Source organism: Chenopodium album, chromosome 18, assembly GCF_948465745.1.
Source record: "Chenopodium album chromosome 18, dcCheAlbu1.1, whole genome shotgun sequence".
In the NCBI taxonomy this organism is placed as follows: Eukaryota; Viridiplantae; Streptophyta; class Magnoliopsida; order Caryophyllales; family Amaranthaceae; genus Chenopodium; species Chenopodium album.
The window spans coordinates 28987977-29060065 of NC_137851.1; the positions used below are offsets into that span (position 1 = coordinate 28987977).

Below are 72089 nucleotides of genomic sequence, written 5' to 3' on the forward strand. Positions count from 1 at the left end.
ATTTTGAGGATTCCAACCCCCTTCCCCATCTTGATGAGTCTACTTTGCATGTTTGTGACCCTTCTATCCATGAGTCTTTGGATTCTTTTGAGGCTATGTCTAGTATATTCATTGAAGGAGTAACCAAGCATTATAGCCTTTTGAGAGAGTTCATTGGCAATGCTTCATGGGAAAGGGATGAGTTTGAGAGAAACCTATATCCTTTCATGCATGGTTTAGAGACTCTAGGCTTTGAGGATCTTGAGGGAGTTGTTGTGCATCGTTGTGATAGAGAGGACGATGAGGTTGTTTTTCTTGGAGAGTTTTTGTTTGAGGACGATGTGAGTCATGAGTATTCTTTTGAGGATTCTATGATTGATTTTCATGCCCTCATTGGTGATGTGAGGCTTTGTGAGACCATTGCTTCTCCTTCCCTTCCTCATGTCCCTTTTTCAAAGAAATTCGACCACATCCCCTACTATCCTATGTTCCTCCCCTCTTTTGTCTTAAAGCCTATCGCGGACCCTCTCTTGTTTGATGAGACTCTTCCTTCTCATCCTCCCATTATTGAGGAAATGGGTGATTGTGCCACCCAAAAATATTTTGAGGAGGTTTTGCCTTTTTATTCTTTTTCTTATTCTTCTTCTTCTTTTTCTTCTTATTTTCTTGATTTTTCTTTTGATTTTTCTTCTTTCTTTTGGCATATTCCTCCTCACTTACGTACAATAATCTTGTTGCACGTTCTCCTTCCTTCAATTGCCTACTTATTATCCTATGAAATGTGTAGTAGTGCATTTGATAAGCTCTTGCGTTCGTTGCAATATTATTTACTAGAGCGGTCTCGCTTGGACGTTAAACAAGCCTTTCTCGGGAAGTAACCCGAGGTTTTTATTGTTTTCATTTCTTTTCTTTTTAGATTGGATTTTCTCTCATGGAAATGTTTGTGTGCCTTTTTCTAGGTACATAACTTGATATACACTTATGCATTGGTTTGGATCAAGAAACAAGGAAGTTTAATGCCTATTTTTGCTAGCACATGGAAACCGAGGTTCAATTCAAGAGGAAATCGGCTTTGAAAGGTTAAATTGGTTCATTTGCGGGTATTTACACCCACCTATATCCGGTAATATCTTTCTTAGCTCTTTCTCTAATGGTTGGTGACTCGTTGGACATGTGTTAGTTTGTTGGGTTGATTTCTTTCTTTTCCCCTCCCATGGTTTATTTGGTTTATGTTTGAGTATATTGTCTCATTCAAGCTTGGGGGAGGGTATTCTATCATGCTTGGGTAGAATGTTGATTCGTATATGCCATGCACTTGAGTATATGCATTTCCATGTCTTTTCTTTTATTTTGAAAAATCCAAAAAGATTTTTGTTTACTTTCAAGGTAATTTTGGCAAAATGTGTTTTGTTTGTTCTTATTTTGGACATTTTGTTTTGGAATTGCATTCTTGAATGTTTTTCTTCCTAAGTGGTAAATATATGCACGGTTTGAGAGTGTCATTGGTTGACTCTAGGATACTATATGCTAAGGTAGTCGGGTTAAGAACTTTTAGGGGTCCATGAAGCCTTAGTTCACGGGAATGTGGTAAGATGGAGTTGCTCTCTATAGTGGATTTGAAACCCTTGGTTGGTATTTGTTTGGTTATAATCCCTTGTGAGCTTCATTTGTTCTAGCCTTCATCACCTTGTTGAGCGGCAATTTAGGATCCTCGACTATGCATGTCTTAATCCTTGTTTTGACCTCTAGCTCCCAAGATCGTGACCGAGCCACTCTAAGGAAGGAAAAGGGCACATTTTCTCATTTTTATTTATCTTCTTTTTATTTTGTTACAATTTGATTTTCTATTTTGCATAAACCTACTTATTAACCAATTTGAGCCTAATGTTTCCCTTTCTTGTCTTAACCACATTACAAACCCAATGGCCTATGTTTACCAACCCTCTTAGTAAGTGAAGCATTGGCATGTGAGGTTTGAGTTTAGAGTGTTGAATATGAGCAAGAAAATTTTGTGAATTGGTTTAAGTAAGGTCTTGAAAATTGAGCTTGAAAAGAATATGCAAAAAAGTTTGAGAAGAAATATGCAATTCAAGAAAATCAAATGAAGTTTCAAGAAAAAGCCGTCCATGGTTAGAAAAAGGCAAGGACACCAAAAAAAAAAAAAAAAAAAAACACAAATATATTTTAGTTTGGTTTCGTTTTCTACCCTAGTTTAAGCATTGAGGACAATGCTTCGTTCAAGCTTGGGGGGGGGGGGGGGGAGCGTTCCTTCTTATTTTGTATATATTGTGTATGTATTAGTGTTGAGTAAGCTTGGGGGAGATGGCATTATTGCTGTTTTTGTTTGATATTTTGTGAATTCTTGAGTTTGTTTTTGAGAGTAGGCCACTCTTTTGCTTCACTTAGGAAATATCACCAAAATTTTCAAATTTTTACCCCGCCTTAACCCTTAGCCTTACGTTACAACCCAATAAAAGGAATTTAAAGATATTTGCCTTTGAAGTGGAAGAGATGCCAGGCATTAGCCCAGATCTCGTTGTCCATAAACTCACCGTGGATCCTAAAAAGAAGCCCATCCAGCAAAAGAAAAGAAATCATGGTGAGGAAAGAAGTCAAACGACAGCTGCCAAGGTCAAAAAGCTGTTAGACGCTGGGTTCGTTCGGCCATGTAACTTCCCTAATTGGGTTGCAAATGTTGTGCTCGTAAAGAAGCCGAATGGTAGCTAGCGCATGTGTGTAGATTACACTGACTTAAACAAGGCATGTCCAAAGGACAGTTACCCGCTTTCAAAGATCGACAGCCTGGTCGACTCTACAGCCGGGCATGCCTTGATGAGTTTTATGGATGCCTACTCAGGCTTCCACCAAATACCTTTGTGGAGAAAAGATCAAGAGAAGACGGCTTTCGTCACTGATCAAGGGTTATTCTGCTATACTGTGATGCCGTTTGGCTTAAAGAATGTGCCTGTTACTTTCCAATGGATGATTAATACTGCCTTCATTAATCAGATTGGGAGAAATGTAGAGGCGTACATTGATTACATGATAGTCAAATCCAAGCAATAGACGGATCATCTTGCTGACCTCCGAGAAACCTTCACCACACTCAGGCGGCACAAGGTCATGCTCAATCCCAAGAAGTGTGTCTTTGTTGTTGAGTCTGGGAAGTTTCTCGGATTCCTGATTGATCAAAGGGGGATATAGGACAACCCGGAGAAGATACAGGCGGTGATAGACATGAAGTCACCCCGTACTGTAAGGGAAGTCCAGAAACTTACCGGTTGTCTGGCGGCTTTGGGGAGATTCCTCAGTCGGTCAGGTGACAAGTGCCTCTATTTCTTCCAGGCAATCAGGAAGAAGACAAGGTTTGAATGGGGGGATGATGTTAAGGCGGCCTTTCAGAAATTGAAAGAACATTTACACTCTTTGCCAAGGCTTGTTAGCCCTCAGCCCAAAGTGACTCTTTACATGTACTTAGCCGTCTCAGATCATGCCCTCAGTGCTATTCTCCTTGCTGAAAGAGACGACATTCAGCTCCCGGTCTATTTCATTAGCTATGTACTTAGAAATGCTGAACTACGGTATCCCTGATGGGAAGGAGAACGGTAGGTCGTTGGGCTACCATACCACCCAATCAAACAATATTTATAGCTTAACTAACCCCTATTTAGCGTAGTGGCAAGTCAAGGTCGAACCCAAGGGAATGGATATCAAGTGCACGATGTCTAAATCAAGCTATTTCAGAATCAAGAAGGGGTTTGAGGTAGAACTAAGGCTAACTAGGTAATGCAAACTTGTATAAAATCAATCTAAAACACTAGGGCAATGGATCCACATGCAATCATAATGGAATCGGTAATTTGGGAGGTCAAACCGACTAAGTCAAGCGATATGAAGGAAAATCATCATGTATCCAAAAGAGCATACTAAGGTGGTTCACCTAGAGGTCTAACTAGCGTCAACTACGCTAAACACTACCTAGGGAACGTCACAAAGCACCTCAATCGTGAAATTGCAAGTTCACTAATCAATGGTCCGTATCATAGCAAGCTTACAATGCAATCTAGTGTATTAATCAAAGATGGCCAAACCTCAATTAATCACACACATGCACATGAAAGATCAACCAAATTTAATCATATCATCAACTCCATCAATTATCCCCAAATTACACTATTCCATCATTCATACATGCTTCACCATCTCCCTAGCTAGGAAACTACTCACTAGCCATAGGAATTGAGATCAAAACTACAACATTCATCAAATTCGTCATCAACATACTTGAAATCAAAGATTAAACCAACAATCAATCAAAATCAATCAAAATTCAATCAATAACCAAATCAATCATCAATAACATGAAAAACTAATCAAATCAACTAAAATCAAACTTGTATTGAAATCAAGAAGAAGATCCTTACAAAACTTTGATCCAAAGATCAAATACAATGAGGAATCCTTGAGCAATCACCAAAAATCATGAGTTTCTCTCTCTAGTTCTTGAGTTTCTCTCTCTAAAATTCTCCCAAAAACTAACTATCCAATTCAATCTAAAACTAAAAGCTTCCTCCCCAAAAATAGGTAGAAATAACTATATATACAAAGGAGAGGTCGGTAATGACGCCAAAAAATTGACCCTCGTAAGTGCGGGCGCTCGGAGGAGGGAGAAAGGCGCGCACAGGACATACCCAGGAATGTGCGCCCGCACGCACCTGGTGTGCGGCCGCACACGACCAATGTGCGGCCGCACACTCCCTTTGTGCGCCCGCACATAGCTGGGTTTCCTCCCCTTCTTCTCTTCGTCCTAGCTCAAGTGGTGCACGCATCCAGGATGATGATGATGGAGGACAAAGTGGGCAGAAACTTTCTTGAATTTCTTGAAGAATTAAAGCCATGAATAAGGCATAAACAAAGCCTTGAAGCTTGCCCCTTGGATCCACCTTTGACTTGGAACTTCTTGCACCTTCTTTAGGCATAAAAGCAATGAAAACTCGTAGAGAGGAGGCTCGGGAATTCTTGGACAATCAATTACCACCTACAAGCAAAAGATAAAAAGCAAGTAAAAGAGAAAAATAACAAGTAAACTAGAAAAAGACATGAAAAAGAGAAACTAACTACAAAAAGCATAAAATGAAGAAAACAAGAATAAAACTAAGGAAAACTAAAGAAAAGAGAGATAAAATGAAATAAAAATCATCCAAAAAGGAACCAAATGAGTGCCAAAAATGTCACTCATCAATCCCATGGTTGAAAAATTTGGCCTTGCACTTTACATGGTTGTCAAGAAGTTGAAACCTTACTTCTTGGCACATCCGGTTGTGGTCTACACAGACTAACCTCTCAAGCGGCCAATGACAACCTTGGAGTCATTTGGTAGAATGCTCAAATGGGATATTGAAATGTAAAGTCTTGAAATCACTTTCAAACCAAGAAAGGCAGTGAAGGATCAAGCGTTTGCCGACTTCATTGTCAAAATGACAAGGCTGGTTGCTCCGGACAATCCTGATCAGGTTTGGAAAGTGTATGTAGACGGGAGCTCTACTATGAACGGCTGTGGTGCAGGCATAATCTGTCAGTCTCCTGAGGGGGACAAATATGAGTATGCACTACAGTTTAAGTTCCAAGCCTCAAACAACGAGGCAGAATATGAAGCCCCACTGGCCGGTATCCGCATGCGTAGGAGGAAGGGGCAACAAAAATTGACGCCTGCTCTGATTCACAGTTGGTCGTTAGCCAATACCATGGTGATTATATATGAAGCCACCCATCCGGCTATGATCAAATACCTTTAGGCGGTCAAAGCTGAAGTTAGGACACTTGAAGAATTTTATCTAAGTCAAGTGCCCAGATCTGAAAATAATCAGGCGGATGCACTGTCAAAACTGGCATCGTCCGCCTTTTGTGTTACGCCTCGGTTAGTCTTCTGGGAAGTTATGGAAAAACGAAGTATTACTGAAGAAGAGCCCATTGGAGTAATTGACCGAAGCTCTACCTGGATGGATGGCATCCAAGCGTATCTTCAAGACGGCACCCTGCCTGACTCACCACAGGAAGCAGCTGTCCCGAAGAAACTAGCTGCAAACTTTGAAATAAGAAATGGAGAGCTCTTCAAGGCAGGTTTCTTAAAGCCTCTGTTGAAGTGTGTTACCCTAGAAAAGGGCAGGAAGTTCTTGAAGTGCTGCATGCGGGATACTGCGCCTCTCACATAGGCGGCAGATCCCTAGTTGTTAGGACCAGGCGGCAGGGTTACTTCTGGCTCACTCTTGAGTCAGACGCCATGGAGATGGTAAAAAAATGTGACAAGTGCCAAATGTATAGGATAGCTCCCGCTGAACTATCGCCCAGCTCCTAGGTTGCGCACTCATTGCCGAGAGAACAACTAAGAGGGGCTCACCAGCCCGACAGAGTCAGCCCGCAGAGCTGACCAGGCGAAACTCTCCACAAAGGAGATCGTACACCTATAAATAGAGGGGGAAAAGTGCAACGGAAAGGGAGTGAGACACACAAGTTATTACACTCTCTACATCTCTTTAAGTACACTTTCTCTCTCTAAACACTTTCTAACTTAGGCATCGGAGGGGGTTCCTCGAGCCACCCCCGAGGGCAATTTACGTGTGTTGCCTTGTGTAGGTTGTCAACGGGACCCAGCTCACCCAGCAGAACCCTTGGATCCATACCTGGAACAATTGGCACTAGAAGGAGGGGAAGGATCATCTAACTTGAGGTTCACCAACTGAGTAAGGGACTAATTGACAAACCACCATGGCCAGGGAGGAAGTCGCATAAACACCCATACCTAAGGCCAATGACGCCAACCAAACACCACAAAAAACACCACCAGCAACCATCGATCCTAGAGGACCTGCCGAGAAACCCAAATCCACCATCTCACAAAAATCCAATCCCATTGGATCAACGTCTGCTGCAGCTAAAGCAACTTCGAAACCAGTCGATCCGATAGGATCTAGTTCCATTTTCAAGTACGGTATGCCATTGACAGGCGCGAACAATGAACCCATTATTTCAACACCCATAACCCAAAAACCACAGCCCATAAGCATGCTAGCCATTCTGCAGAACCTCTCTAAGTGCAGTAAGGAGCAACTGGCAGCAATGATAGCAGTCCTTACTAACTTTGGTAAGGGGACGAGCTCGTCACCAGTAGCAGCAACTACGGAACCAGCGGTAAAGAAGGCCACACCCACAATCCTCACTCCAGAGTAGAAGGAGCTCATCCAGCTAAGGAATAAGGTGTTGGAATTGGAATCTCGGAATCTGAACCGAGTAACCCAGGCTAAGGGCACCCCGGAGAAACGAGTCATCCGCAGCAGGTCGCCAGCCTCTGAGCGGGGGCCGAGCCAAGATAGGGAGAAGCAAGCACGGATCCAGGTCATTCCAGATGATTCCCTATTTTGCCGGAAGATTCTGGAGGAGCCGATGGAGAAGATAAAGATGCCGAGCTGCAGGTATAACGGAAGTACAACACCTAAGAATCATATTCGGCTTTTGAGAACCACATGGTGCTTTACACCATGACGGATTCAGTCTGGTGCAAAGCATTCCCACCAACTTTGGAGGGGCTGGCAGCAGAGTGGCATGGAGCCATTCCTAAAGGTTTCGTGTACTCGTATAATCAGCTGAAAATGATGTTTATGGAGCATTTCATCACCTTGGTAGACCGAACTAAGATGACAACTGAGTTGATGTCACTAGTTCAGGGGAAGGATGAACCCCTGAGGGAGTTTATCACCAGATTCAACAAAGAGGCAACAACCATCCCAAATATGAGCCAAGAGGTAGCATTACTGACAAGAGGAAAATGTAGGTCGTTATCTACCTCTCCCTAGAGCCAAACTTAATTTGTAAACACTCGACCAACCCTAATACAAGTATATGGTAAGTCAAGGGTCGAACCCAAAGGAATGAGTAGGAACGATGCTATAGCCTATGTCAAGCTAAATCGAAGAATATAAGTGGTAGTGGTTAGTAACTAAGATGTCAAAAAGCTAAACAAATCGAAGAATTCAATATGCTAAACACTAGGGATATTGGTTCCACATGCAAGCTCGATGATTATGCTAATTTATAGATCACTCAATCGACTCAACATCACAAGGGACAAACAATAGTTGCAATCAAAGGAATCCAAAAGCTATCTCCTATAAGCCTAGCTAGGGTTCACTATAAATGGCTAACAAGGAAAATCACAATCAAATTCAATTAATTAAAGCAATCCTCAAATCAAGGGTTCATGTCATTGAAATTTGCAATGCAATCTGGATTAATCTTATAGGTTGATCACTCCTAGTATAATTAATCACATGCACAACTATGTCAACCAATTTAATTGCAACATTCAAATCAATTTAGCATCATCAACTAGCAAAAATCATCAATCAAGCATGCTTCCCCTTCTCCCTAGCAACTAATCTACTCATTAAACATGGTGAAATTAAGAAACAAAACAAATTCAATCAAATTCATATTCATTTAAAACTTAATCAAAAGAAATTAAATCAATCAACACATTCTAGAGCAAGGAATGTAATCTCAATCAAAATTCAAGAAACTAAAAAGAATTGCATTAAAAGTAAATCAAAGGAAAGAAATCTTACAAACATTCATTGAATTGAAGAAGGAATTTCAAGATCAAATTGAAATCTAAGATCAAATTCAAGTACAAACAAGTAAATCTTAAGCTTCTCTCTCTACTTTCTCTCTCTACTATTTCTGGAAAATTTCTCTCTCTAGTACAAAGTTAAGTCGTCATAAAAAAGAAAGTCAAAAGCTATAAATAGGAAAATCGAGCGAAGGGGGCCGACAGGCCGTGTGCAAGCACAGACCAGCCGCGCGCGCGCACAATTTGGTCTACGCGCACGCACCCTTGTGCCGCGCCCGCCCACCCTCGTGTGGTGCACAAGGCCTTGGCTCCTTCTCTTGCTTGACCAAACTCCGCGCTCCCGAGCATCCCCATCATCAGTGCACTCGAGATGATGCCTGCGAACAAGGCAGTTCTAAAATGAGCAAATTGACTTGATTATTCACCTACAAAGCACAAATAAAACAAAGAGAGAAAGCATAACAAAGTAAAACTAAAACTAAAACTATGAATTATCAACTAAAAATATGAAAAACTCGTAAAAACTAATTGAGGACCAAAGTGAATTATAAAAATGGAAAATCAAATAAAACTAAGAGAATTATATGAAAATGATGAAAGAAAATAGAGAAAATGAACCTAAATCTTATTCTTTTGAGCGCCATAAACGAAGCTCATCAGTTACTGGCAATGCAGAGCAGTTTGCTACCAGGCTCGCCATTCAGAGCGTATATGGGGCGTAAGAGCCTCAAGACGCTAGCTGAAGCGCTAGGAAAAGCGTACGAGTTCATCAAAGCAGATGAGACTGACAGAGCAATGCTGAGAAGGAAGGCGCCAAACGACCTAGTTAAGCGGGCAGAAAACACGGCCAGGGCTGACCAGCCCAGCAAAGCTGAACAAGGTCGCAGGGAGGCGGACCGAGCTCTTGGGGTGAGAAGGTCAGACCCGAAGAGAGGAGGAAGACCTGGAAGGTTCGACCAGTATACTCCGCTCACTCACTCGAGATCCCACATCTTCAGCGTGAACAAAGCTGACGACAAGTGGCAGAGACCCCCGAGGATGGTTAATAGGAACCGTGATCCCAGCAAGTGGTGTAACTTCCATAGGGATCATGGCCACACAACCGATGAATGCACGCACCTGAAAGATAACATAGAAGATCTAGTCAGGAGGGGGTACCTGAACCAATTCAAACAGCACGCTGATCCCTCCAAAAGAAGGGAGGAGAATAGAATAGGTCGTGACCGTAGAGGAGGTCACAGGGGTCCAGTTGAGGATAGAGACAGAGATAGCAAACCAGAAGGCAGAGTGTATGTGATCTGTGGAGGACCAGTACATGGGGGAACCGTGAACAAGGCGCGGGCAGACTTGCGGGCAATGATACACCAGATAAACTATAATGAGAAGCGCAGGTGGCCACTTCTTCCCCTTCAGCCACGAGCTACATTTGATGAGTATGACCAGAAGGGCATAATCTATCCTCATGATGATCCTCTGGTGGTGACGATGAGAATTGTGAACTGGGAGGTAGATCGAATATTGATAGATGGGGGCAGCTCAGCCAACATCATATATATCAGCGCGTTCAAAGAGCTGAAGTTAGACAGGAAAGATCTAAAAAGGGTGAATTATGAAGTCACCGGGTTTAATGGGTCTGGACTGACCCCGGAAGGTATAGTTGAGCTCTCAGTCCAAGTAGGAGAAAGGTCAAAAAGACGCGATGTTCGAGCAGAGTTCCTGGTGATAGACTCTCCTTCACCTTACAATGTGATCATGGGAAGGCCGCTCATCCACAAGATCGGCGGAGTGGTTTCCACCTATCATCTTGCCATGGCTTACACAACCAATGAAGGGCGGTCAGCAAAGCTCAGGGGAAGCTAGAAAATAGCTCAACAATGTTACATAACTGCCCTAAAGAAGCCCGCTAGGACCAGACAGCAGCCAATCTCAGAGCAAAGGTCCATTGAACAAGCTGAGAAAAAGTCAAGAAAAAGGAAGCGCGAAGAATATCACAAGAAGAAGGATAAACAGAAGTTAGCCATGGAAAACTTTAAGCCCGCAAAGGAGGAGATGGCTAGATCGCTTCCCAGCGGGGAGCATGTTACAGTCGAGCTTACAAAAGGTGATCCTTTAAGAATAGTAAAAATCGGAAAGGACATTGATCCTGGAGTGGGGGTGCACTTCATAGAATTGCTGAGGAAGAACAAGGACATCTTCGCATTTTCAGCAGATGAGATGCCCGGAATTGACCCTGCAGTCATGGTCCACAGGTTGAATGTGAAGAAAGATGTTAAGCCAGTCAGGCAGAAGAAACGAAGCTTTTCCACGGAGAAAAATCAGGCAATCCAGGAAGAAGTGGAAAAACTCTTGAAAGCTGGATTCATTGAGCCCTGCGATTACCCGGAGTGGTTAGCCAACGTGGTCATGGTGAAGAAGGGAAATGGCCAGTGAAGGATGTGTGTTGATTTCACAGATCTTAACAATGCATGCCCGAAAGACTGTTACCCGCTGCCGCGGATCGACCAGCTTCATGGACACCTTCTCAGGGTATCATCAAATCAGCTTACACAATCCAGACTGGTAGAAAACCGCATTCATCACCGAGGGTGGAGTGTACAATTACATAGCTATGCCCTTCGGGTTGAAGAATGCTGGAGCTACTTTTCAGAAGACAATGGATACAGTATTCATGCACCAGAAAGGTAGGAATGTTGAGGTGTACGTTGACAACTCAATTGTCAAGAGTGTCACGTAGGCAGGACATATCATGGATTTGGAGGAAACATTTGCTACCCTAAATAAGTATAACATCAAACTCAACCCGAAGAAATGTGTCTTCGGGGTGAGCTCGGGAAATTTCTTAGGCTTCCTGATCAGCGAAAGAGGGATAAATGCGAATCCGGAGAAGGTTGAAGCAGTCCTGAGCTTACTTGAGCCAAAGTGCATTAAGGATATCATCCGGCTAACAGGCAGAATGGCCGCACTAACTAGGTTCATCAGCAAGTCAGCCGACAAAGCTTTCTCGTTCTACCAGCTGCTGAAAGGGAACAGGGAATTTAAGTGGGGAGCCGTAGAAAAAGAAGCCTTTGAGGGCATCAAAGAGCATCTAACTAAGCTCCCAACAATGATCAGCCCGGAGCTGATAGAAAAATTATAGTTGTACATTTCCGCGTCAATTCAAACAATCGCAGCCGTTCTCCTAGTAGAAAGACAAAAGCAGCAGAGGCCAATATACTTCGTAAGCCACGTACTGACCGAGGCCGAGGAAAGGTACCCGTTGGTGGAGAAGCTGGCTTTTGCGGTGGTAACAACAGCAAGGAAGCTGAAACCCTATTTTGACGCGCACATAATACAAATCGTCACAAATCACCCATTGGAAAAAGCATTACAAAAAATGGATGCATCAGGCAGACTCTTGAAATGGGCCATTGAGATCTCTGAGTATGAGTTCGAAGTCAAGCCTTGGGCAGCTATCAAAGCGCAAGCCTTAGCAGATTTCATTGTGGAAGCCTCGTACGAAGAGAAAGAAGATGACATTGGAATCTGGAAGGTGGAAGTGGATGGATCATCAGCCCAAACAGGGATCAGAGCGGGAATCATAATGACATCTCCAGAGGGAAATGTATTTGAGTATGCCATTAAGTTCAAATTAAAGGCATCAAACAACGAGGTAGAGTACGAGGCAACTTTAGCAGGCCTACGTACGAGTATCGCAGCTGGAGCCAGGAAAGTTCATCTGCAGACTGACTCTTAGCTTGTCGCCAGTCAGCTGAAGGGGGAGTACGAGATTAGGGAATCCACAATGTTGAAGTATGTAACTAAGGTAAAGAAGCTGGCAGCTCAGCTAGTTCACTTCCAGGTAGACTTGGTCCCTAGAGCGGGAAACTCTTAGGCTGATGCATTATCAAAGTTAGCTAGTTCCACCCTGCAGAGCCTCACAAGGACAGTGATGGTGGAAGTCCTGGAGGAAAGCTGTATCGCTGAAAAGGAGCAGGTGAACTGCATCGGGCAGCAATGAGCTTGGTTCATAGATATACTGGCATACAAAATTCACGGCTCGCTGCCGGACGATGAAGTGCAAGCTAAGAATGTTAAGAAGGACGCCAATTGGTACGTGGTAATGAATGGGGAGCTCAACAAGAAGGGCTTCTCAAAACCACTGCTAAGGTGTATCCCAGAGTGGGAGTAGGAGAAGATCATGGAAGAAGCACACTCAAGAATATGCGCCAACCACGTAGGTGGAAAGGCCTTGGGAGTAGAAGTGCTCAGAAGGGGCGCATACTGGCCAACTCTGATGCAAGATGCACTGGCATATGTGAAAAAGTGTGACAAGTGTCAAAAATATTCCCCAGTCATAAACTAGCCAGCAAATGATCTGACCCCAATCCTCAACCCGATCCCGTTTGCTCAGTGGGGAATGGACATATTAGGACCCTTCACCACTGGGTCAGCGGGCAGGAAGTACCTCATAGTGGCAGTAGAATATTTTACCAAGTGGATAGAGGCCAAGCCTACTAAGTATATAAAGGCAGTCCAAGTGAGGACATTCATATGGAAAAACATCATCATAAGGTTTGGGGTGCCGCAGTGCATAGTCTTTGACCACGGATGCCAATTCGACTGTGACACCATCAAAGATTACCTAGAGGAAATGGGCACCAAGTATGCAAGTGCCTCAGTCTGTCACCCGCAGAGTAATGGCCAAGCTGAAGCAGCAAACAAGCTGATCTTAACAGCCCTGCAGAGGAAGCTGGAGGAGCACAAAGGCCTATGGGCTGACCTCGTCCCAGAGGTGTTATGGGAATATAGAACCATTGAGAAAGAATCTACTGGTAAAATCCCCTTCACCCTAGCCTACGGGGCTGATGTAGTTGTCCCAATGGAAGTGCAAATTCCTAGCCTGAGGATACAACACTATGAGCAACAAGGAAATGAAAAGCGCATGCTGGAAGAGCTAGACTTCCTGCCGGAAGTAAGGCTAAAAGCAGCTCTCAAGCTGGCAGCCTAGAAGAGCAGGATTTCCAAAGCTTTCAACAAAAGAGTCAAGCACTGGGAGCTCCTGCCAGGAGACTTGGTCCTCAGAAGGACAACAACAGTGGGAAGAGAAAACCAGCATGGAAAGCTGTCAGCCAATTGGGAAGGCCCCTTCATCATTCATGGACAGGTAGGACCAGGTGCATTCCTCCTCGCAGATCAAGAAGGTCAGGTCTTAAGGAATAGTTTCAATGCTGATGTGTTAAAGAAATATTTTGTTTAAAAAGGCAAGAAGTTAAGTAGAACTGGAGATAATTGTTTCAATTTTGCAAGAGCTCTGTTTAGTTCATATTAAGTCAATTAAGGCATTTAAGACATTTTAATTCAATGAAATACGAGCCTCTACGTGAGGAGTATATTGCATAAACTTGTTTAAATATGTTATGCTTTAGCATCATGGACTAACATGCAGAAAAAAAATAAACACATGTAAGTGCTGAAAGCAGAAAGCACCCTAGCATGGCGCAGCAAAACAACTTTAAACGACAAAAGAGCACCCCTCCCTAAAAATTTCACCTTACCTGCTCAAAGTAAAACAGGGCACCACCTCAGGGACGCCTGAGGGGAAGGCCTGGCACGTTCAACTTGAGCAGGGAATGGTAGTAAAAACGAAGGAGGATGAGCTGCGCGGGCAACACTAAGGTCCTCTTAGCCCCACCCAGCTCACCTCTTTGAGGGGGAGAGGAGGAGATAGACAAATAATAAGCCCTTACAAAGAGAAGTAAGAGGCACAAAGCAATAAGTCGCAGCACAAACAAGCTGAACGACACAAACAAGTCACAGCGAAATAAGCTCAATAACATAAAGCGAGCAGCCAAAAGCTGGTTGATAAGAATAAGTCTCAGCAGAGCAGACTGAATGATGCCAAACAATCAACAATGAATAAACTAATCGATATAATAGCAAGTCTCTACAAAAATTAAGTAGAGTATATAAAGCACAAGCATACAACACAAACAGGGCAGAAAGAGCAAATCTCATCGAAGTTCCTGCTAAATATAGCAGAGGACAAGAAAATAAGAAAGCCCTCAGCAGCCAAATCAGGGAGGCCCAACCTACGAGGCTTCACTGAGCGCAACAAAGGGGCTGCTGTGCTAAGATCTAGGTACTACTACACCTTGGCCCAGTAGCAGGTTCAGATAGGCACGCAGACTACAAAATAACCAACGGACGAAATAGTAGAAAGATCATCAAATACATACAACACAAAGTTGAACCCTTGCCCATCAAGGCAGAGTAAACATTCAGCAGGTAAAGTCATAATATCTATAAAGCTGAACCCCTGCCCATCAAGGCAGAGTAAACATTCAGCAGAGTAAATTTAATAAAACATAAATTCAAGTCAAGCTGGACAGGCCTAGTAGTGAAAAGATAAAGTATCAGGAAAATATAATCTTTGGCGGCTATACACCCCGAAGATAGCAACAAAAACTATCTAGTTACCACAGACCTGGGTGAGGGAAACTTAGAGGAACCACTAGAATAGGAAGGTGACAGCCGCCATAACCTTTATTGTCCACCAGCCAAGGACTCCACCCCAATAGCTGCAGCAACGTCAAGGCAGAGAGGAACCTCCAAGTTCAGCACAGCATGGTTACGAACCTTGCAGCTAACAGCACGAGGGTGGTCAGTAGGTAGCTCAAATAGGCTAGTATCTCCAGCAGAGTCAACCTTAGCCCAGAAAGTGTTGAAACGAGCCTGTTGTTCCTCACCCTCGCCATACAAACTGCTCATGCAGCGGGTTGCAGCCTCCCAGCCACCATCATGGCGATCAGCCAGTAACCTAGCAAAGGCGGGAGAGAGTGCAAAGGCCCTAAGTGCCTCCTTCCTAGAAGCTTTCAGCTCAACTATATGCCCAGCTCGCAGATCGGCAATCTCCGCCTCCAACGTCTGCACCCTGGCCTGAGAAATTTGCAGCTGTTCCTCGTAGCTCGCCAGCTTAGTCTTGGTGAGCTAAAATTCTCCCAACTGAAGCTGCAGGGCGTGCGCCCTCTCTCTTAGGGGAGTCACCTCACTGACCATGGCATCCCTATTAGAACGAGCCTGCTGAACCTCCAAATTCTTCTGAGAAAGTATCAGACCTGGATTCTAGTACTCTTTCTCCACTGTAAGCAAAACATTGGATAAGTCCCTAACAGACCTAACAAGCTACAGAAAGGCAGAGAAAGGAAAGAGTAAACAAGGGTAGAAATCAAAAAGAGGATAAAAATAAGACAAGAAATCAATAGGAGAATAAGCAAAAGAAGCAAAAGAAACCAGAATTAGAGAAGGAAAGACTAAAAGCAAAAACTAACCTTTTGCAAGTCATGACAAGCCGTAGCCGCAGGAAGGCTGACCGAGCTGCGCGTAGAACAGCAGGGAGATGAACTCCCTGAGTAAGACGATACCCCAAGGTACCACCTTTCTGGGGATCGTCCACGAACAAGGACTCATCAGCCCTAACGTTTATTTTAGGGCGGAAAGGAGCATTCTCAGCTCCAGCAGGGCACAACAAGGGACGAAGGTGGGCTTCAATGGGGACCTCAGAAAATTCAATGGGCCCAGTAGAGCGGAAGGTACCCCCAGCAGAGATTGAGGTCGTAGACAGTGGGTTCTCAAAGGCGTCGCTTAAAAACTAGTGAACACAATGATTAAGTTCACTGGAATTCTGAGTGTCAACTCCCTTATCAGCATCTCCACCAGGAAGCCTAGTGTTAGCAGAGTGAGAAGCAAAAGGATCAAGGACAGAGGAGGTGCGAGCCTTTTTTGCAGCGACCTCATTCTCAGCATGGGCAAAGGTCACAGGATCATCCTCCAGGTCTATAACTGGCTGATCCTGCTTGTGAGTACTCCCCAGCTGAGAGTGCCCACCCCTAGTAGCACTTCGAAGGCGCCCTCGCAGTCCAGAAGGGCGCGGCGGAAACTATGGAAGCTCCATGATAGTCTCATCAGGAAGTTGGAAACCAGTAGCCTCAGCAGAAGGAGCTATAGTGTCCTTCGCAACGGTAAAAGTATCGGCATCAGTAGAAAAGAGCAGAACATGCTCAGCAGAGGAAGTGGGCTTTACACCCGCTACAGTAGCAGTCTCAGCCTCATCAGAGAGAAAATTAAGAACACTATCTACAAAATCATCAGAAGCTTGATCAAGTGGGTTCTTGGCTTCAGAGGTCTGAGGGGCCACCTGGTCGAAAGCCGCAGCAGGCTGCTTCTCAGGGGAAACACCCTGTGCCACTAACGCCTCAGACTTTGAAGCCGCTCTTCGTGGGGCAGGCCGAGTATCACGCCTACTCCCAAAAGTGGAGGAGGAGGGCTCAGCTTCACCACGGCTGGATCCTGCGCGGTCAGCAGCTGTCATAGTGCCAAAGACAACCCGCAGTTCAGCTGGAGCTAGACGCACCTCATTCTTCAAAGAACCAGCATATACCTCCAGAGTATCAAAAAGCTCTGGGGGATTGTCGGAAGTAGCAGTTAAGGGGTCCTTCCAATTATCAGCCAACCCAAGAATGCGCTTTGTCCAGTTTGTCATAACTTGAAAATGGGAGACAAAGAGGCAAAACAACAAAAGGGCCAAGGCAAAAAGGGAAAAAAAGAAGGAAGAGAAAGAAAAGCTAAACTTACCAGCCTCATGCGTGTAACACAAACGCATGGCAGAGAGCTGCTCGTTGCGCACGTTATATGTAGAGTTGGGCAGCCAGATCTTAGGAAATTTTGAATCACCTGTCCGCGCTCCCTGCAGAGCGTCAGAAGCTTCCGTCTCATGAGCAGGCTCAGAAGGGGAGACAGTAACCCTAGCCATATTGGTGCGAGTTTCCTGGAAATTGCGCGGCACAGCAAAATTAGAGGGTACCTTCACCCAAAAGAACTTACTAGTCCAATCTCGGAAGCGACCAAGCTTCGGGAAAGACAGAACTCTGCCATCCTTGGGAGCTACATAGCACCACCCAGACTCAGTCCCAGAAGCAGACCTTTTCAGGCTCATTAAAGACTAGAATAGGTGCAGGGACTCAGGATACCTTCGAAACCGCAGAAACCATAGCAGACATATCGAAGTATGAAGAAAGGCTGGATGTAGCAAAGATATACAAATGTTGAAGGTACGGAACACCTTCTCCAGAGTAGGGTCAAGGGGAAACCTTAGACCCAAGTCCAGCTAAGAAGCAAACACTACAATATGACCAGCAAGGGGAGCAGACAGCTTCGCACCGTCAGCGGGCAGAACCAGCTCATAGCCCTCACCAAAACCATAAAACGTCTGCCCCATAGAAGCAAGGTTCAACCTCTTGGCATCCTTACGCCAACTAGAGTCCAGCACACAGTTCTTTGGTCCATAACACTTGTCATCCAAAAAGAACTCAATTTTGCCTTCCTCTACAGGCTCCACGACATAAGTGGGCTGACAGTCATAAAAAGAGTGGTCACCTGGAGATTCAGTCATCCTGCTCGAGTTGACGGTTGGAGAGGGAGATGGTGTGAAGTCTCAGTACTGCAACCCTACACTATATAATGGTCAAACCGATTCACATCAGCCATGTCATCAAGCCAAGAAAAACTGTTTAAAGGCTGAATATGGGGAATGGGACTAACAAGGGACACATCAGGGGGATTAGCCTTAACTGCGTCGGCTAACTGCTTATGGCGCAGTGCGCACATTCTCAAATGGGTAAGATGGGACAAAGGAATCCTATCCAAAATAAGCACCCGCTCACAGTAAGGGTCAAAGAAATCAGGGCGAGGCTTGTGCTGAAAAGGGCGAAAAGCACTGCCCTCAGCAAGACGACTACTGCCTGACCCAGATGTGGCAGTAGGAGTCGCAGCAGTACCTGTCCTGCTCGCAGCGGGGGGACAATCAAAGGGCACAACAATTTGTATGGGAGTGGGGGAAGAAGAAGGAGAAACAGGAGGAGTGTGCGCAGGGCGCTCACCTGAAGGAGATGATCGAGAAGGAGAATCCGACTCAGTGGCCACTTGAGGCTCACTTATGTTCTGACTATCAGAAGCGTCAGACATTATGAAATCTATAAAGACAAAAAGCCCACAGAGAGGAGGAAGAAGAAAATGTGGCACCGAAAATCGAAAATCAGTTTATGGGGACAAGAACAATGGAGGAATAAAAAGAAAGAATCAAGAGTGCAATTACAACAACAAAAAAGGGGTAAAATCGGACAATGATAATTAAAACGAGTCAAAAGACACAATTTTGTGAAGGAAAATACAAAAAGAAGCAAAATTAGGTAAGTACATACAACAAAAGGTACAAAGTTAGTACCTTTAGAACAAAAGTTGCAGAAGCCACAGAGAACAACAACAATGGCGATCCAGGAAATCGAATAGGGAGCGAAATTCCAGACTGCAACAAAAAAAAAGGCAATTCAGTAAAGGAAAAGGGCAAAGAAGAGAAAAGAAAGCATGGAAAGAAAATGAACCAAGAACAAAAGTAAAGAAGGCAAGAACTTACCGCAACAATGGAGGAGAAACGCGCGTCTGAAGATGGACACAAAAAAAGGAGAAATTTCAAATGAAAAGAAGGAAGACGGGGAAGATAAAAAAATGAAGAAGGTAAAAAGAAATGGAAAAGGGAGACAGTGAATTTAATACGGAGTAAATGGGCGGTTGGGCACGAAGTAAAGCCAAACCGCCATATCACTTCAGTAAAATCGAAACTGAAGGCTTGGATGATCGACACGTGTCCCACTCATGCAAACATTGTTCCCGCCATAATAAAAATATATATTTATTATATATATATATATATTATATATATATGTATGTATATATTATATATATATATACATACATATATATATATATACATATACATATAATACATATTATATATAATACATATATTATATATATATATACATATTATATATATATATATATATATATATATATATATATATATATATATATATATATATATATATGTATATATATATATATGTATATATGCATATATATATATATATACATATATATATATATATATATATATATATATATACATACATATACATATATATATATATATACATATATATATACATACATATATATATATATACATATATATACATATATATATACATACATATATATATATATACATATATATATATATATATATACATATATATATATATATATGTATATATATATATATATACATATATATATATATACATATATATATATATATATCAAGGGAAAGATTTCAGCGGGAGTGATCGTAATTTCATCTCCATAAGATCATCATTTCTCAGACTTCAGCAGGAGTGATCGAAATTGCTCTCCGCAAGATCGTCATCCCTTATACTTCAGCAGGAGTGATCAAAATCTTTCCCTGGAGTCTTAGCAAGCCACGACTAGATGTGCGCCCAGCAGGCAAAAATAGGGCCATCATAAAAACCCAGTAGTACGATAGCGTCATCACCAAGATTGCGACCTGACCTCCCAAGTCTCCGGATCGCATCAACAACCCATAGACTTGAGGGGCTAGGAGTGTGCAGGGTAATTTGGCCAGACGACCCGTTGATCAATGGCCGATAAGGCTACACGCTCAGAATAGCTGGCATGAATGACCTCACGCCATCTCTTGAGGGGCTAGTTGTAGGGGATAGCTCCTGCTGAGCTATTCCTTCCAGCTAGGCTCAGTTAGGAAGACTCCACCACGTAAAGAAAAGTCGGCATGAGTGACCTCATACCACCTTTTAAGGGGCTAGTTATATAGGATAGCTCCCGCTGAACTATCGCCTAGCTCCCAGGGTGCGCACTCATTGCCGAGAGAACAACTAAGAGGGGCTCACCAGCTCGACAGAGTCAGCCCGCAGAGCTGACCTGGCCAAACTCTCCACATAGGAGATCGTACACCTAGAAATAGAGGGTAAGTACAACGGAAAGGGGGTGAGACACACAAGTTATTACACTCTCTACATCTCTCTAAGTACACTTTCTCTCTCTAAACATTCTCTAACTTAGGCATCGGAGGAGAGTTCCTCGAGCCACCCCCGAGGCCAGTTTACGTGTGTTGCCTTGTGTAGGTTGTCAACGAGACCCAGCTCACCCAGCAGAACCCTTGGATCCATACCTGGAACACAAAAGGTTTGGCAAGCTCATCCAGCAGCCGGCCACTGACCTGACAGCAATTCATAGCCCAGTTCCGTTTGCTAAATGGGGCATGGACATCTTGGGACTGTATACGCCTGCACCAGGCGGAAAACGGTACATTCTGGTGGCTATGGATTATTTCACCAAGTGGGTTGAGGCAGAGGCGGTTAAAAATATCAAGACAAAGGATGTCATCTCTTTCATTTGGAAGAACATCATCACCCGGTTTGGGGTATCTATGTCTATGGTTTTTGACAATTGCCCTCAGTTCGAAACGCCTCAGCTCAAAACTTGGTTGGGAGATCAAGGGATCTCACATTGTTCTGCATCAGTCGGCCGACCCTAAGCAAACGGCCAAGTTGAAGCCTTCAACAAACTCATCTCAGATGGCATTAAAAAGAAAATAGAAAGAGCCGGTAGTTTATGGGCTGAAGAATTAATTCACGTCCTATGGGCCATCCGGAAAACTGAAAAAGGGGTAACTGGTGAAACCCCATTTCTCACGGTATACGGTGCTAAAGCCGTCTTGCTCATCGAATATTATGAGCCGACTTTACGAGTCATGCTATACGATGAAGAGGCAAACTGGGAGGCCATGCGGCTGTCATTGGACTCACTCCCCGAACGGAGGAGCAATGCCGCCTTACGTCATGAGATTTACCGTCTGAGAATGACCCGTGCCTACAACAAATGAGTACACAAATGGCCCCTAAAAAAGGGTGACTTTGTGTTACGGAAAATGGAGGCAACCGGTAGGGCCAATGAGCATGGAAAGCTAACTCCTAATGAGGAAGGCCCCTACCGGATCTATGAAGAAGTAAGAGACGACATCTACCTCCTGGAAACTCCAGAAGGCAGGTGGCTTCCCAGAACTTGGAATGTAGACAACTTAAAAAACTACTACTTCTAAGACGTATAAATTTTTGTAAATGAAAAGCCGATCAATGAAAAAGTTGTTTTTTGTTTTCAATAACGTTATTTATTTCTTTATATACATGCGTAATGTCTCAAGCACCGCCTGTACAATGTACAAACGGTCAACTTTCACATACTATATTTAAACTTAGTTGCTAATGTCCAAGAGACATGAGGCCAATGGCCGGATGATAGACTAGGTTAAAAACTTAGTAGCTAAATAAATATCTAAGAAACGCGAGGCTAATGGCCGGATGATAATTAATTTTATAAATTCGTCTGCTCCAACATGAGTATGGCGTCCGGCGACGCCCATCCGGGTGGAATCGTCGTAGAGAGTATCTCCTATCCGGGTGACACAGTGCTCTACAAACGCATACAGACGGCAAAGATTGAACGACCTAATTGGTCAACTCATAGCCGTCTGACCTCGGTAATCTAAAGAACGACTAAGTCTACGGGAACCCGATGTCTAAAAACATCAGTAGGTAACCAGCCGAAGTTCTAACTTAGATTATTTTCGAAATTATACAAGTCCTCCCAATGGGGCAAAAGGATAGAGTACAATTGGATTGCCAGTACCCTAGACAGTACGAAACCGGTTGAATAGTTTGATTGAACGACTGTGTACTTGGTTTGGGGCAATCACTATTGTGATTGATTGACTTAGGAACATCTCATACTCTTTAAAGTATCAAAAGTTCCCAAGCCAATCAATCGAGTTTTAAAACCAACCACACAGCCGCCTAGGGGCAAGTACAGCCGGTTGCCGCATGCTTTTGATAAGTTAGGCGAATTCACATACATACACAAGCAGAAATCGAAAATGCAGAAACTCAAAAAAAAAAATAGTAGTGCAAATTGAACAAAACCGACTCAGTCGACATATTTCATAAACTTAAACCCGACCAAATAGCCGGGTCATAATGTTAGCCGGATTAACATCCGGAAAAAGACAATAAAAATAGTTGTTACCCGACTCCTTAGCCAGTAAAAATACAAAGATACACGGAGCGCAGGCCGGAGATGATACTGTTGGCATACTGCCGCTAAAAATTTAAGGCTGTTGAGGAGGAGGCATCGCCCGGGTTTGGCTAAGCAGAAGTTCAGCCGTAGTTGACTAGGTTAATCCTGGATAGGGAGGCCCACTCATATGGCTCTTCCCCTTCATCTTCCTCATCTGAGGCAATTTCAATGCCTTGGGAAGAGGCCCACTCCTTGAAGGGAGGCGACGCCGGCTCAGGAAGCTACTGGGTGTCGTAAACTTTAGAGGCGTACTGATACCTCAAATTGAAGTACTTCCAGTCGGTGTGCGGATCAACGAGACTCTAAGTTAGCTTCATGCGCTCCTCGCAACCCTTCTCGTTTTTAGCCACCAGCCGCTCTTGCTCTTGCTTGACCTCAGCACTGTACGCCGCCTGCAGGTTGGCCATGTACACCTGGAGCTGCTTGACATCTGCCCTCAGCTTAGTATTCTTTGTGTCAGCAGCTTCTAAGGCCTTGAGGTCAGACTTAGTATTTTTGAGCTCAAGCTCAAGGGTGTTTAACTTTGTTGTTGGCCGTCTCCACTACAGCCGTGAGCTCCTTGACTAGCTCTTCCTATTGCATCTCCATGTCTTTAGTTTCAACGTCACTCATAATAGATCGATATTCAGCAAAAAGGGCGTCAGTCGCCCGGAGTTTGGCATCTCTTAACTCCTCCTGTTTCCTCCTAAACGAAACTTTCAGCCCGTCCACCCTCAGCATTGCCTGAGAAAGCACAGACGGTGAAAAGGAGTTAGAAAATTTTCTTGCAAAATCAGACATAATGAAAGGGTGTATTAGTTACCTCAGCCAGCAGGCAAGGATTTTGTCAAAGTTGACCTGCTGCAACCCAGGGACCCGATCCTTATCAGACCGGGTGAGAGTCCTCAAGATCCACCTAGCATATTGTTGTATGTCTGGCCATTTCTTGGATGTATTTGCACCAGAAGAAGGATTTTGTGAGGAAGCAGCATAGGCGGCGCCAATATTGTGCCATCTGCTCGGCGAATCTCCAAACTGAGAAGTCTGGGATTTTACTCGCACCAAGTAGTCAAACGGCCTTGGGAGTTCTAGACTATTCATACCTTGGGATTTAGACTGAGGGCCTCAGTGCCCACAGCCGCTCCAGAACCGGATGCAGCACCGGGTGGCATGCCACCCTTCAGCGTCTTAGAAATGCCCGACTCTTTACTGCCAATCTCAGCACTTTCGCTGAGGGCGTTCAATGCAACCGGGCCCTTGCCCTCGGTCGTTGGTCTTTCCTGCCCAGGCGGCACAGACGATGACGTCTGGGTTGTCTGAGTATTTGCTGCCTTGGCAGGGGTCTTCTTAGGGTCATCCGGTCGATTCCGTTTGAGCATCTTGGTAATCGACTGGGGAACAACCTTGCTCCTACTCTGAGATAGGACAACCAGCAAAGATTAGCAAAGATTAGCTTAAAGATAAGTCAAGCGGAGCTTACCACATCTTTTTAGGCTGCCTGTGCCCTCTTCTTCTCTTAAAGCTCCTTTCGGACCTGGGCAACAGGTTTGGCAGACGTTTTGTTGGGATCAACCATTGTCAATGCAACTTCTGCAAAAAGAAAGTAAACCGGTTATACAACTGAGAGGTTTAGTAATATAAAGCAAACACATAAAAAATCCAGTTGAGGTGTTACGTACGTCTCTCAAACATGGTACTTAGACCACAGGCGGAGAGAAACGCCTCATCTTTAAGCCACTCTGGATGGGGCACCCAGAAGTTGGGTACGATTATTTCACTCCCATCGTCAAGCAGCGCCGTTGTCGTCGTAAACAGACCTGGCCCCATTATTTCATCCCAAGCCTTCTCAGGGAGATGCGGGCAGGCGCAGTTTTTTCCTAGTAGATCCGGGTCCTTATTATACCGGTGGGGGAACCGGTGTGACGTAGTTTTAGAGAAGAAACCAAGTAAAACTTTTCTTTCTAGTTGCTCCATTTGGACGCCTTGTCCAACGTCATCATGTACTCTAAGAGTGTGGTTAGAGTATACCATGCTCCCCAGCCGCCTGGGGCATGGCTCATATAATGCATATGAGAAAACGCCTCAAATCTAGGCATCACGTTCTGAAACTCGTAGGCGGCGATGTAACATAAAATATTAACCCATGAGTTGGGAGTTAGCTGCCAGACGCCTAGCTCATAACCCCTTAGGATCGCCCTTATTCCTCGGTGGAGGGGGAAGCGGAGGTCGGCTTTGAAAGCCGCCTCGTAGCAGCCGAAGTAGTTATCAGCATGCTTTATGTCATCGTCCCAAGCAACTATTGCCTCCTTAGGCGGTACTAATATGTCCCAGCCGGCCCCTATGGGTGTTTATCTTGAAAAGCTTTGAAGCTACTCTTCAAAGTAGCAATGTCCTTAAGGGACATACCCGCTTGAGTTGGGTTCGTTATGAACGGCCCTTTGGCCGCCTGCTGGTACTCAGAGGCGAGGTCTTCCTGATTGGAAGTGGAAGCCTCTGAGCCGGATCTTTTAGCGGCCTCTTCGCCGTCTAATTCATTATTGGGACCATGAGTAGAGGCGGATCCTTCGTCGTTTGACTCTTCCAAATCCGATCACTTGGTATGGTGATGGGACGCGGAGAGGACTCTGCTTTCTCATCCGATTCTTGGTACTCCCCGTCTGGGATTACCTCATCTGCAGGCACTTCCATAGTGCGCCTCCTTCTCCTTGGATTTGTAGCCATCTGTTTTACCCTCGCCATTGTGTCCTGCACAGACACAGAGACGGTGGGATTCGGGGATGAGCAAAGCAGGTCCATACTTCCAGAGACGGCACCCCCAGTCCTAGACTCAGCCGTACTAGGAGACCGGCTGACTACTGTCCTAGGCTGTGCCGTGTGTGTTGATGGTAAATCCATTTATTAAAAAAGTATAAAAAATACAAACGGTAAAAGCTTGAAAGAACTAAAGAGGGGAGAGACGGTTACCTTTGTAGAAATCTGGGAAAACCTCTCGGGGGATGACCGGTTATATCCCCAAAATTGCAGACGGAATAATTTTTTGGAAATCAAGTACAGGTGGGGGCAGAGTATCTCTCTCTAGAAAATTCTTTCTTTCTCTCTCTAGACTTACAAATGAGTTAACAATGAAGGGAAAAGAGGGGGGGTAAAACCCTATTTATAGAAAGGTGAAAAAGGGGCATCCCCGTCACCCTACCAGAAGGTGAACAATCTTTTTACTGTTCACCATCCAAAGGGGGACGCGTGTCACAGGTGCCCCGTGGACTACCACGTCATCCCTGTGAGGGGCAAATGTTTAGGGTACAAATACCCTAGATACGTGGCCCAATCAGAGAGGGACACGGGTCAGCCTTGGATAGGGCTAATAGGTCACTCAACAGCTGACACGTGTCAGCCTCAGATAACAGATAAAATTGTCGCTTTCAGGGCCTAATTCTCAAGAGCGCCGCAAAAGGGCGCAGCCATTCTGACCTAATGAAGGTAACTTTTTCCAATAACCCTATAAATAGGGAGATTTCCCCCATTTTAGGGACATCTACAATTCATTTATTACAACCTACCCTTGACGGAGGGAAAAGTAGGTCGTTATCTAATCTTCCTTAGAGCCAAACAAATTTATAATAACTTAACAAACCTAAATATGAGTATAGAGGTAAGTCAAGGGCCGAACCACTAGGAACGGTTATGTTCAAGAATTTCCAATCTATGCCTAAGCTAGGTCGAAGTCAAGGGTAAAGAGGTAACACTAAACAACTACTAAACATGTAAACAAACAAATGAAACACTAGGAAATAGGGATCAACAAGTAATCATGACAATTGCAACAACTAGGGAAGAACATGCCAATTAATGGTTGTGAAGACTAATGATAAGAGCTATCAATTTTAATCAAAGAGCTATCTCCTATAAGTCAAGCTAGGGTTCACTATGAATGACTAACAAGGAGAATCACAATCCAAACCAAACGATAATTGCAATTCCTAAATCAATGGGTCGTGTCATTAGCAATCGCAATCTAACCTAGCATAATTCTCAAGGCTTATTCAAACTACACACATGCAAACTTTCATTAATAACTTTAATCTCAAAAATCAATCAACACAATTCCCAAATGAATCACAATCAATCAATCATACAAGTTTCACCCAATCCCTAGCCAAATAACTAATCAAGAATCATCATCAACAAGAAACTAAAGAAATCGAGAATCAACAAAATATGGAGAACAATTACACTAATCAAGAATCAAACATCAAAATCAAATCAAAAAAACTTCAAATTAAACAAAGCAATAAAATGAGATAGAGTTAGGAATCCTCATTGATTGATTATGGAGATCTTCAATACAATTGTCACCTTGAATCTTCAATCTATCAAATCCCCAATGAAATCCCTCATTTTCTCTCTCTAAAACTACTCCTAAAACTAACTCTAGATCTAGAGAGAGAAGCTCTTAACCTAAGCTAAAATATGAGAGAGAATTTCTAAGCTAGTCTAAAGTTTTTTCAAAAATAGAAAGGTCTCAAGTATATATAGCAAAGAAAAACAAAAAGGACGGAGAGCCACGGTGTGAATGCACAGCAGGCCCGTGCGCACGCACAGAGGGGTCTGCGCGCGCGTGCACCCTTACTGCAAGCTTGGCGTGTGGCTCCTCTTGTTACTAGCACGTGCCCTCTTTGCGTGAAGCTTTAATCCTAGCGCTCTCATGCATCCCTATAGTCGACGCTCTCATGTGATGCTCGCGAGGAGGGCATCCTTGAAAACTTCATTTTTGCACGTTCATAACCAAGGCATGCGATGATGGTGATGCACGAGAGCGCTAATGCCAAAAATAGGAGCTTGCTTCTTATCTTGAACTCTAGCCAACCGAATGATATGAGGTCTTGTCCCGAGCATCTAAAGGACTTGGAGAACCTTCCAAAGTAGATCCCGAGACCCTAACAAAGCCTACAATAAAAGAAAGTAAAGCGAGTAAAGTAGAAAAGATGAAAATACCCTTATATCACAAGAAAGTACAAAATAAGAGAAACGAAGAAACTAAAACATAAATGAACAAAACTAAGGCTTTATTTAAAGAGAAAAGCTATAAAATAGAAGGAAAACATCCTAAAATACTACCATATGAGTGCCATAAATGGTACTCATCAACCCTACATTCTCTCACATAAGAGAAAACACCTGATCTCGGAATCCCAGAAGATCTCACTTTTACCTTTCTGCACTTCTTGGATTCTCCTGTGCGTTCTAACTTGATCGTCGGAGGTTGAGCTCCTACCACCCGGAGTCTCCGTGTTTTGCAGGTACAGATCGAGCCAAACCAGTCTTGGTGACGTAACTCTTCCGAGGGACAAAAACACCCAAAACAATTATTATTATTATTATTATTATCATTTTTAAATATTGTTTACTGTTAAATATTAATTATTATTTTTAATAGATCAGAGCAGATTTTAGCAGAGCAGAGTAGTGTAGATTAGATTTCAGCAGAGTAGGGCAGGGTTCAGAAGAGCAAAGCAGAGCAGAACAGCTGAAAAGAACATGGCCTTGCTCACTTTCCATTTTCATCATCCGTTTTCTAAGTTCTACTTACTTATACTTTATTCCATTTATGACAACTTTGTGTTTATTTTTTTTTATCATTGACAACCCCACTTTTATTTAATAAATCTTGTACTTTCTATCTTACCTCTTTAATACTAAAGTATCCACATGTACGGTCCCCATTTTTACATTTTCATGGTTTGCGTAGTTTTAGTAAATAATTAAGACTCAATAAAACGGAGGTAGTATGTGACTAAACATATTTTATTTTTTTATTAAATAATATAAATTATATTTCCAAATAAATAAAGTTGGTGAGAAAAACGTATGATAATATTATAGTAAATCAAATACTAATATTATTTCTAAAATAGTATGTTATATATATGTTAATGTTGTTTTAAGGAAAAGTACCTAATATAATATTTAAAAAATATATTAAAATACATTAGTAGAGTAAGGTGTATATGGATTATTGTGCGAAAAATTTCAAACTCAACCTTAAGCCTCACTGTGATCATACTTTTAGGCATGGTGGCGTACAAAGGGAAAGAAGCTAGAGATAAAAGAGTCGCCAACAAGTTTTAGGAATTTGTAAACCGTTCACAAGTGTGAAGGTTATACACTTACACCCAATTTATGATCACGGAGATCGCTAACTCAATAGTGGTTTGGAACCATGACTAGATATTCGGGGATGATGATATGAATCCAACCTAAAAGTGATTGAACCCGTCCTAGATCGGCCTTTACTTAATTCTTATGATATTCATGTGCTCTTTTCAATCAACATACATCATCAAATTAATTCAAAGCATATTTAATTTAACCTACGTTGGTTGATTATTAATGGACAAATAAATCTATTATTGACGATCACTTGAAATTAAATCATATTAGCCCTAAATCAAATTATTAATTATCTTATTAGGCGTGATTTCAAGTACAAATTCTCTTTAAACCTGCAAAAAGGGGCGTGATCAAGCAATAACATAAATCATAAATAATCAAGCAATGCATAATTGACACAACAAATCAACATCATTATAAAATCATAATAATATCATTAGCAAGATCTTAGGCTTGATATTAAATGGATTAATAACAAATCTAGCAGGCCACTAATAATAAAAATCAAAGCTTTAGCCTAAACATGATACTAGCTAGAAACAGGATATTAGAAACCATAAAGACATCCTAACATGATATTAGAAATCATAAATACATTCTAACATAGTACTAGGAATTAAAATAAGATTCTAAACCTGATTTCTAAATTAAAAGAATAAGCAAGTAATCAAATTACTTACTTTGATGCCTCGTACCTCTTTCTATCAAAACAATACACACGTTAGTAAACTTCAAGAAAGTATAAACCAAATAAATAAATCAAATAATAATTGAAACATGGATTTGGGACCAAACCCTCATAACTATCAACCTTTCATGTCGAGGTCGTAGGCAACTTCAAGCTTGGCTTGGAGTACTCAAATCTCGTGAATGAGGAATGGCTTTTGGTTGGGAAAAGTATCAAATGATGTATGTTGGAATTTGTTTAGGCTAAGGCTAAGGCTAAGGCTAAGAAAAGAGACAGAAGAATAAGCTTCTAGCTTAGAGAGGGGGATTAGATGATGATTGTTGGTGATGAAACTTGTTGATGATTGAAAACAGGGTGAAACGACCTCTATTTATAAGGAAAAAAGAGGGTCAAAGGATTAGAAAAAGATCCGAATTCGAATTGGAATAAAACTCTTTTGATGGACAATAGTATTTGGGGTTTTTGTTTTTATCATAACGGTTGATCAAGAAATCGGAATAAGATAAATAATATGTTGTTAGAAAGCTCTAGAAGTCTACATTCCAACCCCATTGGAATCAGGTTAACATATTTTGTAGATTAAAAGATATGACCAAAATAATGGGATAGTGTGAGTTTTGGATAGAGTTTGGTATTTTGTTCATATCTTTTTCGTTATAGCTCGAAATTAGGATTATGATATTTCATTGGAAAGATAATTTCAAGGGATATCCAACCATCTAAGATTTTTGATAAAAAATTATGAGGCATAAAAATCATATCCGAACATCTTTGATTTCGAATAGAACAAGGATTATCAAAAAGAGGAGTTTTATTCAATTTCAAACTCTTTTATCTTTATGTTTCGGAAAGGATAGATTAAAACCTTCTAGAGACCTCTAGAAGTTCTTAATGAATCCTAATTGGTTTAGGATGGGGAATAAGATATTTGGACCCTTACATGATCATTGGGTCGTAGGTAAGGTGGACTTAGGTCCGGTTTGATCTTTAAGTCGAATTTGGGCTTTAATATAACGTTAGAAAGCTCTTTTCAAACCCCATCCAACTAAAATATAATTGGACCAGGATTATGGACCAAAAAAATTGAGTTTGGACGTTTTTATAAGATGGACATGAAATGAATGATTTTGAGGGACACGAAATGAATGATTTTGGGTTTAAAAATAAGAAATAAATGATTTTGGTTTAAAACATTTTAGGAAAGATTAGAAATGGTCAAGTCTAAAGGGAATTTCACGAGACTCTTCAACTCTTCACCTAACTCGATAATCGAAGATGTGAAAGGTACTCATCACTGGGTTTGGTTTTTGGGGAAACACAATCAGATGTCTACAATTATGTAATTACGTTAAAATGGTAGGAATGTTTTTTTTTTAAAAAAAATAAAAATAAAAAGGAGGAAGTTTTTAATTAGGAGATGACATGTATATATTAATCTTGATTCACTTCTATAACTATACATTAAAGGTGAATAAAAAGTGACATGCATTAAATTCTGATTAAAATATATCTTGACAAAAAATTAATGCTTTTTTTTTCTTTTGCCAATCATTTTAGAAAATATTTAATTTACTACAATATTTTTCTTCATATTTTACCATTATACATATACATTCAAGATTATTCCAAAGTTTTTACATCTTTTACATTAAGAAACAAATAATTTCTATGTAATGTAGCATTTCCCTCCTAATATCAATAAGTCTTTTAGCAACTACTTATAGAAAATTAAGAGAGTGAGAAATAGCTCAAGTGGTTAGAGCTTCCCTCCCGATTCAAGGAAATCCTGAGATCGATTCTAACCCCCGCCCTTGTGGCTATCTAAACACCAAAAAAAAAAACTTATAGAAAATTAAGCAGCTTTATTATTAAAAGGTTATTCATATTGTATATTATATGAGTACAACCTAAAAGTTACTACTTATTAGAAAATTTCAAAGAATAATATGGACTTTTATCATACTTTTGATAAGAGAATATTTTGTAAATAATTTGTAAAACTTTATAAAACATGGTAACCATGCGCTGCACGAGGCTTAAGCTAGTTTAAATCCATCCAACTAATGAGTTTTGGTTTTATAACTCTTCTTCCTAAGTACTTAATCGTAATATTCAATGTGGGACATGTTTTTACGCCATAAAGTATTGGGTGCGGCAAGTTTGTACGGCAACAATTTTACTTTATTCTTTACCTTCCATTCCTCACTGTATCTCTCCTCACTCACCTTCTTCCCAACTTCACTCCAAACTGACTACCATGAGTTTTCTCTCTCCTCACTCACCTTCTTCCCAACTTCACACGAAACCGACTACCATGAATTTTCTCTCTCCTCGATGGCAACATCTCTGCTTATTGGAGATTGGTTCTCGAAGCTTGTTTCTTCATCAATTTCTCTGAAAATACATCACCATTAAAATGAAATTGATATAAAAAAGATGAATTTGTGAAAATAAGGCTAAAAATTATTAGATGAACAAGAAGCACTGAGCACGGTTCGTCCTTGATCTTCGGCGGAGATTTACGATATGATATTACAGATAATCTGATATCATATATCCTTTATTGGTTGGATGATATCCTCTATTGGCTATATGATATCCTTTATTGGCAGGATGATAACCTCTACTGGCTGGATAATATCCTCTACGCGCTATATGATATCATGGCTGGATAATATCATATAGCTAATAGAGGATATCATCCAGCTAATAAAGAATATCATAGACACAATCATAAATGATATCATATAGCCAATAGAGGATATCATCCAGCCATTAGAAATATCATCCAGCCAATAAAGGATACTATATAACTAATAAAGGATATCATCTAGCCAGTAGAAATATCATCCAGCCAATAAAGGATATCATCTAGCCAGTAGAAATATCATCCAGCCAATAAAGAATATCATATAGCCAGCAGGGGATCATCCAGCCAATAGAGGATATCATCCACCCAATTGAGGATATCATAAATTCGCATTTCGTCAGTCTGAACTGACACAACATTTCATCAGTCCGAACTAACACAATACCCTCTCTTAATAATATATATTTTGATGACATGACTTAACTTAGAGTTTTGCTTTTATAGTTTTTGATTTAAAAGCATTTTCAGGTAAACAAGCCTAATTAGTTGTTTAAATTTTTTGACAAACAAAAAGTAAAGTTGGAGTTTGGCTTAATAACTCTTCTTCCCAAGTACCCTTCTCTAATTTATCAATGTGGGAAAGGTTCTATTATAATATTGTAAAACTTGAATACGACATGTATTGATTAAAAAGTATTTCTTAAATCAAACATCTTTATGTACATCATTATCATCACTTTTATTTAAAAATCAACGTTGATATAATGATGGCCCTTACTATAATTTTGTAACCAAATTTCGTATTATATAAATATATTGTGCAACAACCCCCGACGTTATATCACTAGGCATGAATATATACGACTGTTTTTATCATATTATTTAAATTTATATAAAACGTGACAATGACCCTATATATGTGTGCTAAACAAACTATATATTATTGGAAAATTGTAATCAAATAATCCCATCTTTAGTCGGTTTTTCATAAACAATCCCACCTTTTGAAATTCCAGAAAAAAAATCCACCTTTTGCCCCCTATCTTCCATAAACGATCCATTTTACAGGTTACCCCTTACACCGGTTAACCTATTCTCTTTCCCTCCCTAAAGTGTTTCTTCTCCAACGGATTTTCCCCAAAAACTCGACATCGCCATTTTTATGAAACAAACCAGCAATTCCCCCTCCAAAAAAAATCAAACCTTTTACGAATTGTCGAAGGCTGCAAATGTTTTCTGTTTGAAGATAATTGATTACTTTGACAGAGCAATTCGAAGTGGGCTAGTTAGAGGTAAATCGACAAACCCTAACTTTCTTACTTTTGCGAATTTAAGTAATTAAACAAAGTAAGGTTGGATTAACATAATTAATAGTAATTTCTGTAGTTATTGGTTGATTTTGCATGTTATTATAGGTCTTGTATACTTGAAAATCTATCATGGTGGGAAGTTTAAAAAGGACAAAAATGGTTTCTGGGTTTATTTGGAAGGGAAGTACAGAAATTTTGATGTTGATGTTGATGTTGATGAGTTGTGTTGGTTTTATATGAAGTAATTAGTTGCTAAATGTGGTAATTTTTCTAAAATTTTCAAACTTTATTACTTGGTTCCTAGACTTGACTTTGGGGATGGGTTAAAGCGTGCATATAGTGATGATGAATTCAGAGAATTGGGTAGAGTAATGGTGGAGAACAGAACAGTAGACTTGTACGTAGTTGATGATGATGCTGAGCTTAAATTTGTTGCCTCTGTTAAACAATCCCAGAATAGATTCAATACCACAACCCAGCCCACTTTATCCATTGTTGGCATAGTATAGGAGCCCACTAGGCCCAAAAAATTGACACCTAGGAGAGCTGGCAGATTGAGCCAGAAATCTAGTGCAGTACCAGAGAAGATGCCTTCGTTGGACAAGTCTAAAGGCAAAGCAGTAGCTGCACTGGTCCCCACTCCAACAACAAACAAACAACTTCAACCACCTCCTAGATCTAGTCTTCCATCCTAGAAAAATCCCTTTCTTATCCAGAAAACCCTAGTCAAACAAAAGCAACCCCAATTCAAACAGCAAACACTTTTGAACCTCATTATGGATTCATTAGATCTAAAGTGCTAGTGGACTATGATTGGGAGGAAGACAGACCCAATAGTCCCATTCCCATAGATACCTTACTGCATAGTGTAGAAAGTGATGATGATGATGATGCTAAAGATGAAGATTATGTGTTGGAAGATGATTTAAAGGGTGAGTTTGATGTAGATGAGTATTTGTTTCAAAAAGATGATGAAGTTAATATAAGAGCTGAGTATGAGGAAGAGGATTCGCTTGCTGATTATGAAATTTATCAGGCTAACTTTGACCTTGATATGGAGGAGGATGATAATAACGACATTGAACAATTAAAGGAGCTAGAGGTTTTTGATGTAGATTGTAGTGATGATGAGCAAAGGGAGGCAAGGGAAAGAGTGAAAGGTTTCAATTGTAGTATAGCTACAAGTTCAAGCTTCTAAGGGTAATTTAGCTGCACAGCTGCACAGCAGGATGGGAACAAAGGTGGTGATAGTAGTAAACAGGCTGGGGATAGTAGTAAGCACGCTGGGGAGAGTAGTAAACAGGGAGGTTACTATTCTGAATATGAGGAATCTGGTGATGAAATTCACACACCCAAGGGAAGAGATGAAGAGGAGACAGTTGGGGAAAGGAAGAGTAGGAGAGGGCTGCTTATAGGGCCTGAGACTGACTTTAATGTTTTTCAGTGGAAGGTTGGTCATAGATTTGCAACTAGGGATGACTTCAAGCAAGTTGTTGCTAAGTTTGCAATATTTCAAGGTAGAAATCTAACAATTGTCTTAGGGAATAGAAATATAGGTAGCAAAGAATTGGTGTAAAATGCAGTGCAGGGTGTCCTTTTAGGCTGTATGCATCTTGGGACTCTAGGAGAGGTTCCTTTGTAGTTAAAACAGTAATTCCATACCATAGTTACATCAGAATTATGGAGAAAAACAAGCAGTTGAAAGGGTTATGGTTAGCAGAACAAATGCTTGATGTGTTCAAGGCTAGGCCTCACTGGCCAGCTAAAGAGATCATAGAAACAGTCAGGAGAGCTTACAAAGTGATAATTAGGAAATAATTTGCCTACAAGGTTAAGTGGCATGCCCACAAAAAACTTCATGGCTCTATGAGAAAGCATTATGGGAAGGTTGTTAGGTATCTTAAAGCCTTGAAAAGGTCAAGTCCAAACATACAGTTGGACTTAGTGACATACATGGACAAGAATAAACCACCTCAGATTTTTCAGAGGTTGTATGTTTGTTTTGAGGGACTGCAAAAAGGTTGGATGGAGGGTTGTAGAAAAATTATTTGTGTTAATGCTTGTTTATTGAAGACATTCTTAGGGAGACAATTAATGTCTACTATAGGGAGATATGGGAATGATCAGATGTACCCAATTTCTTAGGCTGTGTTGAGGGTGAAAACAATAGTTCTTAGGAGTGGTTTCTGAATAACCTCAGCAAAATTCTTCAACTTGGTGATGGCTCTAGGACTGTGATTGTGTCAGATGAGCATCAGGTAACAACTACAACTATTTCTATTATTTTTGGTTTTTTATTTGATTTTTTTTGTTTTTGGTTGAGTATGTTCATTAATATATGTTTTCTTAACTAGGAAATTTTAAGAGGGGTTATTGTCACACTCCCTCAAGCTGTGCACTGACATTGTGCAAGGCATATATTTGTAAATTGGCACAAAAATTTCAGAGGTGATGAAATGAAGTTGATGTTTTGGAGCTGTGTAAAGTCATACATATAGTGAAGCTGACTACAAAGATGCAATGAAAAGTTAGCCAAAGCTAATGGTGCAGCTGTAGAATGCTTCAAAAGTTACAACCCAGTTGTCTTCTACAAGGCATTTTTGAAACTGATGTGAAGGCAGATGCCATCACATCTAACATGGCTGAGACATTTAATGGGTATATCATTCAAGCCAGGGTAAAGCACTTGCTGTATATGTTGGAGGATATAAGGGCACCTTTAATGAGGAGGCTGGTCATTAAGAAGAAGAAAATGGAAAAATGGACAACTTTGTTATGTCCAAGGATTCAAAAGAAGCTAGAAACAGAGAAAGAGGAAGCTGCTAATTGTGAGGTCATTCCTTCATCACAGATTGTGTTTCAAGTGAGTCATATCTTGGACATTATGTCTGTTGACCTAGAGAAAAGAACTTACACATGTAGAAAATGGGACATGTGTGGGATCCCTTATTGTCATGCAGTGGCTGCAATTTTCTTTTTCCATAAGAAAGCAGAAGATTATGTAAATGAGTGTTATAAGAAGGACATGTACTTAAAGGCATATGGGAATTCAATACCTCCCCTTAAAGGTGAAAGCCATTGGCCAACATCAGAGTTGATTATAGATCCACCCCCCGTCAAAGTAGGACTAGGAAGACCAAGGAAGAACAGAAGAAAGGATTCATTTGAGGACCCAAGAAGCCAGGAAAGTTGAGCAAACATGGCATGGAAATGACATGCTCTATGTGTCAGCTAAAGGGCCATAATAAGAGAAGGTGCCCTAACAGAGGAACTTCTCTGCCACAAACCCAAGATGAGCCTCTTGCTAAGAGACCAAGGGGTAGGCCAAGGAAAGAGGCTGCACCATCGGAACCTATGCAACCATCCTCTTCTGTTCATCTAACATCAATAGCTGAGCCTTCAAGGAAGAGGGGGTAGAGTGATCAGCAGGGGAGGCAACTTAGCTAGAAGTACTAGGGGGAGGGGAACAGGCAGGGGTAGGGGAAGGCCCCCTTCAAGTAGTAGAGGTAGGAGAATTAGAAGGGGTGGGGAAGATTCAGGCAGCAGGGGAAGAGGTAAAACCACACCAAGGGGAGGTAACAGGGGTGGAAGAGGATCAAAGGGTGGCAGAGGCAAATGTAGAAAGCAGGTCCCCCAGGTTTTGGTGTTCTTATTACATCAGATGGTGCTACTGTCACCAATGTAACGACACTAACTTCTTCATTACCTAATTACAAACCTTGTTTATGTCACAATTTTGATCCCAAACTAACTTGTTTATTTGTTTCAATGCAGCCACCGGGAAGTTCAGGACCTCAAGATGTTTCAGCATTCACCAATTCTTTCTCCTACAACTTCAGTCAGGGTTCCTCAATTTAGAACAAGTTGTAATAAGGATGTATTAGTTTGTTAAGGTCAACATTATTCCTAAGTTTATGTGTTTCAGACTTATGTTAAAGTTTCTTCATATGAACAAGTTTGTGTTTGTAATTTGAACCATTTCATGTTATGGAAGATCTCACTTCTATTTATATATGTTCCCTTACTTTTTTTTTTGAGTTTGTGATGATATATGATCTCCGTGACTAGTTTTTTTTATTTTATTTTATTTTATTTTATTTTTTTTAGTTTAAACCATATAAATGTATTAAACAACTTCCTAAAATGAAATAACATTGAGCAACAACAATTAAACCAAGCAAAATAAGTCATATATTTTGTCATACTGCCATGGTTACAAAAGTTAAGTGAATATCAGCACCTACACTAAAGTAAAGCTCTACTTACTTCATTGTTTAAGTCAATACTAAAGCCATGTCAATACTACTTCCCTACCTAGCTGACATCATTCTTGCATGCCAAATTAAGCAAAAAAAAACCAACACTACCACATCTGAAAACTACCTAAAATACAGATGCCCTAACCAACCCCAAAACACTTATACTACACCTTCAGCACAACCCCAAAAACTATCTACACCCCATCATCAACACAACCTATTTCATCAACAGCACAATGGTGAAAAAAGCCCAAGAGAAGACCAGAGTAAGCATCAGCCTTTTGTTAGTGTTGTTTTCCTTCAATTCAAACATTATTTCAGTTGTTGCAATGCCCATCTCCTCCACCTCTTCAAAGAGCTTCTCCTTCTTTTCCTTTAGCCTCTTCACTTTCTCCTTCATCAAGTCTAGTTCATACTCAAGCTCACAAATTCTGGTGTCCTTCTCCAGAACTATATACTGGAGTTCACGAACATCATCCACCTCATTAGCCCACTTGAAAAAGCCACAAGTCCTCTGCTCCTACAAATTATGCCAATTAGCCTATTACAACAACAACAAAAAAAAATTATAAAATAATAGATTAATCAATTGGATGCGCAATTACTTACAGGCTAGTAAGAACACCTAAAAAAGCGCTTCCCCTTTGTTGGACCATCGTAGCGCACCGTCCTAAGTGGTGCAATTTCATTGTGGTAGCACACCACCTGAGAAGACAAGGTTTGTTTGGACCTCGACCTTGAAGATGAGCCCTGAATTATGAATTGCCATTGATACAAAACTGGAGAAAAAAAATGAAAACTTTCAACAAAAGAGAAGAGATGAGATGAATTAGATGAAAAATTGAGAAGAGGGGGGGGGGGGGGGGAGGGGAATTAATAACATTTGCAAAGAAGAGAACAGGGGAGAAGGCATTTATGGCGTCTTAGCTTTCTCTCTCTTCAAACAGTTGGAAATTAATTTAGAGGAAACCGGATGTGCTAAGAAATCAAGTGTGTTTACCCGTTTCAACAGGTGAAGGATCGTTTATGGAAGATAGGGGCAAAAGGTGGGATTGTTTCTGGAATCTCAATAGGTGGGATTGTTTGTGGAAGATCGACTAAAGGTGGGATTATTAGATTGCAATTTTCCTATATTATTTTTATAAGTTTAGGTGTAGACACACAAATAATAATATAAGTGATATCTCGTTCTTTTAGGTTTAGATAATCTTACAATATAATAAGCCTATTACTATATAAATTATAGCCAGCTAAATATCTTATTTAATAATCTTATATTAATTTATAATGATTAACATTTCATACATACTTTATCAATTTTATCAACTAGTATGTAGACTGACGACAAGGTGTATATTCGTAATTATCAATTAGCATGATATGAAATCAATGATGATTCATATATAACCAACAACTAATTATGATCTTCACATGCATGATTTATAAGATGATCAAATAAGTATTCGGTAATAATGTGATAATGAAACAATAATATGAAGTGGTTTAAAAAAAAAAATCCCCAATAATACGAAGTACCTTAAAAATTTGTATAGTATAAACTATGATATAATAAAGTCTTGTTAACTTCACTTAATATTTGCTGAACTGTAATTATTTTACTAAATTGAAATTATATTTGCTAAAATGAAGATTCTCTATTATATTTCTTCTTTGAATTTACTAATTTTTACTGAATATTATTCTTGTAAGGTGAAGTGAATAGGGCTTAAGATGAATATAATCTAACAATTGAAAATGAATATATAAACTACAGTATAAGCTTAAAACCCAATTTCAACCCGTCCTAAAAGAAATCGAACTAAACCACTCTATAAATTTAATTCACCGAACCAAATCGATTCGCTAACGGAATGAACCGTTTCCACCCCACCCAATTTAATCTGAACCGATATTAACCCAGGTAAACCTATTTACAAAACGACACGTTTCAAATCAACCAGATTATGACCTGAACCGTTTACTATATTAACCGTTTACAATCCAAACCAATTTGAAGACAAACTCGCATTAGCCTAGGTGAACCTGCTGCCAAACCGACTCATTTCAAACCAATCCAATTATGATCCGAACCATTTATTATACGGACCATTTACGATCCGAGCTGATATGAACCCGAACCCGTTTGAACTAGGGTAAACTTGCTCCCAAACTGACCCGTTTCAAACCAATCCGATTATAACCCGAACCGTTTAGGACCGAACTGAATTAAAACCGTACAAAAAAAAAAACCAAAATCGAACAAAACCGATAATAATCTGAATCGAACCGAACCGACCCGATGTCCAATTAAACCGGTTTCAAACCGAAACTGTTTCATCCGGAACTGAAACAAGTGCTATGTTCGACATAACGCATAAACATTACTCCATAACACATAATCATGTTTAGGAAGTCAGTTTAATTTCTTTGATTATGTTTTAGTTACAATTAATTATTTACACTCTATGCTAGCTTTTATTAAAAATAAAAAGTAGGAAAATAAAAATGTTGCAACCAAAAAAAAATAAATTTCGGACTGTTCTGTTTCTATTGTATTATTTTATTTTTGTACTACGAATTATTAAATGTTCGATTATTACAACTTTTTAGGTTCGTTCAATTTTTTCAAACTGCATCAATCTTTCGGTTGAATTTCTTTTTTCCCTCGTATATATTTAGGGGAGGGGGGATGAAGGGTGTGCGGTTGAGGGGCCCAGTTATCTTGCAGCAGCAAACAGCCTAAAACAGCTCCTCTAATCCCACCAAAATAACGCTTCTCGAAAAGGATCAGTTTCTGATTGTGATGCCACTGGATTTACTCTTACCATGTTTTTCTTCCTGGAACGTTCTCACTTGCTCAACCAACTACTACGTACTTACACTTGACCCTTGGAACATAATTATTATTTCCTCCGTTTTTAAATACTTGCTCCATTTTTTCATGCGTGGAGTTTTAGAAAACATTGGAAAAAGTAATAAAATATAGAGGCAGTGGAGTAGATGGAAGAATAAAAAATTATAAAAAGCAAAATTAGCAGAGAGAATTGGAAGAGAGAACATGAAATTAATAAAATATGATTAATGGTGGGTCCACTAGGTGAGAGTAATATAAATAATTAAATAAGGAAATTGAGCAAATATTTAAAAACGGCCGAAAAAGAAAAGTGGAGCAAATATTTAAAAACGGAGAGAGTAATATAAATAATATGAGTACAACCAACCAAAAGTTTAATTTAAGGACTTGTTTAGTTCACCGTATTTTTGCTTATCTAAACTAATCTGATCTAGTCTGATCTGATTTTATCTGGTCTGATTTGATCTGATCTAAATGTCATATTTGACCAAACTTTGACCTTAAATATATGATAATCTATACGGAAAAATACATCAAGTGGGGTATTGTTAGATTCGTAATAATATGTATTTTATTAATATGTGATTTTCATAATTTTTTATTACGAAATTAAATATTTAGCGATAAAAAACTGTACATAAAATGATGATATGATATGTACTTATTTTTTCTGAAATAAATAAAAGGAAAAATTGCCCGGAATAATCCTACCTTTGGGCCGTTTGCTAAAAAAATCTCACATTTGGATTATTTTTAAATAATCCCACATTTACCCCCAATCTGCTCCCAACGGTCCCAGGTGAAAAAGGTAATTTTTTTTTAAAGTGTACGTGTCACCCTATAATTTGTCTAACATTTTAAATTAAAAATAAAAAATAAAAAAAAGAGGGGGGAGTCAGCCAGCCACCACCTCCACCAGCCTTAGCCACCGCTTTTGATCGCTGAGTTGTAGCAGATCAAATCGGAGCTCGAAGCTAAGGAGAGTGATGGAGGCCGAACTCGAGCCTGGAAAAGGGGTTGGGAGGGAGGCCGGAATCGGGAAGGAGATGGGGTTTTCAAGTGTGGCGAGATGAATTTATGGGTTGGAAAAGGGACAAGGGAAGAGGAGAGGGCCGACAACGTGGCGGGGGAAGGGGGAGGTAGGTCGGGATCGGGACGAGGAATGGTTTCGAGGGTGTTTGGTGGTTTAGGGGGAGGGATACGGTGGTCGGCGCGTTTAGGGGGAGGGGTACGACGGTCGGGGCCTGGGTTTTCGAGGGTGACGTTGTCTGGTTTAGTGAGGGTAGGAGGCGGGTTGGTGCTTTGGGCGAGGGGATTCAGGCCAACGTCGGCGCCAGCGCTTTTTCTGGGGGTCTTGGTGACCGGAGCTAAGGGGCAGTGGTGTCAGCGGCGACAGGGAAGGGTTTGGCTAGTGGTGGTTTTGTAAATAATTATTAATTTTATTAATTTTTATCTTCCAATTTTTTTTTAACTATTTTAAAATTTTATTTTATTTTTATTTTTTTGACAAATCACAGGCCGACACGTGTCAAGTAACTTATTATAACAAGTTACATGACCGGTTGGTACCATTTAAAGCGGATTGGGGGTAAATGTGGGATTATTTAAAAATAATCCAAAGGTGGGATTGTTTTTAGCGGACAGCTCAATGGCGGGATTATTTCGGGCAATTTTTCCTAAATAAAAATAAGGTGAACCTGTAAGGATGGTGTTCCCATTGTAGGGGATCTTTTTCCTTAAATGCCCATGTCTCTTTAAAAGCCTATAACTTTACACTTGTTAGGGTGTATTAGGATTTGAATTCTTGACTGTTTGGGGGACCTTGAATTAGAATGGATCCTATCATCATGCTTTTTTGTAAGAAACAAGTACGAGTCGCCAATGAGTTTTAGGAACACTCATAAACCTCGTTCATGCCTTTCCCCCAAGTAGAGTTCAAGGGATATTTAGCACGATTCGTAAGTTTACCCATGCCCAAATTGGTCTACATAAACCAGAAATGATTTTGGGAGCGAGGGTACTAAAATAACATTCCCTTTTAAGGGGAATCTCCATCTTAGCCTTAGTACGGCCTCTACTAGCTCTTCCTTTTTCACAATTTCATCACCAAACAATATATGCAGCGTGATACCTAAAACTAAGTTAGTTAATTTTATTTACACACGTCAATCATGTAGGAATTACATTGCAAAAGTCGTTATTCTTATTTAGTCAATATTCGTGAAAAGAACAAAAATAAACAAGATTCGCTTTGGCTTAAGTGATCAATAAACAATTAATTATTCAATTCTATTCTTTATTTAACACAAGATACTATGTGAAATTAATTAATTAAAAGTTCGTTTAAAGTGATCAAACAACACTAATTAATTAATTAAAGTTATTTTAAACAAGGAAAATAAAGTGATTGATCTAAATGCTCAGGAATTTACCACTTCTCTTTGCTAGATCTTCGCTTAGAACACTTATGGACTCCTTCTTGGTCGGGAACCTCCACCGTAGTAAGAAGTATTAAAGGGGGTGAGTGTTTAGGACAAGAGGGTTTGGTAGTTCACAAGTTCACGAAGTTTCTGCCAGAGTTTTAGGTTAATTTCCGTGTGTTTGAGCCTCATATTAAGCCCCTATCTATAGGGAATGGGTACGTTTAGGGTTTTGAACATTCTTCCGCACCAAGTGTCGCGCGCATTTGGATGGGTTGCACGCGACATCCCAGCGCAAGTAAATAGGTTGCGATGCTATGGTAAGATGGTAAGATCCGATTTCGTATTTTTATGAAATTTTGAATCTTCCGCAAGCGCATCACTAGCAGTTGCGCTGGGTGATTGACGTAGGGAAAATTTAGGTCGTTGTCTAATCTTCCCTAGAGCAAAACAAATTTACAAACACTTAACAAACCTAAATACGAGTATAGAGGTAAGTTAAAAGTCGAACCCAAAGGAACGGTAATGTTCAAGTACTCTCAATTATGCGCCTAACCTAGATCGAAGTCAAAGGTAAGAGGTAACATTAACAACTAACAAAACAATTAACCAAACAAATAAAACACTAGGAATGGGGATCAACAAGTAATCATGACAATTGCAACAACTTGGGAAGATCATGCCAATCAAAGGTTGTGAAGACTAATGATAAGAGCTATCAATTGGACTTAAAGAGCTATCTCCTAATTGTTAAGCTAGGGTTCACTATGAATAACAAATTAAAAGAATCACAATCCAAACCAATCGATAATTGCAATTCCTAAATCAATTGGTCGTGTCATTAGCAATTACAATGCAATCTAGCATAATTCTCAAGGCCTAGTAGAATTACAGACATGCAAACCTTCATTATTCACTTTAATCTCAACTATCAATCAACAAAATTCCCAAATTAATCACAATCAATCAATCATACAAGTTTCACCCAATTCCTAGCCAAATAAATACTCAAGAATCATTATCTATCACCAAACAACTAATAAAAGCAAGAATCAACAAAATATCAAGAACAATTACACTATCAAGAATCAAACATCAAAATCAAACCAAACAAACACGAAATTAAACAAAGCAATAAGATGAGATAGAGTGAGAAATGCTCATTGATTGATTAAGAAGATCTTCAATACAATTGTCACCATTGAATCTTCAATCTCTCAAACCACCATTGAAATCCCTCACTTTCTCTCTCTAAACTACTCCTAAACTATCCCTAAAACTAGAGAGAGAAGATCTCAACCTAAGCTAAGATATGAATTCTAATTCTAATTCTACTCTTTCTCTCTCTAACCCAAAAATGGGTATTTATATTTACAAGAAAAGAAGTAAAAGAAAAAAGAGAATAAAAGAAGAGGGGAAAGAAAATAAAATAAATAAGAAGATAAAAAGAAAGTAAAAGGAAAATAGAAAATGAAAAGAAGAATAAAAAGAAAAATTAAAAAGAATCGAAAAAAGAAGCAAAATTTAAATAAGAAGTCAATGGACTTCGATTTGCCTTTGGCTGCTCTTAATTATGGGATATAATCCCCTATTTCGCACATCAAACCCAAATCATCATCTTCGATCATCAGTCTTCATATTTCGCTGCTTCTAGTTGGGAAATTATCCCATGCTTCGCACATCATCATCACCGCGAATCAAATCACAATTATCATCCTTCGATCACCGCAATTTATCAAAATCAGAGGCTCCAACTTATTCCCACTTGTGCGCACGCACAAGTGGGTTTTCACGCACGCACCGAGCTGGCAGATGATGGTGTGAAGGTGGAGGTTTACGGAGGTAAAAATGGTGGCTGATTAGCTGGTTATTGCGGGAGTAGGGGAGCTGGTGTTAGAGGTGCGTGAGGTGGCTGTTGGGAGCTGAATTGGCTGCTATTTGGTAGCTGATTGGTTGTGGCTGAAGGTGGTGCGAAGATGGTGGTGAACGGTGGTTGTTGTGTTGAGGGTGTTTCTTGGAGAAGGTGTTGCTCGTCAACGCTCCCGAGCAAACCCTATCATCGGTGCACTCGAGGTGATGCCCGCGAGGAGGGAAGCCTTCTAAATGTGCAACTTGACTTGATTATTCACCAACAAAACACAATTAAAACCAAGGAGAAAATGAAGTAAAATGAACTCAAAATTAACAAACAAAATTAAAAGAAATAAAATGAAAATGAAAAGAATAAAAGAATAAAAGAAATCAAAATAAAATAAAATAAAGGAAAGAAAGATGAAATGAATTATGAAAATAAAATAAGATAAAATAGAAACTAAATCTATAAAGTATATAATAAAAGAAAAGCAACAAAAAGAAAACAAATAAAAGAGAAAATACTAGAAAAACCATTAAAACACAAAACAAGATAGAAAAGTGAAATAAAGAGAAAATGCATAAAACTAAGCGTTTATTTAGAAAGAAAGCTATGAAAATAAGGTAAAAACAAGCTAAATACTCATCAAATGAGTGCCATAAATGACACTCATCAGTGATGCGCGCAACCTTGTGAGTTGGGCGTGACAGACCAGCGCAACTCATTGAGATGCGCGCGGATTTCTCTGCGGCAGCATTGATTTTTAACCTAGGCGCCTCTAAATCCATCATTTTTAGGTTTCAAGCTCGGGCTTAGTTGATCGGACCTTAATGCATTTGTTTTTTGGGTTAGGCTAGTCATTTTTGTGTTCTTGTGATTCAATCAGTTACCCATAAGTATTCTTCATGTCGATCCAACACAAAGATGGTTTTATTTATCATCATAGCACTTCCCGTCAGGACAGGAGGCCAAAAGTTGATGTCTACAGTTAGCCTCCACTTTGATCGAGTCTAGAATAGATGATGATCAAAGTAGCTAAGGAAATAAATCAAAGACTCATTCTGCAAAGTTCCCTAAGAATAGAGAATCTTTTAGAAATGTTAAGGATGTCAAGACGATCCTTGATTCACTATGTGTTTGAGAAAGTAGCTATTAAGGCTAGAAAAAGCATCTTCTAGTCTTAACACGCTAAAGAATCTAAATTGACCCTTTGCAAAGGTAGAACGCTTTTACAAGTAAAGGCGGTTTTGGGTGATGTCAAGTCATGAGAAGAAATCGGTTAAAAAGGATTAAGGGGGATGATATCCTCTCAATTATGGCATCGTTGGTCTAAAGTCCCTCGATATGTCATTAAAACTTTAGCTTGATTTTAACAAGTTTGAAAAGATGATAAAGGGGTGTTTCGGCATTCGTAGCCTAACATGTGAATAAAGTTCTTGACACTCGCTTGTCAAAACGCAGTATTCGGTGTCCATAAGATAGAGATACATGTCATAGGACTGGAGGCATATACCTAAATCTAGTGAGAGAGAAGAAAATCGGGAACTCTCTCAGCAATTTTGTCCACAAGATCAAAACACGTGTCTCTGGGGGCATGTGCCTAAACAGATGCGACATCGCACGTCGCTCTTTATATAGGGGTTGGACGGACACCCTAACAGTCCAGTAAGCCAGTAAGCTCACTAACTACCGTATTTGCTTCCAATCGAGAAGTGTCTGTTCTTGATTGGTTCGGCGCGCCAGTCGACTAGTTTAGCTAACGCCTACAGAAAGACAGAAACTCTACCTTTTAGTTAAGAGAGGTAGATCACGTTGGCTAGGAAGAGGTGAAATTTTGTGCAACACCTACGCCATATAATTTTACGCTGTACGCTACGCCTTCCTTTTGCTGTGAACGCCAAAAAGAAAGAAAAGAACGTGATATTTGTAAAGTCAGTACAGTAAAATGACAAACCTGTCTATGGGAGCTTTTACGTAAAGCACCACTACAGAACGTCTTAAGACATGCTCACGAAAAACGTCCAAAACGTATGCTTGGGGCAGGCACAAAGCACGGTGTGCATGCAGGATGATGCAAAAAGCTAATAAAGAAGAAAAGAAACTACTAATGCAAAGCAATTTTGAAAGATTTTGATAATTCGCGCGTTATTACGTCTAACAACGTACAATACCGTTGGAAAAAAGTTCAAAACGAATCGAAATCTAATACTGGTCTTTAAAGTGACTAGTGTCCGCGCGTAACTCAATGGGTCGTGCTGGCCAGGCGCACGCAAGAAAATGGATTGCGCTGGGATGCCACGCGTAACTTGATGAGTTGCGCGCAACATTTTAATTAGTAAAAAGAATTGGAGAAGCGCGATCTGCAGCTCACTCTCTTCTTTTCCTCTTTCTCTAATTTGGATCTCTTTCCATTTTTGGTTGTTGTTTGAAGCTAAGGAAAGTAAATCTTGCTCCTTTTATTTTACCAGTCTTTGAACTTGGTTAATAAAATGGAGAAAGCCGAATGAAGATTCCTAACTAGAAGTTGGGGTTTTTTTATTCGACTTGTTTTCATGAATTTGTTTGTTTTGTTGTGACATGTTTGGTATATTGCAACAATTTTCATGCGAAGTGGTAAAGCATTGATCCTGTATGAGCATATACAAGCATATATGTGTTTTTTTTTTGTTCATTTAATTTTGAATTTAAACTTGAACTTTATTTTTTTTGCTCACATAGACTATACTCGTTAATTTTAATGTAAATTGAAGTGTTTAGGACAACAATTATTCATTAAAATTATAAATTAAATTTTGAACTTTGATAATGGCATGAAATTGTTCGTGCGACTTGTGTTTATTTTCTCATGCGTAAGTTGCAAAATTGGTTTTATCAATGATAAAAATAACCGATGGTTATTATTATTCACTTATAAAACTGTGATTTCAAGATTTGCACAAAACTAGTTTAGGAAATTCTTGAAGACATCATCGAACTGGAGTAGTTTGGCTATACTTCGGGCTTTTGAGCCCCCATTTTATGTTTTTCGAATATTGTAGTCCCAAATGTTGGGTGACTTCGATGACTTGTTTGTTTTTAATAATTAGACCATTTGCTTGAAATGGGTGTAGAAATCCTGTGTTTTGCCTTATTATGATAACAACTAGGATTTTGGAAACGATTAAACTAGTGTGTTTAAATTGTTTTTGACCATTCATAGTTTTAACAAATGAAATTTTTTAATCCTAGTAATATTGGTCGTCCGTTGGAGCAAGTAAGAAGAAAAATGAAATGTCGTTCAATTTTTTCCTCTATTCTCGTTATATTCAAATTCTTTCTTTTGAGTTCAAATTTTGTTACTAATTTGAAGCTCGAGAAAGTAGATGACATCCTCCTTGTGTGCAACAATGGAGAAAAATGAAGACCTCTTAATTTAGAATTTAGGAATCTCTTATTCTAACTCATGAAATTTATGTTAATGAAGTGTTTTGATACAAATTTCATGATGAATGATTGAGTACTAAACTTTCGTATGAGCAAGTATGTTGTATGCATCTGAATTCTATTTTGAAAATCATGATTTAGTTTCTTTTGCTCTATAGTAGTCATACTCTCTAATCTCTAGAGTAAATTGAAGTATTGAAACAACAATTATGCACCAAGATTAGTTTTTAAGTTGAACTTGAAAATGGCTCGAATATGTTTTATGTTTGTAGTTTGTTTTTATGGCCAAGTTTAGTTGTGAACTTAGTTTCCAAAGGGACAAAATGATTATTAAATTATTATGATGCATTTGAAAATTGTAAGGCTCGAGATCTACGTAAACCATTTGTAGTTTAGGCGATTCTCGAAAGTAGCTCGAATGGCATGAATATCTCATTTTGTTTTTTTTTATATTGGAGCCCCCATGCGTCGGGTTATGCGCATTCTTGCTATTTCACAAGTCTTGGAGCCCCTAATTTGGGGTAGTTCTAATGACTTGCTATTGTTTAGGCCATTCATATAATCATGATATTGAGATGGACCTAAGTATATATCCTATTTTAATTTGTTTTAAGATATTTAGAACAATGACATGGCTTTCGCATTGTAGTTAAAGTCATGTTCAAGAAAGCAAGTTAGTTCTTTGCTTGTTTACAAACCAAAAAACAATTGTGTTTAAGCTTTAGTAATCTTACCTAATGTCTAAACGTTTGTAGAGATCATTGCGGTGATTTTATTCTCAAAGTTGATTAAGAACATTAAATATTTCATCGTTCTTATCAATCTTTGATTTTGGTCTTGTAGGTGGTTCGTTTACCATCCCCAAGCCAATATTCGCAGAATGACTAGGCGAGAACAAGTTCGAGTCAAGAAGAAGTCGAATCTTAGTTCGTTCCTTTTGGAAATATTTATGTATATACATGAATTATCCAAACGGTTATTGGAAGTTTGAAAATTTATTTATTTGAGAAAATGAAACAAAAATTCAGAAAGGAAATTTTGAAGATTATTTTTTAGAAACATGTTATTTCGGACTAGAATTCAAAATTTTGAGGGGGTCCATTAAATTTTATGAAAGTTTGTTTTGAAAATATAGCAACTCTTCTAGTAGGCAAAATACATAATCATATTATTTTCAAAATTGGACCCAAAATGGAAAGAAAAGTCTAGCTCGTAATTGAGTGTGACTTTTTTGTCCAATATTAATGAAGGTAAGTTGTAATTTGCAAATTATTTCGACAAACATATGAAAATGTGAGCAAACTTTCTTATATCTAATTTTATTTATGTTTTTTCTTTTTAGTGTTTGTCATCATTGTCATAATTTGCTAATTGAAAGTGAAGTTCTTTCAATTAAATAAGTACCTTAGTTTGAAAATGAATGTTTATCAAACATAGGTTTGGTGGAGTGTTAGAATAATTTGTAAAATTGTTCTAATCACTTTCCAAAATATGGTCTTATTTTAAAACGAAAGTTGAGGTGAGACCTATATTTTTGTTGCCCCCAAGTGTAACCTTAGGTAGCTTTTGCAATTCATGTATACACATGCTAGGGGATATTTCTCATGTTTATTTGAAGCCCAAAGATTTGTATTTTAAATTTGTGGAATATTGCATATGTTTATCATGAATTGTTTGATCAAGTAACATAATTAATTATCTTGTTCAAATAATAGAAAGTGGTATTCTTCCCTTTGTCATAAACTTTGCATGACATTGATTTCGTAGCATAAATAGCGTGTTCAAATCTGTAAATAGAGGGAAGTGGGGATGTCTAGGCTTTTTTAGCCCCCAGTTTGAAAAAATTATACTATTTTTCAACTATTTTAGTTTCCAAATGGGAGGGATCATCCCGACTTACCCCCCAAAAAGAAATGAACAAAAAAGACGGATTTGCATAAAAGGGAAGGGGAATCCCACTTTCCCGTAGAAGAATAAAGAAAGAGAATTAGACATGTTTTCGAAAGCAAGGATTATTGACTTAATAGTTGAATCATTGTGATGACTTGGCAGTGAGATATACGTGTAATAGCGATAACGATCATTTTTTCATGTAGAGATCATGTTTAATCAATGTTCCTCGCTTAGAGAGGATGAAGAAATCCCACGCAGGCGGACATATTAGTTGCTCATGATAAGTGAGAAGACCAATGCTCAAGATTTGTAAAAGACATCTAAAGTTGACGACGAGGCTGTCAATATATCAAATCAATTCACTGTATTAACTCGTTTTCTTTCTAGGCAATGTATATAGAACTTGATTCATCTTGGTAATAAATAGCTCTATTATGAAAAGAAAATAAGATGATTGTTTTTTTTAAAGTGATAGTCATCTCATTTTTCTTGGCAAAAGATATGGAAAACATCGAATTTAGTTTGATTCGATTGCTTTACTAACATGGTGTAATCAAGCCGATAACTTTCAAATCATCAAAATTATTTGATTTTTTTTATATGATTCTGTAATCATTACTCAACACTTTATGCATTTTATGTATGGACATGACTACTTAATAGTAGGTCCATATGTGCAAAGGCCTAAGGTTTTCCATATTTTCATGGAATGATGATTTTGGTACATGGTTATGGTCTACCTTAAGGAGGGCCTTTCCAAGGTTGTAACGTGGCTAGGCTTGGGGTTATGAAGAACGGACAGAGTCAAGTATACTCCCAAAATCTCTTACTTTTGGTGCTTCTCAAATTAAAAGCTTTCTGCTTTGCATTGTGAGGCAAATCCTACATTAGGTGCCTTTTCCTATCCCTCTCTCTCTCTTTTTTTTTTAACAAGTTTTGTTTTGGGTTTAGAACGATTTTTTCTTTCTTTTGCATTGGGTCTTTGGGTTTAGACTAACTTTGTGTCCCTCTCTTATGTTTCGTTCCCCCAATTTCCTATTTGTATCTCTTTGCACCATTCCCATCCCAAGGTATGGAATAATGTAGGTTGAATAAGTAAGGCTCAACTGACGAGGCTCAAAAGGGCTGCCAAAAAGACGGATTTTCTCTAAGGTTAAGAACATGGGATTATCTTTGTGGAGTTTCAAGTTGTCTCCTGTGTTGGTGGAATCATCATATCCTTTCTTTGTGGGCCAAAGATAGGCCTCTTTTCATTTGATAAATCTAGTAAGTCGAAACTCATCAAGATTCTTAAAGTGTTGAGTATGTATGCCTTTTTGATATTTCCTGTGTGTATGTATATGTTTCATATAATTTGAGTTAATAACAATAAAGAGATTGAAAAGAGAGCAAGATAGACGTACTTAAAAATATAATTTTTTTTATTCATTAATTAATGAGAGTACAAAATAAGTAGCTTCGACAGCATGAATCTCTTAGTCTATCACAAAAGGAAAGAAACAAAACAAGACCTAGGGTGCCACATCTTGAATTGTTGACAACTTCTTGAGATTGCGTCTGCGAGCTTTGTCCGTTTCCAACATAGGTGAAATCCTCTCTATAAATCTAGTCCATCTATATGATTCATGGTTTCATTTATCAAGTCCCTTTCAATAATATTCCCACAGTATAGATCTTTTGAAATGTGTCTAAACCAAGATATTGTAAATGGCACTTGTATGGTGGAGACATATTGTCTATGAACTTTGGGACAAGTTCATGATCCAGAGGTCTTTGTGAAAGAAGAGCAACCTTTGATTGCCACTTGGAAAAGAAGTCAATAAAGCCTTCTTCTTCCCCTTAAGCAATTTAAGATCGCGCAAGGTAGGTGTGAGCTCGATGTTATCTCCATATTGGGTTAAGAACACTTTTACAACGTCACTCCAAGTGGAAGTTTGTTTTGCATCGAGGTTATAAAACCATGATCTAGAAATTGGGTCCAATGAAAGAGGAAAAGTACATGCATATAAGCTATGCTCAACCTCTTTCAATGCCATAATTCCAATAAAGCTCATTAAGTGAGTCCTAGGATTGTCTGTAACCTTAAAGGTTGGCAAATCCATAGTGAAGAACTTTTCTGGGAGAGTCTTGCCACTAGGTTGTGGTGCAAGATCATACTTGAAATACTTATTCCCTGAACTAGCTCGAAGAACAAGTTTCTCCAACTCTTGCTTTTTCTTGCAGAATGTTTTCTTTTTCTCTCCTTGCTTTTATTTTAGCCTTTTCTGCTTTTTCATGAGCCTTCATTTGGGCTTCTTCTTCTCATAGGGCCCTAAGGTTTTGGAGTTCCTTTCTAAGTTTCTCCAATGCTGCTTTGTCACCCATGATTGGACTAGTATGCGAATATGGAAGATGATCTAGTAATGTGTATCACGAGAAATTGAGCGCGTTCACTTAAACCTTTTCTGCCAAGCATTCAGACAACGATCAAAAGTCAAAATGATTGTTTTCTTTTTTTTAATCCTTGTAATATGAATTCACTTTAAGCAAGTTTGTTGATATAGAATGTCAAAAAAAATTCACAAACAATCATTAATGGAATATCATGGTTTTTGTTGACTGCAACAAGGTAATCACCTAAGGATTTTACTTTAAATTTATTGTTTTCTAAAAAGGTATAAGAGAAAGACAAGAAAGTTGGATTAAAAATGCTCATCAAATTTTAGAAATATTAATCGACCCAAACACACTCTTTAAAATGATCAAATATACTATGATATTTGTTGATCATTTAGATTACAATAGAGATCTATATCGTTTTTTTTAAATGATTCTCATATTGCTCATCTTTAAAGGATAATATATTAATATTTGCTTAAAAAGAATGATGGCCTTCGAATGTAAAATCCAAGAAATAATTAAATCATTTTCTTGGTTTTATCATTCATTATCTTTTTTTTTTTTTTTTGAGAATAATAATTTTCTTGTATCATACCTTTTTTTTTCGTGTGAGGTAATCATCCCAAGTAAGGTTCTCGGGATTTTCTTTTTAAACCATAGAAGAGGTAAATAAATTATACTCTTAAAACAAGGTTGATCAATTACAACTAAAAAAAAATAATGAACACAAAAATAGGCACGTTTAAGAATAAACATATTGATGACGTCCTATTAAGGGATGCAAATTTCTAATGACGAACCTCATAAGAAGTAATGTCATTAGTTCAATTATAAAGTACGTAAACGAATCATCATAATAAAAAATATTATCGCGCGCAATATTCCGTCTTGCACTAAGGTGGAAAATGCAACTTCAAGAGTAGCATCTGCCACATGCGTTTTTTTTTTTTTTTTTTTCGAAAACGCAAAATGAACGATAGAAAACATGTTTTTCGATATTTTTGAAAAAGGCGATAAAAGTAACTAAGTTAGACGTTGTTAACCAAAGAGATATTTTTAGCACCTACTTAACGATTAACCTTGAAGCGGTAATATCGTTTTCTCCATATGGCATTGCTCGTAACAAGTCAAAGTCAACATTGAACAGTGGGCGCGCGCAAGTCAAAGAGTTGCGCGGAAGGGACGCACGCAACTTCTAAACTTGCACTTGGAGGGCGCACGAAACTTTGACAGTTGCGCGTGCCACCTGGTACGTTCGAAATTTTTTTTTTTATTTATTTTTTATTTTTTATTTTTTTTTTATCGGACCACATTTTTTGCGAATTTTTATTAATATCTTTAGGTAACAAGTTGGAATTAATTAGATTAGACACGAGGCACATATTCATGTAATCACATAAGCACATAAAAGGAACCGTCAAAACATACAATGCTATTTTAAGGTCAAGGCTTGGGTGTCCAAAGGTACCATACCTTAAGGGACGATGGACGAATCAATCACTTAACGTGTTGACCCATGAAATAGCCCTTCCAACATTTTGTTGGCGATATGGGTGGGATGATTGTTATTGATTTCGGGACAGAAGCCTAGTGTTGGCAACCCCTAGTCAATGAGCCAATCCCCAATGGTTAAAGTGTGCTATGATTATGCATGATGCAATGTTGCTTGTTTGGCTTTTACTTTTGTGAAAAAGGAAGATATTATGCGTTCAAGTCTCGCTCTCTAACTAGAGATTACCCAAGTTAATTCTTGTTACAACCCGTAGGTAACCTAGTGTTGGAAACCTTGAACCATAACTAAGAACTAATCTTGTAACCTCTAAGTCCCTAGTGGAGTCGCCACTGTAAAGAGGGTGTTCCCATCGTAGGGGATTTTCCTTCTTAAATGCCCATGGCCGTTTAAAAGCCTAGGACTTTACACTTGTTAGGGTGTATTAGGGTTTGAATTCCTGACTGTTTGGGGGACCTTGAATTAGAATGGATCCTATCATCACACTTTTTTGTAAGAAACAAGTAGGAGTCGCCAATGAGTTTTCGGAAAACTCATAAACCACGTTCATGCCTTTCTCCTAAGTAGAGTTCAAGGGATATTTAGCACGAATCGTAAGTTTATCCATGCCTAAATCGGTCTACATAAACCAGAAAAGAGTTCGGGAGTGAGTGTACTAAAATAACGTTCCCTTTTAAGGGGAATCACTATCTTAGCCCTAGTACGACCTCTACTCGCTCTTCCTTTTTCACAATTTCATCACCAAACAATATATGCAACGTGATACCTAAAACTAAGTTAGTTAATTTTATTTACACGCGTCAATCACGTAGGAATTACATTGCAAAAGTCGTTATTCTTATTTAGTCAATATTCCTGAAAAGAACAAAAATAAACAAGATTCGCCTTGGCTTAAGTGATCAATCAACAATTAATTATTCAATTCTTTTCTTTATTTAACACAAGATACCATGTGAAATTAATTAATTAAAAGTTCGTTTAAAGTGATCAAATAACACTAATTAATTAATTAATGTTATTTTAAACAAGAAAAATAAAGTGATTGATCTAATCCCATAGTAACAAGTATTAAAGGGGGTGAGTGTTTAGTACAAGAGGATTTGGTAGTTCACGAAGTTTCTGCCAGAGTTTTAGGTTAATTTCCGTGTGTTTGAGCCTCGTATTAAGCCCCTATTTATAGGGAATGGGTACGTTTAGGGTTTTGAACATTCTGTTGCAGCAGGTGTTGCGCGCACATGGATGGGTTACGCGCGACATCCCAGCGCAAGTAAATAGGTTGCGCAGCTATGGGCAGCGCAACTGAAAGTCCTGCGCGCGGTATTATGTTAAGATTCGATTTCATATTTTTATGAAATTTTGAATCTTCCGCAAACGCAACACTAGCAGTTGCGCTGGGTGATGCGCGCAACCTTGTGAGTTGCGTGCGCTAGACCAGCGCGACTCATTCAGATGCGCGCGGATTTCTCTGCGGCAACATTGATTTTTAACCTAGGCGCCTCTAAATCCGTCATTTTTAGGTTTCAAGCTCGGGCTTGAGCCTAATTATGATCAGGCTTAGTTGATCGGACCTTAATGAATTTATTTTTTTGGTTAGGCTAGTCATTTTTGTGTTCTTGTGATTCATTCAGTTACCCATAAGTATTCTTCACGCCGATCCAACACGAAGATGGTTTTATTTATCGTCATAGCACTTCCTGTCAGGACAGGAGGCCAAAAGTAGATGTCTACAGAACCAAACAAGGGCTAAGACTCAACAATATGTTTTATACTCTATCACGCCCTCTCACATGAGAGCCCTTTTTGGGTTTAAAATGTGGATGCAGCATAGGCCTTCCGCATACCCTGTGCGAAATATTCCACTCTGAAAGGAGGGGTAGATGAGATTCAAACACGTGACCTTTGTGTCACGCTGGCTTTGATACCTGTTAAATGACCAACTCAACAAAAAAATTTAGCTGATGGTTTATGTCCAAGAATATGTTTTATACTCTATCAAGTATAATACTCTATTTGTGTACTCTCTCTATTTTTTTCTTAATTCCTCACTTTTTAAAAACGACTGTTGTTTTAGGTGTCCCATTACCAAAAGTGGAAACCCTCCCTCCGTCCCTTATCTACATGTCTATTTCTCATTTTTCACGGGAATTAAGAAACTTAGAGACTCAGCTTCTTAAACTCATGATTGGGAAGTACAAATGTGCATATGGGGTTAGAGAAAGATAGAGAAAAAAAGGTAGTTGATAATTATTGAAAATATAGAGAGAGAAAGTTTGGAAATAATGTCAAAAGTACAAAAAAAAAAAAAAAAAAAAAAATTTGTTAACAACTCATAAAAAAGAGGGAATATTGTCAAAATGTACATTCTTTAAATAGAAATAGGGATGTAGTTTTAATACTTTTATAACCCCCAAAAAGGAAAGTAAGCATGTAGATAAGGGATGGAGGGAGTATTCTCTTGTTTTATTTTAACCCCACTATCATTTTATAATATACTAGTTTAGGGACTGTGCCACGCACGATAACTCCAAAACAAGCTATATACTCCCTCCGTCACCGAAAGAACGACCCTTTTGGGTTAATTTCGCGAGTATTAAGAAAGTTAAATAAAAAAAGTAAAAATATATTGGAAAGATAAATTTACATGGGGTTTGTAAATAAAGTAGAGAGAGAAAGTATGAAAAATACATGAAAAAACAAAATTTTATATGGGGAAGCTAATTTTGCACAAATATTGCTGTAAATTGGTGGGTAATTTAATGCAAATGGGTCGATCATTTTAGGATTAAAATTAGGCCAAAAGGGTCGAACTTTGGGGACGGAAGGAGTATTAATTAGGAAAAATACACTTTAATAATCCCAACTATTGCCGATTTACTTCTAATAATCCCATTTAAGGTTGATTATTTAATAATTCTAACTATGGGGTGAGTTTGCTTGTAATAGTCCCAACCGGTTAACAAGTGGTCAACAACCTTTTATAACAGGTTACCAAGCCACGTGTCAACACGTGATTGGCCCAAAAAAAATTGAAAAAATGAAAAACACTTAGAAAAATTGAAAAAAACAAAAAAATAAAATAAAAAATAAGCACCAAGCCAGCCACCCCACTACCACCACTCCCAACAGCCTAACCCCCCTTCCCCAGACGCTGGCCAACGCCAAGAACCCCCCTCCCTCGGTCGCCGGCGTCAGCTATACCCCCGCCTGACCACCGTAGTACCCTACTGCACGTAATCTCTCTCCCCAACCCTAAACCTCGTCGGAACCCTAACTCACCCCCTAACCATGCCAGAACCCAACCAACCAACCCCCTTAAACATAGAAAACGGCCAATCGGCCCTATATCACCCATCCCCGACCCCTGAAATCACCCACCCACTGCTGAAGCGCTCATCATAGATGTTATTGCGTCATTATGTGCGATTATAGCACTTGACGGAATGAACTGTTGTTACGGTTTGGTGGGCATTTGGGCTGGTAGGTGTGGCCGAAGTAGCAGCATCCACCGCAATGGCGTAACCGCAGCGGCAGCCACAATAAAAGAGCAACCAAAGCAGCAGCCGCCACCGTAATGGCGCAACCAAAGCAGCGACAGCCACCAACGGCAATTGCAACTCCTGCTTCTACTTTGGTTGAAACCCATATTTGCACCCATTGGTTACGGTTAGAAATGCAATCTAGATTTGGTCCGACCATTTTCGGAGGGCTAGGAAAGTGGTTGGCTATGGGTGCGTTAGGTTTCATAGTAGTTTTTTTTTTTTTTTTTTTTTTTTTTTTTTTTTTTTTTTTTTGTAAGTAAGTAGTTTTATTGCTCAAATTTTTTTTACAAACCAGTCCCTAAATAGGGAGCAAAATAGCCTGGCAGAACAAACTGCTTAAAAACCACAAAGTGCAAGCCTATACAATTTGCTCTTGTAACCAATCCCTATCAATACTTTGTATTTTCTTAGAATTTACATTTAACATTCTATTTCTTACTTCTACTTCTACTTCATCCCAAATCCTTCTACTGTACTAGCAATCAAAAAATAGATGAGTATGAGACTCATCTTGTGTCCCACATAATAAGCACTCAGTAGAATTAGTAACACCAAATTGCTATAGTCTATCTCTAGTTAATAATTTCCTCTGAATAGCCAGCCAGGCTATAAACTGATGCTTTAGAATAGTTACTCTTTCCCAGACAAGCTTATCCCATCTGCACGTTGCAGCACCATGCATCATCTCCTTATACACCTTGCTAATCTGGTATCTACCTTGCCAAAAGGAACTGACAGAGTGCATGCTTTTAAGTTTATCTTTAATATTGCAAATCTTCCACCAATACCAACTAGTGTCCAAGACAGGCTGGTAGTTGTACCAGTTTTACCTTTTCTAGTACACCACATTAATCAATTTCACCCACAGGTTTTCTTTTACATGAGTTATAGCCCAGACATGCTTCCCCACAGTTGCCAAATTCCAAGTTTCAGCATCCTGCAAACCCAAACCACCCTCTACTTTTTTCTTGCAAACTTTATCCCAGGCAACATAACCTGGTTTCTCCTGCAAACTCCCATGCTAGAGAAAGTTCCTGCAGATCCCATTCATCTTTTTAAACACAACTTTAGGCAAAATCATGATTTGAGCCCAGTACACCTAGATGCTCATCAACACTAAATTCACCAAAACTGCTCTAGCTACAAAAGACATATTCTTAGAACCCTAAATTCTGATCCTTGCACACATTTTGTCCACCAAATGCTCACAGTCAGTAGTAGTTAACCTCTTGGAACAAATGGATACTCCCAAATATCTAAAAGGAAGGTCACCCTTGCTAAAACCTGTCATGCTTAATATCTCTTGGATAGCAGTCTAATTCATTCCAGCACAATAGATAATTATTTTCTCAGGGCTAGCCTGTAACCCATTAGCCTTAGAGAATGCATTGAAACCCCTCATCAGCAACTTTAGTGATTGAATCTCTCCTCTACAGCAGAGAATCAAATCATCAGCAAAACAAAGATGAGTGAGACCAGCAGCTTTACACATTGGATGAAACTTGAAATTGGATTTTCTGCTCATTATCTTCAGAATCCTAGACAAGTATTCAATGCATAGGATAAAAAGCAAAGGAGAAAGGGGGTCTCCTTGCCTAAGTCCTCTTTTAGCATTAAAAAACCCATGCATAGAGCCATTGATTTTCAATGAGAATTTAGGAGTTCTCACACAGGTCATGATTTGCAAAATGAAATCCTTTGGGAAATCCAAGGCCTGCATCATCTCTTCCAAGAAATCCCACTCAACTGTATCATATGCTTTCTTCAAGTCCAGCTTAATAAGATAGCTAGGAGCTGCAGAAGCTCTGCCATACTGCCTTACTAAATCTTGACAGACCATAATATTGTGTACTATATGCCTGCTATGAACAAAGGCACTCTGATTTTCTGCTATAATTTCTGGCAAAACCAGATTCAATCTTTCAGATAATACCTTGGAAATGCACTTGTAAATAACATTGCAGCCGGCTATTGGCCTGAACTCTGTCACATTCACAGCGCAGTTCACTTTAGGAACTAAAGTAATATTAGTGTTATTGATTTCCTTTAGCATTCTTCCAGTCTCAAGAAAATTAAGGACAATACCACAAACATTATTTCCAATTACATCCCACCTTGCTTTATAAAAGTTGCTACCAAACACATCTGGACCAGGGGCTTTGTTTTCATTTATTGCCAACATTACTCTTTTCACCTCCTCCTTAGTGAAAGGAGTAGTAAGCAAAGACCCCAAATCCTCAGAGACCAAGGATCAGTCTGAAAAACAGCCTTATTAACAAGAAGCCTATTGCCAGCACTAGTTCCTAATAGGATATTATAGTAATCCAAGAATGCATTTGGGATATCTCCCATAGAATCAACTATATCTTCATTAAGGTTTTTAATGCTATAAACCCTATTATGCATATTTCTCTTTCTAAGGGCCCTGTGAAAAAGAGTAGTATTCTGATCACCATCTACTATCTAGTCTTCTTTTGTTTTATTTTTTCTAAGAAAAGAACAGTAAGCTTCCTAAGCTTGAGAGAAAATTTCTCTAGCATTTGGTTCTGCTTCCCTAATGTTAAGATTCCCAAGATTTTTATGAAGAGCACTCTATCAAGCATCCATCTTCTGCTTAGCTAGATTATACTGAATTTCAACATTCTGACAACCATTCTTGTTCATCTCAACCAATCTCTTCTTCACAATCTTCAGCTTTTGCACTATTTTATACATAGAAGTCCCTTCCACCTCATTTTGCCAAGCTTCAAACACCAAGTTGCTAAACTCAGGTCTTTTGCTCCATATATTGAAATATCTAAAAGGCTTTTTCCCCATTTGCTACTCTGGAAAGACATGGACAATCCCAGGGCAATGATCAAAATCTCCCTCATTACTAAAAAAAACACTTCAGAATGTTGGAATATATTGCACCATTGATTATTCACCAAGCCTCTATCCAACTTAGAGAACACCCTAGCATTCCTATTCTTCTTATTATTCCAAGTGTAAAAATTGCTACTATACTTCATATCAACCAAATTACAGTCTTCCACACAAGCTTTAAAGTCAGCCATATCATTCCAAGAGACAGGAGCTCCTATTCTTTCATCAGCTTCAAGAACATAGTTAAAATCCCCAAGGACAATCCAAGGACTATCAATTGAAATCCTGAGAGCCTAAGATCATTCCAAAGAGGCATCCTCTCTGAATTAGTGTTAAATGCATGAATGAAAGTACAATGAAAATTTTCATTCCTACTTTTAGCAGTAACATAACAATGAATCAATTGATTGGTGCTTAACAGAATATTCACATCAAACATTTGAGATTTCCAAGCAACAATAATTCTTCCCCCAGGATGCTTATTATTATTACAAGTAAAAGTCCACCCATCAAACACACCAAGATAAAGTTTACCCATATTATGAGACTTTATTTTAGTTTCTAGGAGCCCAACTAAACCACAATTATTAGAAATAATGAATTGCTTTATCTTCTTTTGTTTACGGGTTAAGTTAGCTCTTCTCACATTCAAAGAAAAGATACAATTCATGAATGTCAGAGGACCCTCTGTAGTATGGACACAATCCCCATCCTCCTACCCTATGTCATTCAAAGCGGCAAAAGTGTTCTGAATTATCACCATCTTCACCTGATCCGAGCTCTTCGTGGCAGACCTAATAGGTTTATGGAAATCCTCATTCTGGTGCTGATTTTGGTACTTAACAACCCCATTTTCTGCCTGCTGATCTATCTCATCCCCAGCCTTCTGATCTTGATTTTCAACATTTACAGTAGCTACTATAGAACTAGTCTCTTTCTCTTTCTTATGATGTACAGTCTTTGGGATCCATTTTTGTTTCTTCCTCCCCCTACAATTCTCAGCAGTATACCCAAGCTTCTTGCAAGTGAAACACACCACTAGCCTCCATTCATACTTCACCTTAACCTCAATTTTAACCCCATTTTCATTAATAAAAGAGATGGAGTCAAGAAGCTTTTGATCAAATCCCACCTCAATCATCACTCTAGAAAAATGTAATTTATCTCTTCTTGCAGTTGCATGATCCATTTTCACCCAATTTCCCAGTTTCCCAACTATCTTTTTCATCGATTTCTCCCCCTAATACTTCAAATCTAGGTTACTAAGTTGAACCCAGATAGGAATCACCTTAAATTCCTCCTGAATAATTACCAAATCAACAGACCAGGGTTTCAGAAATATTGGTTTTTATCAAAGAACAACTTCTGTACATTCAAAACTTTGTCTATGTTCTCCATAGTAGTAAATCGAACCAGAAAAATCCCTCTATCTTTCAGAGATACCTTATATACCCCTATATTCCTCCATACTCTTCTACAGAATCCCTCCATTACAGTTAATGGTGGATTAGCACCGCAAACATATATAGAAACAACAGAGGAATTCCAAAAATCAATTTCATCTTGAATGTCATCCAAATCAATTTTAATGCAATCAAAATTATCAGTATTAAATCCAATTTCATTATTACCAACAATTCCTACATCATCAAAACTTTGTTGCAGATTTTTAGCGCATGAAAAACAAGGGTTTGAATATGTGGGTTACCTCGCAAATGAGATGAGATCTTCACACTAGTCTTTACAGCGCTTACCAAATCCGAAAATGTTTGCCTGACCCTTTCCCTTTGTTCCAATTCCTCCATTAAAGCCCGAGGTGAAAGAATTTAGTCCTCAATGAATTTTTCAATTTCTGGGTTCCAACTTCATCATCTCCAATGTCTTCAATTCCATGCTTATCTGGATTTTTCTTACTATTTTTAAGTTTTTGTGAGTATTTCTGTTGGTTGTGCACAATTTCCGAGGAATATTGAGTACGAGTACCCACTGCCATGGCTGCCAAGGTGCACGCACCCTAGAGAGAAACCACGCGCTCAACGTTTCCTTGGTTTTACTTTTTCCTATATCCTTTCACAGTGGGGTTGGCTGGGATTGATTTTTTTATTTTTATTTTTATTATTGTTTTTTCAATATTAGGCCAATTATGTGCTGACATGTGGCTTTTAAAAACAAAAAAATAAACCTCAGTTAGGATTATTAGAAGTAAATCGGCAATAGTTAAGATTACTAAAATGTATTTTTTCTATTAATTATGTAGTTGTATGACAAAAAAAAAATGACAATAAAAATACCAAAGATATGCAACAAAATATCGGAGAACTAATCAAATTATGAATAATACAAAACGTAAACATAAATTCAATTAAATGGTGTAGAAATATAAATAAAGGTAATAGATCACCAATCGCTTTACAAATTTTTTAATTGATCTAATTTATTTCATATAGTATTTAAGTAAGATACACTTAGAGTCCATAACTTGTGATTATGATAGCAATGTCTAGTCCAATTTCGTTAGTAACTCTAGCTAACGACTCGTCAAAAAATTCTTTGTCCTAGTCACATTAATATTTTTCATCAGTCGTCAAATCTTTGAAGCAAATAAACAAATTTTATCGTTAGCCAGAGAATATAATCGCTAGTTTAACGATATATGGATGGTAATATGTTCGTTTAAGAAAAACAAAATAATTGTGCATGATATAAATTAGGACTCATATTTCAACCGGTCTATAACACAACAAATTAAAACAAAACTTGATATTGTTACTTATAATTAACTCTAGGCTTTTAAAATACTTCATATAATCTAGCCAAATAGCTATAAAAATGCAAAAAGTGAAACATGCATAAACATCCAATTTGAATACTAAATGTCTCTGACAATACAGTAGAATTTGTGATACTTTGTAAAGTTGTTGAAAAATGAATTACAAAGATTTTTATATATAAATGCTTGTATTTTGCCACCTTATAAAACAAAGGTTTTAAAAACACCATTAGAATCATACACTAATATCTTTTTGTTTTTAGTTTCAAAGTTGAATATGTAAATCACCTTTGTATATTATAATACCATTTTCAAAGAATTTGTTTCATTAAGATAAACTTTTGATGGTACAATACATAATCTAATTATTCTAGCCTGTACAACTACATGCTCAGGGTAGGACTAATATCATTAATTATTCAACCATGATAAAAAGGATGTTTGTGGCTCTAAAATGTAATATTTATATATTTATTTACATAGTATAAATAAATTATTCGAAGTAAACAAAAAAAAAAAAAAAAAGGTTTGGGTTATTTAAGTTAGTAGTATGAAAATTTATTATTATACTTATGAAAATTATATTATAAGATTTTAATATTGTGATACATACATCTAATCAATAACACATAATACTAAAATAGACACCAAGAATGACACATGTCAATTCCTGGTGACGTTTTTTTCCCTCCAAAAATATTTTTCTTTTTTGCTAAAATCTTCTTTGAGAATTTTAGTATAAAATATAACTATTATAATATTATTTTAAATATTTTATACATAACTTATTTAATAATACATTCCTTTATAGGTTTCCCATATCTTTTAATAATAGGACAATACATCTTCAAAAGTATTATTCTGTATGTCATATGTTTAATACATCATATTTTATTCCTTAAAATGACTAATATATTTTAAATAAGCTAATTTTGTAACAAAATTTAAAATGATGAATCTATTAAATAATAGATTCGTACTACACAAATTGTTATTATTATTATCATTAACAAGAATTTTGATTCTCTTAATACTTTAATTAGTTTCTCGCCTAATTTTAATATGAATAACATATCAAATTGAAGGGGTCGATTTTTATTCAAAAAAAATGAAGGAAGTTTAATAACATAGCGTATCATTATAAACACCTTATCTATGCATGTAATTTCATGTAAGAAAATTTGATTAATTACAATTTTATTATTTTTTATTTATATCCCTAATTTAATACTTTCATATATTATCAATTTTTAGGAATGACTAAATATCATTAAATCAGGGTTATTATTACTGACTATTAAGTGTAATAAAAAGAAAATTCACACTAATTTATCATTGAATTGTTAAAACACTCATATGGTATACTATATAGTTTTAATATACTCATTTGTCTAATAGACTCTTTTGTTACATTTCATTTTTCATTTCATTATATATACAAAATAAGAAGATAATAAATTTGTTATAGTTGTAGTTTATCTATGTGTTATTTTGATTTTTTAATACAATTTTTTTTCTTTTATTGATTAAATGTAGTGAAATTACCGTGCATGGCACGGGTACTATTCTAGTAGTAAATCAATTTGATTCACTATTAAAGAATAGTGCTATAGAAGATTTCCTATTATTGTGATATTGTGATATGTGCATCAAATAGATAATCAAAATGATTCATTGTTGTTAAAGAATAGTGTTGTATAAGATTTCTTATTATAATGATACTAGTTTAAGTCTTGCACAACGCACAGTTTTTACTTAACCTAATTATGAATATCAATGTTAATTCAACAATAATTTTATAATTGAAACAAATAATTGGATTTATTTTTAAAATAAATTAATTTAAATCTTATATTATATGGATATCAAAAGTTATTGATCATTAAATATTTTAAAAACCGCTAATTTAAAGATTATATGGTTTTATATAAGAATAATTTTTTTTGTTAATTATAACCCGTGCAATGTACTTATATACCCTATTTTATTGGCATGTTTTGACGGGCACAATATTTTATAGCATACTTTGACCGGCACAATGTTTTACACAAATTTAATTGACTCATTTTTTGTGACACTTAATAATCATGGTTTTTTTAATTTTTATTTTATAGTTATTGAATTGTATTGTTATTTTTATTATAAATAAATCAACATATATATAATAAAAGCTAAAGTGGTAATCCTGGTTGGAGCATAAAAACCTTTTTTAGAAAAAATGTGATGTGGAATGATACGATGTACTAGATTAGTACATTTTTCTAATATATTACCTTATACATAGTATATGTTTGCTTATTGTAGAAAAAAAAACCTATGATAAAATATATGAAAGATATGTTAAAGTATTTTCATTGAATGCAATAGAATATACTTATAGTTGTCAAATTGAAAGTTAAATATTATAGGATATATAAATTAATATTGAAGAAGATTTGTAAAAACAAAAAAAGGAAAGTAAAAAAGGCGGGTAATTTTTTAATTAGAACAAGACAAGTATCATGTTAGATTCGCTTTAGTATTATGTTATTGATATGCATCAAGTAAAGAATCAATTTAACTCACTGTTATAGAAAAGTGTTTATGTTAACTAAAATCAAATAAACAATTAATTTATTCTAATAAAGATCAAATAAAGAATCATTTTTTTCCTAATAAAAAATAAATAATAAAATAAAGAATCATTTTATTATAATAAAGAATCAAATATTTTCATTATTAAAGAATATTTCATATTTTGATATTTACATGTATAACATATGAAATCAAAATATTTTTAAATAATTTTTTTTTAAAAGAAGAGATTTTAGTGGGAAAATAACTGCACCAAAAAGTGACATATGTTGCTCCTAGTGCTGTTTTAGTATCATGTTATTGATACAATATATATATATATATATATATATATATATATATATATATATATATATATATATATATATATATATATATATATATATATATATATATATTAATGTGCGGTATTACTCAACTTTTTAAAAGAATTATATAGATCTTATAATTCAACTCCTCATTATATAAATAAATAAAATTTGGCATATACATATATGACAAAGATTACTAACAAAACAAAGAAAAACAAATAATCCTAAAAAGACCAACAAAGAAAGCGGCGATCCCGAGCAGCAACAACCAACCAATGAGCAGGAGCAACCCACTTCCGCGGCACCTTACAAAGCTGACAGGCTGAAAAACTAGGGAAAAGGTCCTGAATCTATTGAAGCAACCACAAATAAGAAATGTCAGAATGACCGGAAGGACAAAACATGGAAACCAGGAGGGCACAATCCGTATAAATGATGAGACGAAAAAGGTCCCTGCGCAAGGCCAACCGAAGACCCCACAAGCAAGCTTGTAACTCTACCTGAAGAGCACTACTAACCCGACAAGCACGAGCCCCACCACCGAGGACTGTATTCGAAGCAACCCCTCGCACAACCTAACCTGCCACAACCCTATTATCCTGACTAAGTCAGGCTCCATCAAAGACCTAACAAGGATCAAGGCGATCGGAGGGATCGCCCTGCAAACATAAAGGTACCAACTCATGGCACAGATTAGAGATAGGCCGTGCTAGAGAAGTGAGATGATGATGGAACTGTTGCGCTTGAACAGCTCTAGTTGTCTACTCTTGAGAAAGATAACAAAATAACGAGGGGGACCAAACTGCTTGCCTGAAAACACAACCATTGTGAACAATCCAAATGATCCAAAGGAAAGAAACGAAGGATGTCAGACCCACCAGATACTTGGATTCCCTAAAGTATAAGACCACAGATTCTATCCAGGAGTTAAATGGACTAGCTCCCAGCAAGGAATCGTTTAGAGAGAGTAGATTCGAATCCCAAAAGGGACGAATAAACGGACAATCTCTAAAAAGATGTGATGTCGTTTCAAGGTCCATACGACAGAAAGGACAGACCGGAACCACCAGAAGACCCTTGGAAGCTAAGGTTGACAATAAGGGAAAGGCATCATGAAGTAGCTTCCAACAAAACACCTTAAAACGAGGGAGAAGAGGAAGACCCCAAAAGGATTTCCACCATTGAGCTGGAACAGGAGTGCTGACAAGCGAAACGACAAATTATCGAATCAGAAGAGAATAGGCCGATTTGGTGGAGAAACGACCATCCCTAGAAGACTTTTAATACACGAAATCATCTATGGCTCGATGTGGCCGTTCAAGCGCTAGAATGCGCTGGGCTGAAGGAGCATCAAAGAGCTGATGGATTCTAGAAGTGTCCTACGCGCTAGAACGCGGAATAATAAGGGAAGAAGCATGAGTCGGAACATCCGACTCAGAAACAGACGACCTAACATACAAACCTCCGGGTACCCAATCGTCATCCAGAGTCCGAACTTTGGAAGCCGAACTAGCTTTCCAACCCAAACCTTTACTCAACACAGCCTACCCATCCATCAGGCCTCGACACCCCCAGGATAACCGAGAAAAAGTAACTGACCCCAATGACCGAAGACAGGGATATTTGGCCCGGAAGACCTTGGAAATAAGAAGTTGAAGATGTTGAAAAAGACGCCAACGCTGACGAGCGAGCAAAGCCTGATTAACCAATGTTGAGCTACGGAGACCCAACCCTCCTAAACCTTTCAGAATATGCAAAAGTGAGGCTGATGGAAATGCCATACCCTATGAAGAGGAAGAAGATCTCCACCAGAACTGAGTCAGCATATTATCAATAAAATTACAGATCGCGGCCGATACCTTGAAGACGGACAAAACATGATTAAACGAAGTCACCAACACTGAATTGATGACGACCAACTTAGCCGCAGCCAATAGGTGGAGAGAAGCAAAACGAGACAGTCGGTCGGCAACCTTATCAATCAGGTACCAAAAATCGAAAACCTTGCTGCATCCCAAATCCACTGGCAAGCCTAGATAAGAACCGAGAGATGGTTGATGCTGAAGTTTTAAACACGTTGCCAAATAGTCCTTATAATCCGAAGGGGTAATAGGACTAAACTTTACAAAGGACTTTTGAAGGTTGATCATCTGACCCAACACTTCACAGAACGTTTGAACTACTTGTAACAGATTATCACAGGCAACCGGAGAAACCTGAAAAAATAACAAAGAATCATCCGCAAAGAACAAGTGTGAGATGGAGGGAGCACCCCGTGAAATACGAATACCCTGAATCTGAGAAGAGTCCTCTGCACGTCTCAACATGGCAGAAAATACTTCCATGCAAAGGACAAAAAGATACGAAGAGAAAGGATCCCCTTGCCGCAAACCACACTGAGGTTGGAAAGAGGACGAAGGTCTACCATTCACCAAGACTTGATAAGAAACCGTCGAAAGACACTTATGAATGATGTGGATCCAATAAGGTGGAAACCCAAAGACCTGCAATGTACGCAAAAGAAAGGTCCAATTAACCCGATCATAAGCCTTATTCATGTCGAGCTTAAGAGCTGCGTAAAACCGCTTGCGGGCCTTAGAGGCATTCATAAAGGATAGGAGCTCGTGAGCCAATAAACCATTGTTAGACATAAGCCTCCCTGGAACAAAGGCATTTTGAAAATCTGACACTAGACAGGGCAAGACTTGGCGCAGACGACCCGTGAGGCATTTAGCTATGCATTTATAAAGCACATTGCACAAACCAATGGGCTGAAATTGGGAGACCAACTTAGGGTTATCCACCTTGGGAAGGAGGACAATAAAGTTAAGATTCAAATCCTTCAACATATAGCCGTGAGCAAAGGAGTATTGAACGGCTGCGACAACAAACGAGTCAACGTGTTGCCAGTGGATCTTAAAGAAAGTCGATGAATGACCATCGAGGCTAAGAGATTTATTATCATCAATGGCAAACATAGCTGACTGAATCTCGGCCGCCGAAAAAGAAAGGAGAAGAAGCTGCTGCTGCGAAGCAGTAAGAGAAGGAAAATGTAATTGATCCCACCATGAGTTCTCCGGGATTGCAAACGTGCCTTAAGGCCTATATAAATCCTTGTAGAAAGAAAGCACAATGGATCAAACATCCTGAGGATTCGTAACCTAAACACCCTCCGAGTCCTTCAAGCAATGAATGGCATTTCGCCGCCGATGACGAGCCTGAACCAAAGAGAATAAAGCCTTAGAATGTACTACACCGGTAGCATCCCATCGAACCTTGGCACGCTGTTTCCAATAAAGAGAACTTGCATGAACCGCTGCCATTTTTTCCTCCTTTGTAGTAATAAAAGGTTTAAGCCAATCGTATTAGTCAAGTCGAACTCTTCCTGATTTATTTCCATGGCCAAAGATTTCCAATTAATCCCCTAAAATATTTTATTAGCAGTACACCAGGCCAAAAGCCTATCCTTGAGCAGAGCAAGCTTCCGAGATAAAGAAAACAACGGTGACCAAGCGAAAAACTGAGACACAGCCAATACCACTATAGAGTGAACCTCCGCTGCTGTTAAACACCAGTTTTTAATACGGTACGGACGCCTAGCAGAATCTGGTGCGGCTGAATCCGAAAGGATAATAGCCGCATGGTATGAAAAAAAATCGGTTGATGAGAGACAGAAGAATTCGGATTCTTATCCATCCAAATTGAAGTAGCATAGGCTCTATCCAACCTTTCGAAAATAGTGTCCAAGTCAGTCCAGTTATTTGTCCAAGTAAACTGAGGTCCAGTAAACGAAACAGCAAGTAAACCAGTATCATGTCTCCAGTCTAGAAAATCTAACTGACCGGGGATTGCCATATTTCCTCCTACCTTATCCGTTAAAAATTCTACTTGGTTAAAATCACCAATTAAAACTGCATTTGGATAGGTAGTTATGAGGTTCGAAATAGTATACCAAACTGCTTGCCTATTAGAATATTGAGGCACTCCATACACAAATATATAATATTTTATTTCATCACCTATGACAATTTTACAGAGGATAACATTTTGGGATATGTACAACAGAACCAATCCCAGAGGAGCAAACCAAAAAACAAATAACCCGCCGCTTAAACCTACAACGTCTATACCATCACAACCCAAAAATGATAGAGACACTAACTTACGTTCTACAATATCTACAGGAAGTAAGGTTTCCATGAGAAAAACAACACCTAAACCATAAGAGCGGACTAGTGACAAAATATATGGAAATTTAGGGGTGTTCGCCTGACTCAAATCCCTACAATTCCAAGTACACACTCTCGTCCCGATCTGGGTGACCCAATATGGGCGGTCATCGAATCCATGGAAGAAGAAGCTGTAGAATCCGAGCTAGTGTACTTCTTACGCTTCTTGTAAGGCATTAAACATGGAAACAACTAGAATCAGTCGCCGGAGTGTCGTGAATAGTACGAAGTGGTGGGGTCGAAGGTTCAATGTCACCACCTAACCTCTTTGTTGGGCATCAATTATTTACCCAATGACAAATTTTAGCCTTGCCTTTACCGAGAAAACCACCTGAACTCCCTAAAACTTTCCCCTCAGAAGCAGAGTCAGTAACAGTACTTTAGACACCTGATTGTGTTTTCCCAAAAACTAAACCCAGTGATGAATATCTTTCACGTCATTGATTATCGAACGAAGTGAAAGTGTGAAAGTCTTGTGATGCGGTTGTTTTAATAAAAAATACTTCCTTTCTGTTTCGAAAATATTCTCTATTTATGAAAATGTCCAGTCCAATTTATTTTGGTCCATGGTAAGGGTCCAATAATAGTGTAGTTGAATTTTTCTCGAAAAGAGCTTTCTAATTACATATTATAAGCCCAATTTCGATGAATAATGAGGAAGTTATGGCCAAAATACTAGATTGCGCCTGAAATGGTTTTATATGGCCCAATGATCAAGTGAAGGGGTTAATTAATATTCCTAAAATTATTAGGATTGATTATAATCTTCTAGAATAAACTAGAAGGTTCTTTTGAGTTCTAATGGGATTATGATTAATAATTATATCTTTTGGAAAAATAAAGAATTTTATTTTGAATAAAACAAGTGTTTTTAAAAAAATTAAATCTGATTTTAAAAGATAAGTACGGACGTTAATTAGTCTAATTTAATTAGATTAAGGACCCTGTACGGATTTTAGAAAAACGCGTAAACCATCGTGAAACGACGAATCTGTCGTGTCGCGCTGGACCCTGTCGCACCGCGCTGGATCCTGTCGCGCGGCGACAGAAGTAGTTTCATTCCAGATCAAATTCGGTCTTTTCTGGTCGTTTTCGGACTATTTTTCTTATAAATAGGGTCGCATTTCACCGTTTTCAATCATCAACAATCATCTAATTCTTCTCTTCTCTCTCTTAAGCTAGAAGCTTATTCTTTCTTTCTCCCTCTTTCTAAGCCTAGTCTTTTTCAAATACACAATACCGCATTCACGAGTTCTAGACACACCTAGCCAAGCTCGAAGTTGCCTTCGCCCTAGACGTGAAAGGTTGATAATTTCTGAGGGTTTGGTCCCAAATCCCTATTTCAATTATTTAAATTAATTGTTTGATTTAATATTTTCCTTGAAGTTAATAACGTGTGTGTTGTTTTGATAGAAAGAGATACGAGGCATCAAAGTAATCAATTAGATTGCTTCTTAATTAGTCTTTTGATATAGAAATCATGTTCCTTTGATTATATTAATTCCTAGTATCATGTTAGGATGTCTTTATGACTCCTAGTATCATGTTTAGGGTAATAACTAATATTTCTAATATCATGTATGCTTCTAGTATCATGCTTAGGTTGCTTCCTATTTCTTCTATCATGCTAGTATCATGTTAGGGCTAAAACTTTTATCTTTATTTTTTTAGTGACATGCTAGAATTTGTTATTAATCTTGTTGGTATCATGTCTAGGATCTTGCTAATATTATTGTTTTGAGATTGAGATTATCATGATGATTTATTGTATCAATTATGTTGCTTGATATATATTATTATTGTTATTGCTTGATCACGCCCTCTCTTGCAGGAT

The 72089-nt window shown here is 38.5% G+C and overlaps 2 protein-coding genes across 2 annotated transcripts; both read left to right on the top strand.

Annotated features, from left to right (window-relative positions):
- The first annotated feature begins 7514 nt into the window (after positions 1-7514).
- LOC145592035 (uncharacterized) lies at positions 7515-10462 on the top strand. The gene is made up of 2 exons (XM_081648501.1): positions 7515-7803; positions 9255-10462. The coding sequence occupies exons 1-2, from the start codon at positions 7515-7517 to the stop codon at positions 10460-10462; spliced, it is 1497 nt and encodes a 498-aa protein (XP_081504627.1).
- Positions 10463-35934: 25472 nt separating this feature from the next.
- Positions 35935-36570, top strand: LOC145592036 (uncharacterized). The gene has a single exon (XM_081648502.1). It carries the CDS (start codon positions 35935-35937, stop codon positions 36568-36570), a length of 636 nt encoding a protein of 211 aa, XP_081504628.1.
- Positions 36571-72089: the final 35519 nt, after the last annotated feature.

Excerpts from the sequence above, each read along its gene's own strand:
- LOC145592036 (XM_081648502.1), top strand. The coding sequence starts at position 35,935 with ATGCTTCAAAAGTTACAACCCAGTTGTCTTCTACAAGGCATTTTTGAA.
- LOC145592035 (XM_081648501.1), top strand. The coding sequence starts at position 7,515 with ATGACGGATTCAGTCTGGTGCAAAGCATTCCCACCAACTTTGGAGGGG. Across the intron at positions 7,804-9,254 it reads ATTACTGACAAGAGGAAAAT|CTCATCAGTTACTGGCAATG; the intron begins GTAGGTCGTTAT and ends CCATAAACGAAG.